Below are 72,089 nucleotides of genomic sequence, written 5' to 3'. Positions count from 1 at the left end.
AGTCTTGGTACCCAAACTTAACCATTTTAAGGGTGCATCATGTAGTTGGTGTCCCATTTTGAATCAGCCAATAATACAGATGTTTGCTCTAACTACAAAAGCATCAACTCAGTGTGCTTTACAGTTGTGGCAGTCATACAGAAAGGGAAAAACACAAATTTTTCACTCAAGAAATGTGTTTCACTCATGCAGATACATCATGACTCAGGTCGTGCTGCCTGGAGCAAACCTGCATATTTCCTTTGACTTTATGTGCAAAAGCGCTTTTTCCTAAAATTCACCCTGCATTCACTATGAACATACCTTAAGGCCTCAAAAACATCTTTCTATAACAAATCTCATGAGCCCCCATATGCATCTCCCTGTCACAAGTGAAGCGGATTTAATTGACAAAGTCAAATGGGGATCGTAGCTTTGACCTGGAATAACATTAGTGAGTCTATTTCATTGCGAGGAGGATATATAATGTTTGAAGAAGAAATTCTTGGTTTAAAATCCCTCCGCTGTGGTCTCAGGAGAAGGCAGAAATGTACATACTGTGAACACATTTCTGTCTCTCACTCTCTCTCTTATACTTGCCATCTCTCCTCTCTCTCTCTCTCACACAAGTCCAGCCTAACTATGAATCAATTTGCTGTGTGTATGCAGGGATATTGGTGTGTTTCCGTCTGTGTGTGTTGGCTGTGCCTGGTCCAGTCCCTTGCTATTTGGACTGACATGAAGCTAATAGTAAATTGTGAGCCATTTTCTTCTGTGGGCCTGTGACAGAACATGTGTGTGAGCATACTTGTAATGGTATACAATATGTATGTAGGTGTTCTTTATGCTTAAATGTTTGTGTATACATGTTACATATACAACATGTCCTGTTGTCCTTCACCACCTTATCATGTTTGAGCTGAATGAATCAGCTGGGAAGCAGAAAAAAAAGCAAATCTTCCAAGAACTCAAAGATCCCCTCACTTCTCAGTAAGAAGTTGTTATTACAGCAGAATATTCATGCTGTGGTTTTGTGTTAGTACTACTTCAATCCATTCTTCATGCCCATGTTATTCATGTCCTTTGGAACCATAAAACCAATTCAGATCTTTTTGTATACCTTTAGAAACGTGTACCTTTATCTACCTTATCTTACCTTTTTGCATCCTTTAAGAGACAAAACAACATTTAATTCATTCCGCATCAACTATGAAATGCAATTTGAGACAGAAATACAGAGAAAACTAATGGATTCTATTCATCAAATGACATTTTACCACAAACAAATCTCTATCTGTCAGGTTCATGTAGCTCATTTAGTCACAAAGGACTTTACAAATACTCAGCAGGAAGCTCTGGAGGGTGAACTTAGTTCGGTTGAAGTTGAAACAGTTAAATCTGATTTACAGTGTAATGTGATTTTGTTTTTGCTTCTAACATAATGCCTGAAAACCACGCTCTCATTGTTACCCCAAAGGATTCATCCAATCACCTTACGCCAATCCTGCCAATCCCAGCCAGTCAACCAAGCGTTGCCAGTCCCTCTGCGCCAGTGCTGGCTCAGCATACAAGATCCCTGCATGTACAGTGTGTGAGTGTGTGTGTGTGTTTGTGTGAGTCTGTGTGTAGGAGAGTGTCCTGTGCTTACTTACATCCATAGGCACACACTTGCATGTTGTATCAGTATGTGTGACTCATCCTGTTATCCTGATGTTTCCATTTGTGTTTGTATGTGCGCGTGTGACCGTAAATTCTGGAATGAGCACCACTGGACTCATAATGTGGCATACCAGCCATTTCCATGATGGACCAAGGCACTTTGGGGCTGATATAAGTTTAATTTTAAATTTTAATATAAAGAAACTGTTTTTGCTGAAGACCAAGCAATAAAGCAGGGGAGCAGCCCTTGGTTTATTTTCTTTTGTAGGACTAAACTGGACAAATCACAACTCGCTTGGCTGGCCCAACTCTTCCCCATCTGTCCTCTAACTCAGTCAGATGCACAGACTTTGGGGTCAAACACCTACAGGAAAAAAAGTGCCTTTTGTCTATTACCAAGGTGGATAAGCGTTAACAAAAGAGGGGGAATGTGTTGCAGTTGCAGGTCCAAACAGTTTAAGATTCCAGATGCAGCACAGGCTATTTGGCATTGCTTTTGTAGACTAGAATAGCTTTTTAGTACAGTATGCAAGGACTGCAAGGATGGTGTAGCTTACTGGTGGGTGGTGTTTGGTGTTGTGGGGAGTTCGTCCTGGCTGGATTGTTATAAAATGTGGCACAGAAGATGTTTGAATTCTAATGACCTGGGTGACATCAAGTCAAAATTTCCACTTAATCCACATTTCAGTTCATCTTTCAAACACCCAAAACGCTAATCACCAAATTCCCATTAAACGCTGGCTTTTCATTGATTCTGGTTGTCCCTTAACCTTTCCTTGACCTTTGGTGTGACATTGAGGCTAAAATTCCCAGCTGTATAAAAGTAAGTTATAAGTGAATTACTGATGCATTCTCTGAATACATTCAGCCCTCCTTGCATCCTTTGAATTTTAATGACCCAATGACCTCCCCTTTGGCACCAACTGTAGTATAAACGGTTGGCTTTTTATGCATTAAAGCTAAACTATTATTCAATATGGGCAGATAGTCATATCATTTGCTGAGTAAATTCAGCCCTCCTGCAGAAAGGACCATTCTAATATTGATGACTCTGTGACCTTCCCACTAGCCATCATTATGTCATAATTTATTCTTGGATGCAAGACTGTAGGTGAGAGGCCAGATTGATACAGGAGTATACTGTGATAATTTTTCTTAATGAAATAAATAAATACACTATATGGACAAAAGTATTGGGCCACCTGATCATTACACTAACAGGGACTTCAGTGACTTTTAAGACATTTTATTCTAAATACTGCTTTGCAGCTATAACAGCTTCCACTCTTCTGGGAAGACTTTTCCAAGGAGTGTTACCTTTGCCCATTCATGCAGTAGAGCATTTGTGAGGCAGGCACTGATGTTGGATGAAAAGGCCTGTCTGGCAATGTCCGTTTCACTTCATCCCAAAGGTGTTGGATGGGGTTGAGGTCAGGGTTCTGTGTGGGCCAGTCTAGTTCTTCCACACCAAACTCATCCAAACTCATGTCTTTATGGACTTTGCTTTGTGCGCTGGGGCACAGTCATGCTGGAATCGAAAAGGGCCTTCACCAGACTGTTGCCACAAAGTTGGAAGCATAGCATTGTCCAAAATGTCTTGGCATGCTGAAGTACTGAGGTTTTCCTTCATTGGACATAATGGACCAAGCCCAAACCCTGAAAAACAGCCCCGTACCACACCTGAATTTAATAATAAAGAAGTGTGTCTCAACACTTTTGTCTATATATTGCATGATAAACACTTCAGCATATAGCACTTGACGTAAGAAACCGAAACCTTAAGTTAAACATTTAATAACAAAAACAATAGCTTCCCTGAAAAAAAAAATGAAATGTGTAGCACACATATCTGTAATTGATACTAAGCAACAGGTGACAGTTAGTTATCTCAACACCCCGTTCAGCTATTGAATGAAATCATGGCTAAGTAAATAGTACAATAGAGATTGCTTATGACAGAAAGAATCCAAGAGAGTAGTTGTGACTGACTAAAGAGCTAGTGTGTTCATGGCTTGCCATTAGCTCATCAGCTACTGTAGCCTACAGAAATTCTCCAGAATTTCTACACCCCCAGCCTCAAGCATCCACTTCTACTCAAGAGACTGTTTTACTGCACCAAAATCTACTGCTGAGAGCAACTAGCGCTTTGTGAAACAAAGCAAATTGACCTTAATGTGGTGTCCATCCAAGATTTAATGTAGCAAAGCAAACTAGACACTGGTTTCTGTTTTTGTTATTGTCCAGTTGACTTAACTCTGACCTCTCTGTCTTTTCCTCTCTTTGTCTTTGTCAACAGAGGCTATGACTTGAAAGGTCTCTCTTTCTCTTTGTACATGTAGAGAAGCTGCTCTGCACTATGTGTCTGTGCTTTCTCAGCTTTTTCATCCTGTCTCTCTTCTTTTTCTTCTTTTGCATTCTTCTGCTATTATCCAATAAGGGAAAAAGAGCTCGTGCCTCCTGCTCCATCGTCCTACGTCCGCCTGTCTGTCTTTGTGTGTTGCTCCACGTCTTTTACCAATGTCAAAAATAGACCTGTTCACTTCAGTTCACTCCTCCTCTTTTTCTCCCTTTTTCTTTGCCCCCTCTCGCCTCTCTTTTCCTCTCTGTCTCTCACCGTCTTTCACAGATGTCAGAAAGACATTTGTGTTCTCTGAATGAGGAGCAGAGGTAATGTTTGGATGTTTTGAAGCAGAACTGTCTCTAACCGTCTGAATACAGACTGAGACCTATTGATTTCTGGTTTACGAAGGGATCAGAAACTAATCTGTATGGCACGCACACAGAAATGCACACAAACACGCTTTTGTGCAAAGACCACATGGAACCCCCCACCCCACCCCACCCTTTTACAGTATGTTGGTGGTCACACACGAACGCGAACACGAACAATAAAAACAGGCTGTCATTCAGAATCATGAGGAGATGGCGAACACACATACACTCACACACAGGCACAAACACCCACACAGAGTTCACTTTGGGTCATAACAGCTGTGAAAAGTGCGGATTGAAGAAATTGGGTTGAGAGTTAGACTTTATTTTAGAGCCGCCTGTCCATCCGTCAAAGACATCTCTGTTATGTTATGCCAAAACACAATTTATGAAAATACATTTGGGCATAAAGTACATGCATACACATACAAAATTATATGTGTTAAAACAAGCATGCAATACTGTATGTACACACAAACATCCATGCATGATACACACATACCCACAAACAAAACCAGGGCGATTGGATGAATTGTCTTGTCATTTTCTAAGCAAAGTGATTTGGGAGTCTCCTTAGGCTGAGTTGCTCGCAGCCTGACACCCCCAATAACACAGCTCCTCTTTTATTAATTCCCCCCACGCTCTCCTCTATCCAGTCTTCCTTTTATTTAGTCATTCTGCCTTCTGTCATGTTGATTTGCAGTGAAACTCAGATAGAGGAAAGGTGCAATCTAAACTCAATCAAACCCAAACCCATCGTCATCTTAAACAGAGTTGACCCAAAAGTTTTCCAGAAAGCTATGAAGTTTTATGAAGCTAAGTTTTATTACCAGAGGATGATGTGATAGCATTCATAAGATGACCATAAACTTTTGAAAGAAGATGAGTGAAAGCGGTTATTTGTTGAATACTCTTGATTTCTGAAACTAAAGCGGAGCACATCGTAATAGCAAAGAATAAGAGGTATGTCTCAGTGTTGCATGCTCTGTCATTATGATTTGTGATGAAACTTAAATGAAATCAAGTCAAACCTTTTCCTGAACCTAAACAGAGTTACAATCTGACCCCAAAGCTGCGGTTGCTGCAGCTGCTGCTGTCAGAGTGAAAACTGTTTTCCTTCAAGCCTTAACTTTTCTGCTTTGGCATTCCTTAAAAACTGGTGCAGCATCCTCAGTTAGGTCACTAGCTGATTTAAATGGGTTAGTAAATTATTCTGGAGATATTGGTGTCAGGCATATTTATTTATAAAGCCCTTTTCATAAACATGCTTGTCACAAGGTGCTTTGCAGAGAACAAAGGATTATAAATGCGGGTAAGACGAGGAGACAAATCAAGACAGGTAGGACAAGAAATAGAACAAAACACTTGGAAAAAGAGATTGCAGGATATTGTTGGCAGGTTTTAGTTTGCATAGAGATTTTGTATGAAGTGTCTGTTTTGGTCTTCTTTCCAACTCTATCCCACATATGCTACATCACACACAATCACTGTGGGAAAGTAATATGAGCCAACAGCCAATAAATGCTAGTAAATTTTGACTGCAGTTGTTAAGCTTCACCTACTTCTAGCGGGCACTTTGGCAGGTATCCAAACCAGCATATGGAAGTTCACTTAAAGCACAAAATTAGTTTGGCTGCTAGAATAATGGAAGTGGCTAATGAGTTTTGGAATGCACAAACCACCGTGGACAAAATCCAAAAGGAGATTTGTTTTCTGCTCATAATGATCGAGTGGGATAGGGAGTTTATATAGTTGCATTTACTGTATGGACACATCACATACACGCTGGTAGATTAGTTTCCATATTTACAGATAGAAAAATTTGTTCACAGCGAAAATATGTAGACAATTTAGACGGAGTTTGGTACCCTGGAAACAGAAAAAACTAAGTAGTGACTTAGAGAGAGGCAGCCTTAGCCTGCATGATCTTAGTGTTTGAGCAGATATTTGTCTTCACAATTGAAATGAATTCACAAACACACAGACAGATAGACACACACACACACACACACAGAAGACACCGTGCAGTAGGAAGAAATGAGGTTGTGGTTAAAATCCCAGATGTTGGAAACTAACTCATTTTAATGAAATCCCTCTCGCAGACTGTTGGTGCTGGAGAGGCTGTAGTGCACTAACAAGAATGAAGTCCTAATGTAGGTCCACACAACTTTGAAACTTGTGTTTATCTCACTCTGTAACTTAGTTTCCAAAGTTCTGTCAACTTTTCTAAGAGCAGTTAAGGTTGATACAGGAGTTTACTGTTTAATTTAAACGTTGTCGGACCTTATTGAGTTGAAGATTTTTCAGATTTTAAGCACATAGTGAGACAGCAGAAGTGTGTCCCTGTCCCCTCTTTCTGCCTTATTCTTTTAAAGGAAAATATTAGACAAGCAATGAGACAGAGAGTGACAGAGAGAGAGAGAGAGAGAGAGAGAGAGAGAGAGAGAGAAGAAAGAACAGAAAGGAAAAGTGAGATGGAGGTTATCCATGTTTGAAGAATTAATTGTTATTATTGTAAAATCAAGTTACTCTCTGTGTCCTTGAACAAAACACAAAATCCTGCTCACTGACTGTTACTGTCACTTTTATCTGAAATACCACCTTCATGATTTAAATGTAAGATGGACAAAGGCAGACAGAAATAACAAATTATCTGTAGCACAACCATCTAGCTGGAATATTGAAAGCTGTACCTCCTCTATGACAAAATGTGGCAAGGAGAGAAAACTAGCAGCATTTTGCTTGGAGCTCAAGGTGAATGCAAATACTGTTGTCCTCTCCATTCATCAAGGCAGGAAACTTGACCAAATAACACCAACAAACAAGCCCCTGCGATTGCATGATTTAAGAGGGAGGGTCCTCTAATCAGAACAAAACTGAGCTTTTCATTTTTTGAGTTGCTGGCAACATCAAAGTAGCATCCTGAACTCTGATGAAAAGATGTTGATTAGGACCTAGAAAGCCTGGTCGGCACTAATTCCACAGACAAGAAAGAGACTGGTGCATGTCTTCTCCAATTTATCCACAGAGTTTGACAAAGTGCTCTGGTTTTACGCCTGATTTAGAGAAAAAAAAAATCACCTTTTCAGGGGTTGATCCCACAGGTTAGCTTACTTGTGATTTTCCAACATGAATACTTTGATCTCAAAATAACAAAAATAACAGCGCTGTGTTATTTAAGTCACTAAGTGTGTTCATGTGAAAGTCCCCTGTTTGTTTGGTTTATCGTCACCCCTGAGGGGAGCCAGTTAGCTTAGCCTCAGGCTAGGCAGCTTTTTCAAGGTAGACAGCCCATCAGGGTGAATGACAAGCGTGTGGGAGGAGATGCGGGATGGATAGTCTACTTCCTGCTCTAAGAGTGGTCTTTCTATTTTTACTGTTTCTTGTCAAAAAAGAACACTCATATTAGAAGATCCAAAATTACATTAAGTGATGACATTTTTGAACATTCAGTGCTGAGAGTGCTTTTTAATGGGTGGGGGAATTAAAACAATTGATTAAAAACACACCAAGTTGAATTTGAGAATTTTCTGTCCCCAAAATCAGTCCTCCATCCACTTTTTGCCAAGGGACACTGAACTCAGTTACTGAGTTAAAAATAAACAGTATTGTTTCTTAAAAAAAGTAAATTATAACAATGTCGTCAGATTTAGTCATCATTTTGGTTAAAAAGAAAGAAAAAGTCTGATGCAAGATATAAAATTAGTTTGCAGCATTAAGGTCAAATGGCCTGCATGCATCCACCTCCCAGATCTCCACACCCAAACTTTTTATCATGGTACATAAAACACAAACTCTTTGCTGCATAGCGGCGCTGAGCAATGGCACTGGTTGTAAATCTTGTGCTGCAGAATCATCCAGTATGAGTCTAATTTCTTGGAAGGCTGGCCTTTGTTTTTGGGTTAGGCTGCAAAATGCACTCTTTTCAAAAAAGTAAAATTGTCCTGTTATACCTGAATAAATATCCAGTTCTGACATCATCTGAAAGGGTTTGTGAGAGTTTTTTTCAGTTGAAGGAGTGTATTCCTTCAGCCTGTCAGAAAACAGCAGAATTGGAGACATGGTTTTCAGTATAAGCAGTACTGTAGGTAAATGTAAAAAATAAATGATCAAACATAAAATCAACTGGTGGTACACATTTTTATTGGGTGCTATGTGTCATTTTAAAGCCAAATGCTAAGTGACATATTAGAACAGCTCTCATGTTAGAAGTCACTTCTGAAAGATGAAACAACACATTTTACCACTTCAAAACAAATTTTAATGTTCATAAGCAATAAAATGCTCCCTTGCATGATTCAAATCCCTTCTTAGTTGGTCTGGTAGGTTATGGTTAGCTAATGTTAGCCAGTCTTTGGATGGCTTTGTTGTATACACAGACTTGTACTACCATTACTTCAAGTTTTGTGGTTTATCCAGTTAAACTGATAATGAAGAAAACAAATATGGTAGGAAAGAGAGAAACAAAGAAAAATATACCTAAAAAATAGAAAACAACTTCTCGTCACTTATCAATTCACTAACGGGATGAACAGGTATTTAATGGCCTAATCATTCCTATGCACTGAAGAGAAGTATTTCCTATATATGCAGGGATGACTTGACAGTCATGGCTGTCGAGCAGAATTCATTTGAGTCAAATGCAAGTGAGAGAGATTGAGACAAGGACGGAACCACAAGCTGCAAAAGAAATCTGAGAGAGAGTGAGTCAGAGAAACTGAAAGACAAGAGTCAGCAGTGGGAAAGAGAGATGCAGAGATTGTTGCTCATTCATCCAATCGCGTAAACAACAGAGTTACAGACGGTGAGACAGACAAGAGAGACGGGGAAGAAGAAGAGAAAGCGAGCCAAACCGAGGAAGATCTTGTTCAGCAGATAGATCACAGCAATGCAGATCTATTTACAGATTAGTAATGGTTCTGACTGTGTGTGTGTGTGTGTGTGTGTGTGTGTGTGTGTGTACTGCACTGAACCAGCAGAACAGTCACGCTTACAAAGGCGCTCACATACACCCACGCCTCCACATGCACACACATACACTCACACAGCAAACATGCCTGGGTTTCCTTACATCCCCTGAGCAGAAAGCAACACATTGCGATTGTCTGTAATAGTGGCATATGTTATTACTGTAGGTGTTTATTGCACCATCTGCAGGCCTGGGTCTGAATGTATGATATTTTTATAGTGAGTATTGTAGGGATTAAGTTACACACATTAATTGCGATTCCAGAAAAATCCAAAGCAAATTTTGCTGTGAAATTGCATGCATGAATATGTCTTAGAAATAAAATAAGATAAACGTAATCCTTCCCATTATTATATGTCTGATCGGTCCTGCCTGATCTCAGTGTGTTCAGGGGTGAGGGAATATCTAAGAATGAGCCAACTTTATGCACAAAAATATGATATTTAAAAAAAAAGTAAAAAAATTAAATTAAAGGCAATTAATAGCAGATCTGGAGTGATTAGGTCTGCATCATAGTTATACTTAACGAGGGGCAGCAACTGAATTAGCAACATAATGCCTTCAACTGAAAAACAGGACGCCGTGACATAAAATATATAAAACACCACAGAAACTGTAAAAAGTACCAGTGTTGAAAATTAAAAAAGCCAAAACAGACATCTAATCAATATCAGTATCAGTGTTTAATGGATAGTGATCATGTTAAGCTCATGAGTATATATATTTATTCATGTTTGTGCCATGAATCACAGTAGTAATCAGTTTCTCTGACATGATATTAAATTTGTTGTCATCATAAGGAGCATGACATTAATCACCCTGACTGGACTGAAATAATTTAGAGATTTAAATCTGAACTACTTGCCTTCTTGACAAAATGGGTAAATTATTATTCTCCATCATGATAACCCTGAGTGACTACTTCAGGAACCACGCAGGGCTCCAGAACAGTTATGAGATGAAATTTTATTGGCCTTTGGAGGATATCCGTTCTGTAAGGCTGAAAACCCTGAAAATGCACACAACTACAATAAAACATAACACAAATGAGCGCTAGATATAGCAATAGACATAGAAGTGCAGTTTTAGTTTTATGTTTTAGAAGCAGCCTCAGCTCAAGAGAAAAATATGCTGTTTAGCTGAAAATTTCATTTAGCATACAGCTCAGTGTGTCATCCTGTCCTCACCAACACACCAACACTTGCTGCTTCCTCTGCAGTACAGTACTGGAAAGAAACCTGCGCTGACCATGTGAAATGAATTGAACATGTGGTATGTTGCATCACATTTCCTGAGCTACAAGAACAATGTTTTCCTCTGCTCTGTCTTGTCTTCTTTCTTATCAAATCAGATGTTGCTTTCCCAAGTACTTGAAGGACAGCAAAATTTCCACTACCCTGAGTGGTAGCAGGTGTTAGTAGCATCCTTCTCCTGTGGGCATTTTGCTTTCAGTGGCAGGAAAATACCACAGTTGAACCCTGAAATAGAGACAAAGCCTGCAGATGCTGAATGAATCTGTTTTACATGTATATTTCAATTAAAAACATTCATATCAAAGGACATTGGACCACAGCATAAATGGTTATACAGATGTGTTAGGAACAAAGGGCTCATGATTGTATTGTAGAGGTCCTTGAGGTAAATTTGTGATGTGTTACTATGTGAGCTAAGTAAATAAACCAAACGAGCTTGTCACAGTCATTATTAACAAGGGTGACATGAATGACCAGTAAGGACAGGCTATGAGTGCATGGATTCATTGGTCCAACTGAATAACATCCAATCAAAGTAGTGATTGTTTGAATGGCAGACAATGAACAGCTTATCTCCTGCCAGAACACATTGGAGACGTTCAGTTGCCACATCACCCTTGTGTATGCTAAATATTGGGCCAATACCGGCTTCCAAAGTATTTGTGTTGTCACAGAACACTCTCACTTCTTAAATTTAAACTTTTACTGAGCACACAGAGACATACTTACCGCAATGAATGTAAAAAAACAAAACAAAACAAACAAAAAAAAACCACATAAAACAAAACAGACTGATATTGTCAGACTCTGCGTATCCATCATTCTACACACTGCAGCTCAAACATTTAGCTGTAGGAATAAGTAGAAAATACAATTGGATTGGAGAGGGACTGAATAAAAGAGAAATAACACATAGCTGTTTGCCTCTTCAGACTCCCCCCTCTTCCCCTGATAATTTTGACACAGTCCCTAACTGATTTACAGCAGACAAGCAGAGGAATTCAGTGGCTCAGTTAGATATGAGCTTCATCTTTGGTCTTATATCCAGAGATCTGCCTGGTTGGTGGGATGATGAATGGAAGTTTGATGTGTATTTATTAAGCAATTGTATTTCATTTTGATAAACACCTTTAATAATTTAGAGATACTTTTATTAACACATTCCCTCTCAAATTCCACACTGTGCATAATACTGACCACAATCATTGTCTGGTCCACAAGAGATACAAAGTCACAAAAAAAATGCTGAATTTTAAATAGAAGACTATATGGGAAGTCTGCAATTAGACAACCTCAGCCAATTAAATCTGCTCCTGGGATCAAGATGCTATAAGCTTTAATCTTCTGCAGTGCTCTATGCAGCAGCTGCTTGACATATGAAGACCGTGAGAAGTAATATTTAATTGTTAGTATTGCTCTAAGTTATCTGTTGGCTGGGTGGGAGCTGGGTTGGGTAACTGAGGCGGTCACTCTCCTCCCCTTGCTGCTCGCTATAAGATAAGAGTTGAAAAACCACAAATGTGTTAGAAAAACACCTCAGGGTCAAGGACTTGCACTTGTCGACAATGGCTGATTCAAACTCGTAAGTATTTTCTGTTCTCCTTTTTTTTCTTTTTCATTTTTTGCTACACCTGTAGTTAAAAAAAATGTACAAAATTGACCCTTACAATGGACAAGAATGTCAGTGCAAGAAAATGTCTTTTAGTGATAAGAAGCTGACAGAGGACAAGAGTGACAGTATGAAACGCAGCAAAAAGAAACACAAGAACGAAGATGCCTGGAGACCAGAGGGACCCAAGGACCCGATTGCCATGGTTTGTGTCTTTGTGTGAGTGCATACATGCAGTGATGAAGGTGTTCTTACTTGTGACAATGTCAGCATTCATGAATATGTCCGTGGGTGTATCACTGTGTGCGAATTCCCTCCCCAGCCTCTATTTTTGATATCCGCAGAGGGGAATATGTGTTATTCCTGCTTCTGGTCACACTGAGCATATTAAACAATTACTAAACATTGAATAATGAGTGGAATGACGCCATTACACCTCATGACACAGTAAATCGAGTTCCATGGCTTGTCCTACTATTCTTGTGTTACTCTAAACAATGATAATGAGCTTAGTATTGGCCTCCACTAGCTACTAAGCAGCAACAAAGCATTTCATAAATGTTAATGCTGAAAAATGTACAGAAAAAGTCAAGAACAGGTGGTGAGATGTACTGCCAGAATGATGACATGGTTAATTACAACATAAAGTTGTCCCAAATAATTAACCTATTTTGTCAATGCTACCCACAGGTTGCTGTGCAGCCACAACTGAGAGTATATAAAGGATGTTACAATAAAGGCCTAATTATTGTGTTGTTTAAAAAAAGTACTGGTGTTGTTCAAGCTTACCGGTATATTATATGCATATCACACATGAAACAGGTATACGTGTCTATCAGCTTTGACTGTAGGGATCCAGCTGACGCATGCTGCTGTGTGATATTTGAACTTCAGTGTTCTTGGGGAAGATTATATACTAAGTTACCCTTGCCGGTCTTGTCCTGTTGTAGCTGAACTCTCTTCCTGAGAAGAAGCAGCAGGAGATCCAGAGAGCCCTTCACCTCTTCTCCTTGGGCACAAGTCTGCCCAAAACTCTTCAGCAGGCCAGAAAACACACATACCGTTTCTGGGAAACACAGCCTGTCCCCAGACTGGGTAAGAAGTAATTCCTCTTCCAGGTGAATGGGCCTATATAAAATGTTGAACTGTTCCTTTAAATATAAAATTATGTGTTAATTACAATGCAGATGGGGAAGGTGACAGTGTTGTGAGTCACGGTCCAATAGTGAAGGGTGAAGCCGATGTCCGGAAGGAGTCCTTCTCTCTGCCTCAAGGTTTTTCCTGGGACACTCTGGACCTGAGCAACCCTACAGTGGTAAGTTACTTACTGTGAGTTACTGTCATTAGAAACTGCAATCTCAAATTCTAGTCTTTCAGAAGTAAAGGAGTGTACTGTGGGGTAGAAACGTGAAATTCTTAAGTCCAAGCAAACTTTTCCATCCATCCTTTCAGTTGAGAGAGCTTTGCGCTCTATTAAATGAGAACTACATGGAGGAGGATGACAACACTATCAGATTCGACTTCTCTCTGGAGTATCTGAAATGGTAAGCTCAAGTGGGTGCATTTAGTCACTTTTCATTACTTGATTTTGAGTGTTTATGAGCAAAACTTTCTTTTTTTCACCTTTTGCTCATCAAGTGGGGATTAAGTGCACATGCTCTGTTTAAAGCAGTAGCTTGGAAAATATTTTCTGTCAGGCAGACAGTCAGATGAGAACGTCTGAAGTAAATATAACAGATGAAGCTGTGGTTAACCTAGGCGAGCTTAACTTAGCTTGGCACAAAGACTGGAACCAGTGGAAATCAATCTTCAGAGCTAACTCTGCAAGAAAGAGAATAAGCATATTTCCCATGTCAAACTATTCCTTTCATCCTTTTCAGCTGTCACATATGTCTTTTAGCCTCTAAGTTACACCAAAGGAGTTAAACCAGTGAGAGTCTCCAAAGGACAGCATCATTTTACCCAACAGTCCATCCAGACCATCCTACCAGTTACAAGACTGCTACTCTAAACCCATTACTACTGCTTTTTTTCCCCTCTGTGATCTTCGTAAATGGTATCTCCACCTTCAGGAAACACTTGCACCAAAACATAATGACATTTACTTTGAAAGGAATAACTGACATTAACATCTTAGGAACTGGCAAAGGCCTCTGCCTTGAGGTTAACGAAGGCTGTCGCATTCATTTAGCCTACTTATCTCATCTTCAACTTTTTTATTGGAGCTTGTCCTTAATCAGAGCTTACTGAAGTACCTCTACATTGATTCATATTGTTGACAATGTCATTCTTTTCCTCTTAAGGATTTTACAACCCCCTAACTACCAGGCCCAGTGGCACTGTGGTGTGCGAGTAGACACTAATAACAAATTAGTTGGCTTCATTGCTGCTGTTCCTGCAGATGTCCTCATATATGAGACGTGAGTAACTCGTAAATGTATGAAAAGATAAGCGTTTATGTGAAATCTGGCAAGTAACATTAGTATTCATGGCACTTGACAAGAAAGAAGAGCGATTTCCTCTGCAAATGTTTCAAAGCAAATGCTCGAAATGTGTTCTGTAGGGAGAAGCGGATGGTACAGGTCAAACTCCTGTGTGTTCATAAGAAGCTGCGCCTCAAGCGGATGACTCCAGTTCTGATCCGTGAGCTCACCAGACGGGTCAACCAGCAGGGCCTCCACCAGGCTGTCTACACAACTGCTACCGTGCTGCCCACGCCGCTAAGCTCCTGCAGGTAGAAGCTGCTACACAGTGCTGATTCACACTTGACTTAAAGGCAAAGTTAAATCACTTCCACTTTCAAAGTCCCTGAAACAAGTATTTTCTCACTACTCTTTTTAACATGAAGGATGAGTTTTGACTTCTTTATGGCAGATTTTTGTTTTCATCTTTGTTTTATTTACCCAAATGAAGCAGCAGAGTATATTCGCCAAAGGTGATTTTGATGTATTTCTGATCATCCGTAAAAAAATAATATTTTTTTTAAAACAACAACAGCAAACAATAAAAATGTGAAACAGTTGTGGGGTTGCTTGCTTGTGCTGCTCAGCCACAGTCAATCAAATCTGATCAAAACACACCTGATGAATTACATTAGATGAGTATTTAAGTGTTAAAATCTTAATAAATAATTCAGATGTTTTTAACTACAAATTTTGGTAATTGTTTCTATATTAATTTATTTATTTAATATTTCTGAGGTTTTCAAGGTCTTTAACACAATGTAGAATAACATGAAACATGAAATGCCTTTGATGGGTTACTAATACTTAGTGTAAGTATTGTCGTCTCTTTCTTCCAAACAAGTATATTACAGTGATGGCTACACATTAGTCTCAGTTAGGTGCCTTAGAATCACATCTCACGGCTATCCAATAAGCAAAAGTAATTCTTTTAGATCCTGGAATCGCCCTCTAAATCCCCGAAAGCTGATGGAGGTGAGCTACCCTGGTGTGAGGCAGAACATGAGCCTGCAGAGAGCTGTCAAATTCAACCGAGTGCCTGAGGTGAGTTTGTGCTGCCACCTAGAGGCAAAAACCCATTACTGCCATTGAAATCTCAGATTGGTCTGATACCTTCAAAGAATTCTCAACTGACTGACCAAAATATAATTTAAAAGTGATACTGATTTTAATCCCCAGAAATTTGTAGCAACAGGTCTCCTTATGCTTAAAGTGCTTTTTTCTGTCTGTCCCCCTTTCTCTCCAAGGTGACGAAGACACCAGGTTTAAGGCCTATGACTAAAGAAGACGTCGTGGGTGTACGCTCTCTACTCCAGGCAAACCTAAGCAAGTTTCACCTAAACACCATCTTGTCCTTGCAGGAAGTAGAGCATTGGCTGCTGCCAAGGGAGAATGTGATTGACACCTATGTTGTGGAGGTCAGGTTCAGTCTCTCTATTTCTAACTTCTTAGGAGAGGGAAGAGCTTCCTTTCACTTTATCTCATATAATGCTCACCTCGTCACACACAGGGAGATGATGGCACGCTGACAGATGTGGTGAGTTTCTATAGCATCTCCTCGAGGGTACTGAATCACCCAGTCCACACTGGTCTGAGAGCTGCTCATCTGCTTTACTTTGCCTCGACTGTGACAGACCCTGTCAATCTCATGGAGGAAGCGCTGGTCCTGGCTAAATCTGTGAGTTTAAGTTGAAAAATTGTGAAATCTGTTCATCTGTAAGTCAATCATCAGTATTTTTTAATGTATGTAGATTTGATTTATTGTTGCACTAAAGCGTTATGGTAAAATAAGTGCTCTTTTTCCTCACTGACAGAATGGTGTTGACATCTTCTGTGCTCTTGACGTGATGAATAACAAGACTCTCCTGGAGAAGCTCAAGTTCAGCATCAGCAACACAAGCCTTTATTACTACCTGTACAACTGGATGTGTCCTAATATGAGCCCAGACGAGGTACTGAATACTGTAATATCTCCATCTGTCAAGAGATGTCACCGTCACTTTTTACCCGCGTTTTCAGTCACCCACTCCAAAAAAATCAAAAAATATTTTAAAATATACATGCAGACATCCTCTTCAAAATGACTGATTGACTCATGATATTGCATATTTGATTTTGTTGCAACACAGTAAGCCATGTGGAATTTAACTAATTACGCCTGAAAAATCTGACATTAGGGCCACATCATATCATTTTCTTGACATGCCCTGCAAGTCATCAGTAAACGGTGTATGTTTTACAGGTGGGCTTGGTGTTACCCAGCTAATCCTCCCCTGGAAGAATAACAGGACCACAGTCACTGGCAGGACATCGAACTGCATCGCCAACATGAATTTGAGTTTAAAATCTAAACTGACAAACTGTAAAATACACGCAAGCCTTCACAAATTAGTGAAAGAAATAAAAATTTTGAATTTTGAACTTTTTGAATGCATTCATCATATGGATGTCAGTTATTCACTGGGTTCTGCGTTTCTGCAAAAAGAATATATTTGTGTCTGGTCTGAAAAGATGAAGAACTGAGTAAACAATAGAGTGTGCATGTGTGAGTGTGTGTGTGTGTGCATTAGTCTCATGGCATCACCAAAGGCAACTCACATAACCTCTAGTGACATTGCACTAATGGTGCAATGTGATTTGATTAAGACAAGATCAGTGAGAACAAGATCATTAATCACTTTCACTTGCACACATAAGAACAAAGACACACTCGCACAAAGTGAAACATATCCTTACAATCTATTTCAGTGTGATGCAGCAGACAGCCTACATAACATCAGGCGTACATTCAGACAGGATAGGAAAGATCTGAAAGCACGTTTCTACAGTTTTCAAGCCTTATGGATTCATAAATGAAGTTAAAACAGAGGAAAAGTGCTATACCGTAATGTATGTTCTCACAAATTTAAAAACCATATCCTACAGTAATTCTGTCTCATTTAACTCCTCCTCAAGAAAATAACAGACACAAATATAACACCATCTCAGAGACATTTGCTTAGCATTGGCTGAACCCAACTTCTACACCTTTTCAAAGTTTTTTCTCTGTTTTAGATCATGCGAAAGATTTTGATTATTAATACATGGCATATTACTACTCAGCAGAAGACAGCAAGTATGCCACAAAACAAGGAGGCTACGATGTGTAAATATGAACAACAGGGGGCGGTGCAACTTCAACAATATTTTGTTTTTCCCTATAAACAGCAGCACTATAGGAGCGCTACAGATGCTGACATAACCTGATTTGCGTTTTGTTGTTACCCACTACAACTTTCCAGCATATCAAGATATTATCTGCAATATCCTCGTTCAGTATGTAAATGTATTGTTAATAGAGAAGTAGCATTTGTGTGGTTGGTGCGAAATCTAACCACAAATGCTGTTGGGGAAAATTTCCTTTCACCTTTGTTTTTGGCGTTTGAAAGATGGGACAGTTTTTACCAGTTTTACCTCTTTGGGCTTTTTACAGTCAATCAAATTAAAGAATCTAGTAACTTTAGATGCGGATAACTCTCGAATCACTCTTAGCTTTTTATCATTTGCCTTAAACTTTTATCTTTAAATATGAATCGCAGTCGTCCGATTTAAAAAAAAAATAGTAAAAAGGCTGCTTTACTGCGCTTAAGAACAATTCCCACTAAGATGTGGGAAGAGATATAAAGTACAACACACGAAAGAAACAGGAAGTGCTCGAGTAAATTCGGCTACATATAAAGTGAATCTTTGTGACTTTCTACTTCTTTTATCCTCTAACTGTACCTCTAACTTATAAATTATGACTTACCAAGTCATAATTTGGACCGCTGACATATTTAAAGACTCCACAATCCAAGAAGTGGGTGTTTACCGGATGCACATGAATGCAGCAAAGCGTAGAATGTGGGCCAATCAGAAGCGGGAAGGCATTTTAAGTTTGAAGTTATTGGACCTGCGTGCAGTTCTCGCTGCATGCACTGTGTACCGACAGCACAGAGCCTTGTCTGCTCTCCGTCTCTGTGGAGGATGAGTAAAGAAAGGCAAGCTGTGTTCTAAAGTACACAGCTGTCGATTTAATTTTATTTTCATTTCCCTCTCGTCGAAGACTCGCTCTCGACGGCTTGTTAGGTAGCCGACTACCTACCAGTGACGTGCTGCGGTTGACGTTAGCTTTGTCAGGAACTTTCCAAAACATACGTTAGCTAACGTGCTGTTAGAGCCCGAGTGTACCTTCGGCGTGTTTTGTTTGAACAGCTGTCATACGAGAGTTTCGTAGTACTATCTCCCTGGATGTTGCGTTTGCCTACGCTTGAACAAAGCTCCAAGAAGAATTACAGGTATGTACAGTATAAATTAGCAGTTTATGTTGTAACTTCGTAATGAGTAATGTTGTTGCGGTGTAACTGCTGTCACTCCAGTTGATATGAGTCATTCGCACAAATTGTGAGCTTCCTCTGAACGAGCTTGTAAGCATTTATGACAGTCACATATTTCGGTAAAAATGTCAAATTCAAGGGTTGTGACTTTGTGTCGAAACGCTGTCATCAACAGCTGCCATTGCGGTTGTCTGTTCAGTTTCCTTCCTTAATCATTAGCCTAGTTCTCATGGTGTTCGTACATAATGTGGAGTAGTTTTTATTTAGTGCTTCATAGCCTTCCTGCTTTTTAATCTTATATGCTGCGTGTACATTCTTCAGCCTTCTTGTTAAGACTTGTGCCATTGCATAACTGTGTCCTTTCAAGAGAACAACCCTTAATAGTTCCATTGAAATTAGGCTGTTTTGTTAAGGCAGTCCCTGTGTGGCATATCAAGTGACAGCACGTCCGTGCCAGCTGGTTTTATCCTGTCATCCACTGTCTCACTTTGGCAAATTAGTCAACAGAGACTCGTTGAGTCGGCCTAGACGTCCCCTTTGCAAACAGTGTGAGACAGAGAGAGAAGTGAGCATTTGGGGTTGTGCTCTGCAAACCACCTGTGAAAACAAAGTGATACGAAAGTGTGAGCAAGCTTAAACGGACACACGGACATTATGAACCTGTTGTTAAACTCTGCTGAAGGTTGCAGTCGTGTCACTGCAGAGTGGGTTGTGCAAGTTGTTAAAAAATAGTTTGGAGTCAAAGTCGTGTTTATCTGTGTCAGACAGGGTATACAAATACTTGGAAACTGCTTGGGCAGTGTGTATACTGAGTTGGATGAGACATCAGTTTCCTGTACCCTTTAGGTGTGGTCTTCCAGTATGCATTTCTTTCAGCAGTAATTTTCCTTTGATTTTTTTTTTCTTAAAAGAGATTGAATTTCCAAAAATTATGTGCTGTCAGTCATTTCAAGAGTAGCTGTTATTTTCTTCCCAGCTGGTGAATAGAATGAAATTCATTGAAGCTTCATATCCGAGGGCTATGGTGTTTGAGGCTGTGATTTTCCCAATGTACTGAATCTTAGCAGCCTGTGTCACAACAGGTTTCCCAAGACCTTGTTCAGCCCGCCAGTGTTGGGCAAAGGAGAGATTGAAAACTGATGCATGCCTTGATAAGACAAATTCAGTGTCTTTGTGTCAGGCATGGAGCAGGACAGCACATGTTTGTGTTACACAGCAGTGTTGGGGAATAACAGAAAGTCGATGGACGAAGCGCAGTCGTCACTGAGGAATATCCAGGTTGTGCAGAGCAGCTGGTACAGAACGTGTCACAGCAGGGAGTGGCTCTTCATGCATTCTTGTCCTCTCCCCCTTATATAATCTTGATGCTCTTTACCTGCCTATTCTATGTACCACGTAAAGAGCCCAAAGTAAGCAGAGCAGAGGTAGGTGTTATGTGGTGGTGGTAAGCTTTATCACTCACCTGAACGGCTTGCTTTGAGTGGCGTTGCGTTGCCACTGCAGGAATTTTGTTGCTCAACACTGGCAATAAGGCTTTTAGAGGATAGTTGAGTGTCAAGACTTGTCTTATTCTACACTGGAACTTCAGCTTATTACTCTTTTCTTAGTTGTTATGAGGGGAGCTGTGAATCAAGGCTTGTCACGATAACTACTTTATTTGGACGATATATTGTTGCAGATATAATTGAGATAAACAATTTTAAGACGCTGTCATATTGATATGAAATATTGAACAGCTTAATAATGCAGGCGCACGCTTTCAAAGAAGAATGAACTTGATTTCTTAAGAACATTGAGACATAGGAATTGGAATGTAAAGAAGATGGAATAAAATATCCAAAATAAATATAACTTTAGAAAAAAGCTTACAGGGCTGCATCAGGTTTTCTTATATTGGTAGGAAAAACCCTGCTAGAAGAATGTTGGCATGTTTTGGCATCATGTGCCAACATTCTTTACAAATACACATGTTAGCAGAAAAAGCAATATCAAGGGCATACACATATAACAATGATAAGATAAGTATGAATCAATAATGCAATTATCACAACAAGCCTAATCACTAATATTACAAGACAGCTCTAGCAAGGAGTGCCAGGGTCTGAGTCAGTGTCTCCCTGGTCTTATCCCAAGAATGATTATGCTTTCCAGAGCAAGTTGAGTTAAAGAAGAAATAATGGAAGAGCAATCAATACAGTAATGTTGTAATGTTGACCTTCTCTGTGGGATAAGCTGACTTTGCCTTCAAAAACTGTGTGACTAAAGTATTGTCTGTCTCCGGGTATTTCCACACTCAAGATCCGGAGACAGGCAGTACCTGCCCTTTTTGTTTGGCTTCTGTGAGGACTTTTCCTCCTTTTAAAGCTTCAGATCAGTTAATGGTCTCTCATTGGGCTTGTATTTTGTGTGTTCTGTTGCTGTGCCAGCTTTGCCAGCCTTTTGTCATGAAGGTGTAAGTTTGAGATTTTGTTTGGTGAATGTACCTCCCACAGTGTGTAGTGTAGCTGAAAAGTAATTGATGTTTAAAAAAACCTCTCTTGTTAAATTAGGATTGTAAGTTGGATTTAAATGGGTAATTAAGGGTTTTAACAAGGCTCTAAGAAGAAAAGGCCAAAAAAATACACTTGTGCACCCAGATTGACACCATTTAGTTCAAAACTAGCAAAGATTTACTTTTATATCCATTTTGGTTTGGTGGTTTGATTGCTTGCCTACATAAGTTTGTAGAATGCCCATTTGTCAGTTGCTTTTAATTAAACTCCTATTACGCATTTCTGTTCATAGAAAGATGGAACAAAATGCAAAATTTAAATTTGGGCCCCTATGTTTGTAATCGTATCAAAAATACTTCAGCAGCCCGTTGGCCTCATGTAAAGGCTCTACTTAAGCTATGAAATTGTTTTACATAAAATCATTTATTGTAGTAGACATTCTTTCTGGTCTGGCACCACACCCACCCCACTCAAGTATGTCCCATCCCTCTCAGCAAGGTTTGATGCGAGCTGCACAGCCAAGAAGCTCCTCAGTACAAATATTTATATAAAGCAGAAGGGATGTGACAATGTGAGCAATAGGAACTCCACAGGGAAGAGTGCCAGGGTATCCCCTCAGGCTAATCTCCTCTAAGACATATTTATAAACCTAGCTAGCAGTTAGAGTGGACTACTTCCAGCATCAACACCGAGACGCTAACTGTATTTGGTCAGTAACTGCACCGCCAAGACCCACTTCGATGACGTCTTTAAGAAGTGTAATATTTGCATAGCACATAAACATATGGTTATACTTCAGACTTTCATTCGATTTGTGCACACATAATAGTTTCCATGCTCAGGGGAAACACAATGCCTTTCTCCCTGATACATTTCACTTTGTCTCAGCTGAATTTCATCTGACACCATCATCGATTGAAAAGAAGGCCTTGAACCAAGAAACAAACCAGAATGTTTTGATTCTGTGTTCAAAACAAGTAGAGTTCAATCTTATTCTTAGATTTATTAGTTATAGTTATACTGTAACGCGTTTCTGCTATAGGGACCATAAATTTCTTTAAAGGAATTGAGAAATTAGTTATTTTTTAAGGTAGCTTGATCTGTCAAGAAGAGTTCTTAGATGATTGTCCACACTGAAGGAGAAATTTAATGAGCCACCTGCAATATACACATTAAACAAACCTTTAAACAAATGACATTTCACAAAATATTTTTGTAAACAGCAAGCTTGGCTCAGTCTAAAGGTCCAGTTCTCAGAATTAACTTGTCGTTATTTGACGACTGGGGAATGAGACTCAACAATCAACTTCTTCTTAGATATTGCAGCCATGAAGAGTTTGGCTGATCGTAACACATAGCTTGCCAAAAACCTCAATTATTGAGGTATAGAGGTGCTATAGAGGACTTCGCTTTGGTATAAATCCTCTCAGCTGACCCTCGACAAGAAAGCAATTGTACTTATTCCCTATAGCACATGTGTCAAACCGGTCCACAGGAGGGCCGGTGTGGCTGCAGGTTTTTGTGCCAACCAACCAAGAGCACACCGTTTGACCAATCAACTGTCTGAAGACGGAGATCAGTTGATTAAATGAGTCAAGTCTGGTGTGCTGCTACTTGGTTGGAAAGAAAACCTGCAGCCACACCGGCCCTCCTGTGGACCGGTTTGACATGCCTGCCCTATAGCATCACACTGTTCCTTTAAACCTGACACAAACCTTGTGCCACTGCAGTACGATCTTTGAATCAGTGTCTGCATACCTCATTAAGCAACAGGTTAATTTATCCTTTATAGAGCATTTTAGGCATTATTTGTTAATAATTACAGGACAGAGAAAGACTAATGGCCTCAGTGGCCTCAGTACTTCTTACCGGTGTTATTCTTTTTTTTCCACTTAAGAGTTAAGTTGGCATTAAATGGTTAATACCTCTACTGTTAATACTCCATCTCTCAGCCCCAACCCATCCCCCCGCAGACCTTCCTAACCCTCCACCCCCTACTCAGTAGCATTCCAGTTGACCAGATGGTGTCTGCTCTGCACAGTGGACACCAGAGAGCCAAGAGAGAGAGAGAAACCCTACGAACAGGATTCTCTGGATGAGACATTCCACCCCAATGATCTCTGCACCCCCACCCCCACTACTCATACGGCCCTCTGTATATTCAGTCTTGTCTGTATCTTACATGCGGCCATTCTGGGGATGAAGTCCATGATGATAAGATGTTGACAAGCGTAAAAATCATGTTAAATGTTTTCAAGAGAGACTGCTCTGTAGTTATTCTATAGTCAGCTTTGAGTTTTTGTGTGTTTAGTCCATAGAAGTTGCTTGAATTGCATACTACTGAGATATAGAAGTAATGTAGTACCACAAAATGGAAAGCATGCAAGTGTACTTAAATTATCATGACTGAAATTAATGTATTCCTATAATACAGGTACTTTGAGTTAAAAATAAGGTTAGGTCATGCGGTTTTACTACATTTGTATGTAGTAGGAAGTTGCTCCTGAATCTAGTAGAATAAATAATGGATGTAAATATAGAAGAGGGAAAAAATACCAAAACTTCAGTTCTACTCAGTGGTCTAGTTGAAGTTTTAAAATAGTTGTAACAGCTTTGACTGAGTATACTGATGAATTGCACATTGTTCACTCTCCCTTAAAATTTTAATGCATTTGAAGTGTTGCTGGAGTGAGGTAATGCTTTGCTTTGTCAGGGTGCAACAAAGGGTAGCAATCAGTGAGCGGGTAGGTGCTCCAACTGTATCTACTACAGTATATCAGTCCCATAAAAAAACTCTGGATGTTTGTTTCTGGCTCACATTTACATGCTGACAGAAATCCCACGTAGCATATTGTGTGTGACTGTGCATGTGCGTGATCCCCTAGCTAGATAAAGCCCCATAAACCCCACCCTTCCCACCCCACACTCGAGCTTTCATATTTGTAGCCTTGTTGGAGATCCAGTGTGTATTTCCATTGGCCTGTTTCTTTTTTTTTTCTTTTTTCACCAGTTGTGTGCACTGTGTGTGTGTGTGCGTGTGTTTCTATGTGAATTTGCTTGTTTGCTTTCCCATACGTCACATTTAATGGCTCCTTTGAATGCAGCAAACAGAAAGCCGGAAGGCTGTGACAAAGAGTTAGCCTGTAAATAGAAGAAAAAGAGGAAAACACACATATGCTCCATTGTCAAACCTCATGGCCTTATTCAGTTTGAATGGCATATGCTGATGTTGTCTCATTTGACAAAGATTTCAAGGAGGAGAAGCAGCACTTTCTTTGCCTGGTGACAGCGGTGGCTCTGCCTCACGCAGGTCAGTACAGTTTTTACAGTGTCAGTTACTTAGCCAGAGCATAGGGCGGGAATGAGTACCCAGGGGGTTGTTATGTCAACTGCCTTTCGGGTGACTGGCTACAGTCAGCAGGACTTCTGGTAAGAGGGATTTGAGAGAGTTTGTGTCTGTGTGAGAAAAAGAGGGGGGAGAGGGAGGGATGGATTAGACTCAGACCCTGTTTTCGCCCCATCCTCCTCTCCTTTGCAGCAGCACCAGCAGCTCTTGTCCTCCCTCCACCCCCGTACCACCAGACTGGGGCCCCTTGGCACCCTGGAGACACATGCCCTACAAAGCCATCACATCCACCCCCACAAAATCCCATTCTCTCTTCAGTCCTTCCCATCTTCTTCCCTCTTTCTTCCTGCTCTCTTGACCTCTGCAGTTGTCTGAATTTTCCTGTTGTGCTCACTCTATACTTCTCCTCATTTGATCCTTTTTGTATCCTCCTCCGTCCTGCATACTCTTCTTCCCCTTTCCTCTGCTTTTTTGTTTCCTCTGTTGCTTCATCCCCTTCTTTCCTTTTTTCCTATTTTCCCTGCAGATCAAATCCAGGGAAGAGTTGAGTCATGTGAATGAAAGGCTTTTGCCATGTTATACAAACACACCCTTCCTGTCAGAATTACGCTTTGAGGCTCTTTATTATTGGAGGCCCATTTCAACAGGATGAAGTGTTGCAAGTCTCTACTATTGCAATTAAAACCTAATTCTGCAAGTGGTTGCAGGCAGGATACTTAAACCGCCTTAAGTGCTGAAAGATTGCTTTTTAATGAGAAACACACTGACTACTCAGTATGGGGTTGATTGTTGTAGGAGGGGACTGGACCCACCCTCTCACTCCAGCTGTTTTCTGATGCATTTGTTTGGTTGTTTTCTTAGAAGCCAATGCTCCATGTACAGTATGTGGAAGATGGAGTAATTGGAGTGGGGACTGGTGACCTGTATTTATGCTGATCTGCTTTCAGTGACCTGGTTGCAGTCATACATTCCCATGCACACACACACCTGCAACATAATGTATGCTGTATTGGACGCATGTCTCTTTACTCTACCTGCAATATTTTGGTTATTAGTCAACAGTAATTTTGTATGTCACTTTTTCTTATGCATATTGAGCAGATTAAAGGTATTTTATTGTCCCTTTACACTAAATAAGATTTTTATTTTTATAAGACACTGCAACAATACTTAGGGATATGCATTACATGTCCAGACCTCAAAACAGGGAAGCAATACTTTTTTTAAGCCAAACAGATTTGCTGTGCAGTGTAATTGTCGATGACACATCCTTCTTTTGTTTTGCTCCTCATAGATACCTGCACTTGGCTGAACATTTCACAGATCTTTCCCAGCTGAAGAACTTTTCTTTAAAATGGACCACCAGTCTGTTTCTGCTTGCTGTCTTTGCAATCCATGCACGGGCACCTGGTTTTCTCAGTGGAGCAAAGTTTCCACTCTCCACCCTCTTCCTTCAGGAAGAATGTGTGTCAGGAGCTGGTCCTGTCTTTTACTGCCACCTCTCTTTTTGTATGGTGGAGAAATGTTGACGTCTTTAAGTCTCTCTGATGTTTGCGGTAATTTTATGTGGATTCCTGAAGGTTTGCAGAGTGTAACTGTTGTCGCCAATGGTGTGCACCTAAATTTACAGAGATTTTTAACTATATTAAGTGTCAAAAAATTATTAAATCATAATCAGTTCCACTAAACCTGCAGTGAAAATGTTGAAAGTTGAAGACATTTGAACAATATTTTATGTCTGCCTTTTGCTGAGAGCTCTATGTGTTCCATCAGTGCTGTGGTGCACTAATGGAGGATGTTGTTAAATTGATGGCTTATAGAGAGCTGTGGGTTCTGTGTTAAAACTTAAAGGCAAAAATGTGTCATATGAATTTAAATGTTTACTAAACAGAGTTTGCATGGACATAGCATGGACCAATGAAGTGAGCAAGATATCGCTTTCCCTGTTCAAGCTTTACTTTGGGTATTACTCGCTTAAGAAGAAAATCCCTGAATTTTTATACAGTCAAGATCCCTCACTTTTCTCATGCAAATCCACTGTTCATGAGTAGGGTGTAGCCTGCATTCCTGTGCTGTCCTCCTGTGTGGACTTGTGAATTCTGAAAACAATATACAGGTGGGCTACAGGTCAGCTTTTGCCTCTGAGGCAGCTTTCTGTCTGTCCCTTGTCTTGGAATGAATCAGTGAGTTAATGTGTATGTGCTCCCTGTGGATCTCTGTGACAGGTACTGTTCCTGCAAAAAAAAGAAAAACCCTTTCCCATTACTTCATCTGTGATTATAATCAGTGGGCGATGAGTAACAATGACATGATGAAGTGTGACAGTATTTTCTTCAGATGCTTTATTTGACTGACTTTTAGCAAAATGTTACATGACAGCCAAACACCAGCCAGTAACACATTAGTATCCATACATCCATATCATATACTTTTTCAGTAAAGTTTTATGAAACCCTAATAAGACCACATCTCAGAATTGGTCCTCTTTGAAGGCTGAAAGCATGTCACTCGCTTCTATCGTGTTTTCATTGACTGAAAACAAACCCACATTGTGTGCTGTGCCTCCATGCCTGTGTCTGGGACACTGCTGTTAACTTAAGTTGATGCTGGACATTATTGAATGTCTCAAAGTAAAATTTTCAAATGGTAGTACTAAGCTTCAGGAATTTTACTATGATATAGCCTTTAACCAGTAATCATTTGGTCCCCAGTTCCCTTTTAGAGAAAAACTGCCAAAATTCTCCTCACTTATTTCAGACTGTCTTGTTGCAGCTTCTGTATTTGTGGTATATTGCATCTGTCAGTAGGTCTAGAACGTTTTTTTTCTAAAGCATCTTCTTATTATCACTGGAGGTCTTAAAGAGAAACAAATATTTAAAGATGGGACCATCATGAAGTGCTTACCAGAGGAAATGAAGACACTATATCCGGCACTGCATAGGGGATGTCCGGCTGTTGAACCCAAAGTTTTCTCACTGCCCTTACCGGTCATGTCTCTCAAGAGAGTTTTGGACATTTGCCATTAATCAAGCATTTATGAAGGAGGATGTGGGGCACGGTCAGGAAATGACACACTTGGACTTTGTTGCAACAGATCTTCCTCTCGTAGTCAAATCCCCAATGGGCAACAAAAGGTCAGAGAACACTAGTGATTGGAAACAGAGGTTTGTTTACATGCCATGGAGGAGCAGAAATAATATTGCCTGGATGAATTAGCAGGTAGGACGGGTATAACTGTGTACTGGACAAGACAGATGTACTGTTGTCAGTAAAACTGAAGCTATTCATATGCTTCGATATTTTTCTTACAATCTGCCCATTAGCACACCCCTCGGTTTTGATAAATCTGACAGTGAGTGCCTTCAAGATACACAGACTGAAGAAGCTCACCTGTCCTCATCAATCTAATGCAAATGGAATTGGATACAGCACAAAAATCCACCTTTCTCATCATGTATTCTGTCAGTACTAGTGAATTTGATCTTGAGCCTCCTTAATGTGTTTTGTTTTTGCCCTTTTCTGTATTTCTGAAGAAATAACCATAAATAGTTAAAGACACCTTTTGGCTGTTTTGGTAGTGTAAAATACCTACCAAAACAAATATTCTTGCTGATAGGGTTAAAGTCTGACTCACAACAGTGTGTTCAGTCCCCCTTTGTTGCTTAAAATAACATGAGCAGTTTCCAAACAAAGCAGCCTCGATGTTCTGGGTCTCCATGGACAAGCTTTAGCGTACTGTTTAGCACTCCTTTTATAGGTAATGACCTAGGTGAATTATGTAAGTGTGTGCATAGTCCTGAAATCAACATTCAAAGTCAGATCTTTTTGCCTTCATAAGGTAATTCATGGGCTTTGGAGTGACATTCAGTTTTAATCCCCAAAACACCTCCACTTAAGTTAGTTTTTGATGCCTAGAATTTGTCTAAGATGGACCACATCACTGTTTACTGCTGCCTCACTTTAATGTATGTTTTGTTTTGTTTTTTAACACTATGTTTTGTGCATTTCACAACCAAAACAAACCCTACCTTGAAATCCTAAACTTTAACCCTGGAGCAAAAATGAAATGTGAGTCCCAGAACTTCCTTTTCTGATTGAGCTGTGGAACTGCTGATGATTTGAGGCTGGGTAGTAGTGGATTTACCACTACCAATTGATTATGCCTGCATGTGTAATAGGCCATTTGGTTTTCATATTATGTGGTAAATTCCATTTTAAATGCCTTAGCCTCATCTGGGGTACATTCCCAGAATGTGTTCCAGTTTCTGTTCTGGCTAAGTGTAATTGGCTATGGATAATTGTTACTGGATGACAGTGATTGTTTTTTTTGTTTTGTTTTTTTTTTTTTATGGTGAAGTGTGGACCATGCATTTCCCAGAATCTAGGTGTCTTGGACATCTTTAGGCTTATAAAATGGAGCAGACAATATATAAGTCCAGGAGAGTTACAGTTTATAGTTAGACTAAACTTAAGTTTACACAAGGGAGACACGGTTTGGCCAAGTACTGTTATGTTAGATGGAGGAGGGATAGGTGAAGTCAAGGTTAAGACTGACACACACACACATGCAAGCACTTACAAACACATATTCTGTGACATATACACCGATTTCATGTGTAATATTTCAAAGCCATATTTTTTAAGGGGATGAGTCCTGATTCTGAGTTGGTTTTATAGCCCAGCAGGTGGCCCGGGGTCACGGGGTGGACTTGAGATTTGTTCAAGCGTGTCATCATTACAGAAAAAGGCTCTTGGAGTCAACTCACTTATTCCACCTTATAACCAGACTCACCTCTCTTTTCCCTTTTGCCTTGACCCATTATTCACTTTCCACTCTTTCTTCTTGACATTCTCATTACTAATATTGTCCAGACATGGCATTCACATTTGTATTATTTCCATACCCCTGCTCCATGTGAGAACCTGTGTACTGAATTAACTTGTGCCCTATAATTTGAGGAATACCAGGGGGCTGCTTTAACCCTGTGCGCTCTGTAATATAAACGTACCTCTTTATGTTCACCTCTTTCTTTCTTTTCTCCTTGGCTGTCCTTGCACTGAAGCCCCAAAGCATCGTAAGCATACTTTAGCTTTGAGAGATGTCTGTGGAAAAGCCTGTGTGCTTGGAGTGGGGAAATCAGAAACTGCTCACACATAATTTTTATTGCTGTTGTCAGCTGGGGATGCATTTAAGTGAGAGCAGTGTTCAAACCTCTGCTTCTGAGATGTGCGGTTTGCTGCTCTATGAATACTTAATGGAACAAAATGAGCTCAGCCCAGCCTCCTAATTTTTTACCTCCTAAATTTAACACAATTATTATTGAAAAGTAAAAAGTTATTAAATATTGCACTTTTTTTTATTGAGCTAGGTATGGAAAAGAGATACTAAACAGTGAATCAGACACCCAGGAGGCTGAAGCCTGTCTCAGACAGCGCAAACACACATAGACAGATAATCACATTCACAGTCAGGAACAATTTAGCTTTTCTCATGCATTGCTTATGTAGTAAATACAAAATCATTATAAGATGAGAAAATGTTCAAGAGCCCAGAGTCAAAGCCCCAGCTGAGTAAGGAATTAAATGGGATGATATTATTTGATGTTATTCCAAGTGAGTCTGTGGAAAAGAGGTTATATGAGAGTCTCACTGTGGTGGTCGGCAGTCTTTGTGCAGAGCTGGCTGACATCATTCTCACAGGGTGGGTGTGTGGTGGTAGGGTGGGTGTGTGGTGGTGGTGGGGTAGCTGGGGCAGGGCTTGGCTTGGCTTGGCTTGGAGCTCAGCAGCTGAGCCAGTTTCCTATGAATGCTGGAGAAGTATATATCGTGGTTTTACACTGTGTTAAGAGTGCCTGTCATCTGAAATTGCACTCCACAACCACGATGCACTAATGATGGCTTCCTCTCTTGTTTGCAGCACTGTCAAGCCAGATCTACTACTAAACTGATATCTGGGTTAGGACAGCTGAAGTGGCAACTTGGAGTCTTCTCACCTGCATTCAAACACTAAACTGAATTGAACTGCAAAATGGATGGAATAGGCACCCTGCAGAGCTCAGCCCCAGAGACTAAAGCTGAGCGAATTGCTCGCTACAAGGCAGAAAGGAGGAGGGAGCTTGCAGAGCGCTATGGCACCACAGATGAATTCACCTCAAAATATGTCCGCAGGGACAGGAAAATTGTTGACACATCCGACACAGTATCTTCAGAAACCAAGGAGAAAGGAAAATATGAAGATAATGGATCAGAGCAAACCTATACCAGGAGGGGCCTCAGAAGCAAAGTAACAGAACCTGTGCAGTGCAGTGATGAGCCTGACCTGGAAAGAGAGGGTACCACTCACCTGAAAACAGGCACAAATTTATCCTCCAAGAACACGTCCTCTCATCTCAGGTGAGTTTACTCACATTGTCACAAGTTAAAGGCAAAGCACATATTTGTTGCCCTTTGTTTATGTAAGACCAATCACATTGTTGTTCTCGCTGTGACGTAAACTTGACACAAACTTGTCCAGGCATAGACACTCACACAGGCTTGTGAAAGTAGACACCATCAACAATCATGTATTATTGAGATACTCTTGTACGTACTTCCGTTTTAATTCCAGTACCAGTACAAACAGACTGCTGAAGAGCCAGACAATCTATGACACACCTAACCTACAAGTAAATCTGCTTAAACCTGGAGCATAAGGTTGAGATCCCCAGTAATTGCAACAGAATCAAGTACAATGGTTCCTTTCCTGAGGCATCCCTTGATTCAGAGAACATTAGCAATTTAGCTAGTAAAGACTTCTATTAGATTACTGTGAAAGAACTTGCTTGCTCTTAATGAGTAGAGGGGGGGCAACAAGTCGACACATTTGTAGAACACTTAGTCCTATCTTCTGTTTGAAGTAAACACGGCTGGCTAACATTTCCAAAATTGGCCATGTGTGCAACACAGAAGACTGCCTCATTTATTTTGCCCTGGTATGTTTTCCACTGATGACCTGCAAGCTGCTTGTTTTGGTCATATGGGGTTACTCACATGTGTACCAGAACAGGAGTTGTCAGATATACGTGCAGGAGCTTTCTTATTAGTTGACAGGAACGTTCTTCTGAGAAGTGAACGTAGACTGGAGTTGTGAGTTTGGGGATGTTTGAGCTGTAATCAAGCCGGAGATTCTGCTGTGTGCACATAGCCAGACGTGTTTGTTCTTGAAAAACAGCCTGAGGGAATGAAGAGCCCAGACGGACAGAGTCTGGAGGTAATGTCAGAGTTTGGGGCTTATTAGGGTAGTATAAGAGCTATAGTATTTTGAGCTCTGCCAAGTTTTCATGCCCTGCACTTAATGAAGCAAAACATCTTGATAGTTGTGATTGATGGCTTGTAATTATGGATTATGGACCAGTTCATTTATAAGATTGTGAAAGCTGTGTCTTGTGTTGTAATATATTCGCAGAAGAAGCAGATTATGAGTGGTGTGGCATGTTTCTGCAAATCTTGCCTTACTTGAAGCTTTTTTTTTTCCTATTTTCTTGGTTTTGACCTTGCTAAGTATTGAAATGGATAGATTTATTTATTGATTTATATATGCAGATTGTGCAGTGTGAAAATAACTGTTTTCTTCATTTGTCACCTTAACACAGCAGAAAGAATATTTGGTAAAATACAGAGTAAAGTTACACACAAAGTTATGGACTACATCTTAAATTACAGAGAGCACAAAAGCGGGTGGACATGTTTTTCTCACATGCCTGTCACGTTAGTTACTAATCTCGTCAGTTTTGTTGTGACGTTTGCTGTCTGTCACGCTCCAGCTGTGCAGCCTTGTGTGCAAGCCCACTTATGCAACATACATAGTTAGACAGAGTTATCTATAGAGAAGCTGTTGTTTTTAGTCAGTAACTTGTCTGTAGCTTCATTTTTACGTGATGCTTTCCCCTTCACATCTGGGAAATTTTCTGCATTTAGTTATTCAAAATCAGATCGAAATGTTGAGCGTTGTCTTGGTTACCGTACAGATCATTATGAATTGTTCATTAGCAGAATATATCCCAGATTCCTGGTTGATCAGCTTGTGCTTTATGATCAGCACTTCACACATAATTAATGAACCTTTGTAAGCAACATGCTTGTGTGTGTCGGTCTGTTACAGGAATAGCATAAAGGAAACTGGAACTCAGCTGTTCCAGTGATAATGAAAACTGTCAGTCAACATGCTTATCTGCCAAAGGCGAGAATCCTTATCGTTTCCTAAAGTTCAGTTGATGGGCGACATTCCAAAATGCTGTTTTGTCATTTAAAGGCATAATATACAAAAACTTCTTAAAAAAAAATGTATAGGATCATACAGAAATAATCCATCTCAGTCATTACTTATGACCCAGTAGAAGTGTGTATCAGTTCTTAAGAAAGATAGTTGATTGTTGAGCCTCATTTCCAGGTTGTTAAATACTGATGTTTTGGGATGGTGGTGATTTGATGACCTGGGACTTGACAATCAACTATCTTTCTCCAAAATCGCTTTCTGTTGTGTTTATAAACAGCAACCTGCAATTGCTGCATATTATGTCTTTAACAATTAACTGTTCAGATGCACCCATCATAATTTAAATTACACAATAATAATAATAATACACATTACACTGTCCCGCTACCTAACTTATTACTTGTTCATCATGTAAAAGGGATCTCAGCTTTCTGGTTGCCCTCATCTCATCTCAAAAAGAACATAGCATCATCGGCTTGTTTGGTTTGGTAGATAAAGACAGCAGCTGTACAAAAATGTGATTCTTTATCTGAAACGTTCTGTACATTCTGGATTTGTATCAAGTGACATCATAATAATAGTGTGCTATACTAAAATGACATTAAAGGATTTGGGAAGATTTATTTAACTGTTCCCAAAGCATACATGAAATAGTTTTTATATCAGCACAAGTTACATATGTGATACAAAAATGCAGTTTATTTTAAACAAAATTTAAAAAGTGGCCATCACCTCAGTCTGAATAGTATAATGGAGTATTTTGATTTTGAGGTTCTGTGTTATTATGTATGTATACAGCAACCAGTAATTATACTACTGTTGTGGTTAACCAATTAGACTTTAAACAGGACTGAATGGGATTTGGGTTAATTATTGTTTACATGGCTGAACTATTACAGACTTCCAGTACCTGTTATATGAGGAACCATGCTTCCAAACTGTTAGGTGCACAAATTAGAGACATTAAAATTAAATCTTCAGCTATGCCACAGTCATGATTATAGCTCCTCTGTACTCTGATTCCATCCTCTCTCTTCCTGTTCTAGTGCCTCACTTAGTGCTTTGTATGTTTGACATAATTTAACAGAGCGAGAGTGAGGAAGTTTACTGTGGGTGTTTGATAAATGAATTTGCAGCCTTTATTTGAATGTGTGTTTAACTTTTCTCTCTTCAGCGTACCCCATTGCCGTGTCTATATTGCTGTTATTCTCCACGACCTCTCCCTGAACTGCACTCCACTCTTCTTCTCTAGTTTCTTTTTACAGCTGCATACAACCGATGTGTGCGGCCCAGTCTACAAGATCAGTTGCTCACAGAAGTTTGTGGTTGTAGGTTTAATGGAGCACAGTGCAATGTACACAGAAATGGGCTGGACTTTATGTAGACAACACCGATCCTTTTAAAAACTGCCTAATTATGTCCCGAATTTGCAGATTGGCTCAGGGCCACCTCCCCTTCTCCAGTAACCTCTGACCCCCTCCCAGATGTCCACTACGATTCTCTATTGTGTTTAAAGCGCTCGTCCCCCCTCCTCTGGTTACATCATCGCTGCTACCCCACAGGCAGCTGCTGTCCCCATCCATATTTAACGCCCATTACTTAGAGTTGAATGGCCATCTTCAGATGCTACACAGGCATTGCTGTTATATCACTGCCAACATGGGACTGGAAGAGCAACATGAGTAAATGTTGTAGCATATCATATGAGGCACAGTAAGTGGCTATCTGCAGCTACAGTTGTTGGTTTGGTTTAAAATTGCATCTTTTTGTTTTGTTTCTTTAGTGTACATTTTTGGATTACAGTTGTACAAGTAATATTCTCCTTTTTCTGTCTAGTTTGACAATATCAGCCATAACAGACACAAAATTTCTGTCATCGCTTCAGCATGTTGGAGAGTGACCTCATTTTTCTGTCTCTCCTAGGCTGCTGGAAACTGATGACACAGAGGAGGAAAAGGGTAAGACGAACTCTCCACTTTCACTGCACTCAGATCCTTCTTTTGTTTCACAGACTGCTTTATGCCTGGACCCATGGAAGTTCTCTCTATTACTCAGTGCATAAGGAATACTGAGCTCATTGCTGATGTCAGATCACCTAAATGGTTTATAGATGTTTGTTGTTTAATACTTTGCCACTGAGGAGGAGTGAAAGAAAACAGATCCACTGATGTCTTTGGCTCTGTTTTGTTCGCTGTATAATTTGAAATGTACGTTTTGCCTTGGGCGACGGTTTCCTTTTTCCAAAGAAATAAGGGAAATAATCTTTGGCACGCGTCTGCAGAGTTTTTGCTCCGAGATCATGACTTTGTGGGCGTGCTGCTTACGCTTGTGTGTTGTTGTGCAAAGGTTTGATCATATGCAATTACACTGGAAGCTTGTTTCAGCCAGCTTGCATTATGAACTAATTTTGGAGCCTGCTGCTATAGAGGGAGGAAAATGGCTAAGTTTACACATGAGCTGCTGGCTGCTTTTCTGACTCACATTCAGCCACCTGTGCCCTCAATATCTGTCTGTCTGCCTGTTTGCCTGCCACCTGTCTGTCTCTTTGTGTCATTGGCCTCTTTCTTTTTTAGCCATTGGTTGGCCTGTCTGTGTGTGTGTGTGTTTGTGTTTATTTGTGGGTGTGTGTGTGTGTGTGTGTGTTTGTTTGTGGGTGTGTGTGGTGGACTGCACTAGAGAAAAACGGTGACAGACAGTGACAGAGGGGGGTGATTGGTAGGATTGTGGAGAAAAACAGCTTGGTTATTTCAGTATTTCAGAACATTTGAAGCAGTGTTGTGTGATTTGTCTTACTTGCTCAAGTTTAAATGATTCTCAAATTTAATCATAATCTAAATGTATTATTTAATTATGCTGAGAAAGTTATGTTGAGGTCATATTATATGCTACTTTTCTGTATAGTCTGCTGTCAGATCTCTTGTTCACTGCTCGTTTTCAATGCAGGCATTGATTAAAATGTTGCATTTGACCGAGTTTGTCTGTGTGAATGTGCACAGCAAGCATAAATAGTAAATGACAAAGCTGGTGCTGTCATTTACTATGTGGATAAATCACAGGTTTTATCTAAACAGTGATTAGTGTATTTGACTGAGGTGTTGACTCATCTACTGCCTCTGGAAAAGCTTGTTTTCATTGCAGCAGCTCAGATTCTATTCTGATAAAATGAGCCTGATCAATGCTGAAAAATGGTCAATTTGAAACACGACATGAAGACAGACATGAACAGTCTGGGGCTACTAGTCAACTGCTCACTGTTGCATACTACATTGCATTTACATTTTTGCAACCAATGTCCATTCTGGTCTGTTAACACAAACAGGATATTGAATTACTGTATTTGTTCCCTAACTGAATCTTTCCCAGATGTTATATTTTATTTGTTAATACATTGTGCAAAGTACTTAATAATGTATTAACCTGATTGAGTGTAATGGTTTTCATCTGCTTTACTTGGATTAAAAAAAATCACATGGTCTGTTACTAATTTACACAAACATGCAAATCACAGTATCTCGATATAAGAAAGTGGCGATGACTTGTTTTGTTTGGGAACAGAATACAAAATAATGTTGAATTCTGCTTCTTTGGGGTTGCTGTGGCTCATAAGAGAAAAGATAGAGCTGGTCATCCACTGATCACAGGATTTGTGGTTTGATCCCCACCTCCTCCTGTCCACATGTAAAAGTGTCTTTGGCCAAGACACTGCGCCCCAAATTACTCTCTGTGGTCAGGCCAACACGCTACGAATGAACAGCAAAAAGCATATAAAGCCGCCATTTACTATGTGTTGATTGTTCATCTGTCACACGCAGCTTGAAAATTAAGTTGTTAGAGAAGAAATAAACGACGTGTGTATTTCTTTGGTAGGAAGACAATAGTTAAAATTGTACTAAAAGGAACCAAAGATACAGAAGGAAGATTAAAAGACGGTCATTGTTCATCTTTAGCTGAGATATGTGCGTGTGAGTGCGTTGGCAGTGCGTTGACTTGGCTGATGGTGTTTCCTGTCCAAGCTGGCAGGGCACTCGGTCGTCTGAGCCAGAACGCCTCTCAGAGTCACATCAAGGGTTTCCCCAGCCCTTCAGCCATTGCACAAGGCAAGCGTAAACAAAAGCAAGACATACACACAAACATTAATGAACTCTGCTGGCCAGTAATCACATGGTCAGACTCTACTGGTCATTACAAGGCCAAAGTCCCATCCAATATGCTCTCAGCAGCTATAATTGCTGGATAAGATGGATGAAAACACTTGTGGAAAAGTCAGTAAACTTAAGTGGATGTTTTTCTGTCTCTTGAGTTTTTTTTTTCCACTCTTTCTCTTTCTCTGTGTGTCTCTGGCTTGCATCTTGGTTGGACGATGATGATGTAAAAAGATTGGACTGGTGTCAAAGCTAGACGAGTGCAGTCTAAGTGGAGTCACCAGTCTGCAATGCATAATGTTTCATCAACTGAACTAAATCATGCTAAGTTTTGGACAGCAGGGGAGATTGGAAACATAAATCAAAACTACAGTATTATGACCTCAACAGAGCATTTTTGTTTCCACTGGAAAAGGGGAGTTTGACAGAGGTTTGTTTGTTCCTTTGTTTTCTTGGGAGGGGGAACAGTTTTGGCTTGAAATGTCACATTGTCAAGACAAATAAAAACAGATTTAGAGTGGAAGAACGCATTTGAGTGTGCTGACTTCAGAAATTTGCATTGTTTTGGAATACCATTAAATTTAATGGCCTTCTTTTGTTCAGATTAGAAGATTGTATTCTCATGACTGTTTCTGATTAGACAACTCCAATGAGAAGTGAAAGTAATTACTCCCCTGAGAAATAATTTTCCTTCTCTCTGGCACATATGCACACACACAGTGATGATATTCTTTTAAGAAGTTCATTATCTCACCATAAACTCTGAATTCACTGGAGCTCGGTGGAAAAAAACAAACAAAAATAAAACAAGCAAACAAAAAAAATGTGTCTGTGCAGCTCTTAGCCCCTTTGAGTACAGCTTGACTGATAGAGAGTGTGTGTGTGTGTCTGGGAGTTGGTGTAAATGTTTGTTTAACCATGCATCAGTGTGATCTACCTTGTGGAAATGCCTGCCCTCAATTCAGTCTTCACATGCAGGTATATTTTGTATTTCTGAAAAGCTAGTGTGTGGTTGACCATGTGCGACCTTACCATCTCCCTGACCATCAACAATGAGTTATGTTGTGGATACCAATCATACACCGTGTTATGTGTTAAACCCTTACTGTAAGATGACACACTGACAGATCATATGATACTTCGCTGACAAGAAGCACTGTTATGGAAAATGTCTTTTCACTGTTGTATTCATTGTCAATGTGTGCGTGTGTGTATGTGTGTTATTTTCAGTTGAGGAGAAGCCGGTCGACTCAGCCACGAGAACTTCCAAGATGTCTCTTTATAAGGTATGACATTTTATTTTTGTCTTTTAGCTCATTTTATCCAAATGTTTCATCATGTTTGATTGTGTTGGCTTGTGTGAGTCTGTGTGTGTGTTCTTTCTGAACCTTGATTTGCTGTTGAAACAGCAAACCCTTACATTTAATGATGCTGGAGCCAGGAGCTGTTTGACATTACTGCATGAAAATCTACTAAATCTATAAATCGATTATTAGAATAGTTGGCAAATAATTTTCTATCAGTCGACAAGTCAATTAATCAACTAATTGGTACATTTCTACAAGCAGTGTTTAGCTTAACTTTTTTGAGAAATTGAGTCATTACATTACAGTTGTTAATCCCAATAACACTCCATTACTTTCACATTTAGAAGTCCTCTTGTTCGCTGTCTGTCCTGGAGTTAGAGATGGGTTGATATCAGTTTGGTCTTTCTGCCTTCAGTGGGCAAACTGGTCCAGGGTCTTCCAGGTTGGGGCAGAGGCCGCAGGTGGTTATCCTGTTTTATTCACATCGTCGGCTCTTAGCTTAGCCACAGGAATGCTTACATTCACCTAGTTTTTGTTGGAGGATGTGTAACTGCGCTCCTGAGTTTGGGTCTTCCGGGGACCTGTCTGCCTCGACTGATCCAATTTGTTGTACCATAATGTCTCATTTTCACCTTTGTGATAACTGGGCTGAGTGACGAAAGGAAAGTAATGAGTAATGTGACTCATAATGTGACCAAATTTAAATGCCCTAGATCCAAATGAGATCACATTCTAAACCAAATCCAAGCTTCAAAATATCAATTTATATAGCATGAGTGATATCACATATGCTGTTTCCGTATTTTTCTGCAGTTTTCATTTCCCTCGCTGATTTAGTCCCAGTCCTTTCCAGTGCAGCTGATGTAAGCCTCAACCCCCCCTGGAAGTTTGCTCCATTAATAACAAATTGAGCTTTTCCATACAGCACTGAGCTGTCCTGCACCTGGATGCACACTTGGCCAAAGCCATGACTTCACACTTCACTGGAGGTCCTAAAGCAGTGGTGGGAAGAGAAAGATCCACTCAGGAACAAGAACTTGATAATGTCCCCAATCTTATGGGAGATATATACATATGCACTTAAAAATTCTGAGATTATCTTGCTTTCCCAGGCTGCTTAGGTTTCAGAAGTGGTTAGGTTTCATAATGTTGGATGTAAATAGCTGTTCTAACTTGGCCTTTACAGACCAGGACCATTGCCAAGGTTGGCCAAGTGAACCCAGATGGCAGCAAGTTGCTCCGATCTAAAACGTGCTGGGAAAAGAGGCAAAGCCTGCTTACAATCATACTATTTTTGTTTTCTCCTTTTTTCTGCGCTTTCTATCCTTTGTTCTGACCTAGATCTCTGTTATTTTAAGATGTCTCACTAGAAAGTCATCAGCAGTGACAGATACCCCTTTGCTGTCTTCACTTTTCTCTTATCACTCATTTCTCCTCCACAGTTCCCATTGAAAGCCGGTGAGTCAGTGTCTCCAGCAGGAGAGACACGATAGGAGTGAGGTTACAGTATGTGTGCTTTTCAGCACTGATGGAGGCAATGAAATGTGTTCATGGAGACTTCTGGACAAAGCACCCCATTTATGCTTTGAATATCCTCACTGATTTTCCTGAGTATATAAAAACTTCTATGGAACTCGATGGATTGAAAATGAGTTTCTTCTTTATAATCAGTGAGCACTAGTCAGTAAGCAAGAGGCGTCTAATTCTGTAAGCTTTGGTGTGTAATTTTGTGATAAAAGAGCATTTGATTTCCGTTGCTAGGCTCACAGCTGGAGATCCATTTATCTTCAGCAGGTTACCCCTGGGCCTCTGTAAAGTGTTTACTGGCAAAAGGTCCCCCACAGCTGCACAGTTCACACTGTACACATGTTTTGAAAAACATCTGATAAAGAGACTACAAAAGATTTTCTTGGGTCAGATTGAACTGGAATTTGCGAAAAGATTGTAAGGTATTGTTTTAGTTCTAACACAGCAGTAAGTCAGATAGACGGTTTTATATGAATAAAAAATGCTGAGTGGAAACAGAATATACTGAAAAAACGGCTGGTGTATCAGTAAAAGTGAAACAGATCTTCTTTAGGTTCAAATTTGTGATAGATTTTGATGGAATCCTAGCTGCTTACACATTTAAGTAATATTGAATTTCACCCTTTACTCCTAAATGTGATTTGCCTCTTGTTACTTCCTGATGCGTGTGCAGAATTTGACACTAAAAGGCAGTTTTCACATTCATCTGCTGAAGAGGAAAAGTTTGTTGTGCTCAATCTGAGCTGACACCGACAAGGTCCAAAATTAACACTAATGTGTGTAGATGCTCTGTTTGGCAAGTAAAATGTTGTTAGTGATAGTCCAATGAAAACTTCTCCAGTAATTTGTCAAAACATTTAGCACCTCAAAACTGAGGACAGCAGTTGAACTTTACCTGACTATTAATACATTTTGGATTTATCAGTAATGGAGTAGTAGATATAATTTCATTTCTTTAATTTCAGGATTTGTAGTAAGGAAATTTGAGTTTTTTAGTAGAAAAAACAAAATCAAAACACAAATTATTATGGCATATTTATGAGTATTGTGTCTTATAATGTATCTGGAGGGGCTCTTTAACCTTTTTAAAAACGGTAAAAACATGAAAATCAATCATAGTAAGTCCCTTGAGGGCACTTCACTTTAATGTGGAAAATACAGTACTGGCAATTCTCATCTCTCTCTCTCTCTCTCTCTCTCTCTCTCTCTCTTATTTTTTACTATATGTACTCAGGGTGGGTAGACACATACTTCACAATCACTCACACACTACAGCAGTGAACTCTGAGCGAGTCAGTTGGAGCATTTGTGAGGGTTAAGTGCTTTGGTCAAGTGCAGGGGTGGAGTCTTATTCATTCATTCGCTTCCTCTATCAAGATTTGTTTTTGTTTTACAGCTGGGGTAAGACTTAAAAAGAATGTCTTTGAAATGTAATCCTAACATTTTGTGTACAACCACCCTTATGCTTGCCTTTAGGACCCAGAGGGAGCGGATAATGGAGGCAGCAGTGAACGTGCCAATCACAATGCAAAGTGTCAGCTATTGAGCACCGATGAAGAAGAATCCTCTACCAGGTAGGCAGGTTCACAAGCACAGCAGAGTTCACTGCTAAATGAACTTGTCAGGATAGAATTATGACTTTACTATGGAAACCATGTGGTCGGACCATCTTATTAGGCTAACTGCATTTAAATGCTGAACGCAGTCTTCTTTTCCACCAGTCAGCTTGTGTGCTATCCAGTATGTTGCATAGTCTATAACACAAGCAGATAGAACAAACATACACCCTGAAACCCTCTGACACACAGCCTGAATGGAGCGCAAAACTAATTACAAATAAATTCAAGGGACACCTAATGATGGAAACTGCTGCAGAGATAAATCAGATAAACCTGCAGAGCGCTCTCTCTCTCTCTCTCTCTCTCTCTCTCTCTCTCTCTCTCTCTCTCTCTCTCTCTCTCTCTCTCTCTCTCTCTTTCACACACACAGACACACACACACGCACATGCACATGTATATGCATAAACAGATAAACACTCAGTGCTGTGTGGTAGCTGTGGTGCGGCAAACCAGACTTATGTCCATTTTGATGACCTCTAAAACAAAACGGGTACATAAAAAGACACTGTTGAGGAGTATGCTAAAAGCAAAAGCAAAACTGAATGGGTCACCGCCTTCCAAAGGACGACGGCATTCACATCAGATGAGATGATTGTGAGATTGTAGACCATCTGAACCTACCAGTTCCTGGTGTGGTACATTAGCCAAGTTCACTTTCTTTATTTTTGTGCTGACCCAGTGCCTAGATTGATTACCACCGAATCAGTTAACTTTTGTTGGTTGTTGGCACCATTTGTGTCAGTATAAATCAACAAAAACCAAATTCAGGCTTGTTATGTAATGCTGTATTCCGTACATTTAGCATAACATAATTAATACAAATAGCAGCTGATTATATATCTGACCACTGGTAATATATCCACAACGAAAGAAAGATATTGCAGTGGCACAGCATATTAAATTGCTATCTGTCTTAGTTTATGGTTTGCAATTATTGAAAATGCCTCCTTCCCCCCTTTCTACCTACTCACCATCTTCATCCTTTTTTTCTTCGATATTTCAGACTTGCCAAAACTGATATAAGCAAGTTAATGGATGAGAAAGAGGAAACTGATGAGCCTTCACTGAAAGAGCAGCATGAGCATACTGCCGCTGTGGAAGAAAAGGTCAGTGTTTTATTTTTTTTTTCCTTATTTTGTACAAGAGTTAATGGTTTCTTAAGATTTCATCCCAAACAGTACGACTGCAAATGTACTTAAAATCTCATTAGGCTTAATCATAAAAATCACTGGATTATATTTAGAAAGATGTATTTTTGACCACTGCTGTTGGAATTCTGAAAAATATTACCATCGCATGCAAACCAATTCCAAAACTCTTACTCATCTTAACTTTGGCTCTGTTAAACTCTGGGTCTGGTTTACTTTAGTGTTTTGTTTTTTAACTGGATGTGTAGATTGTAATTCATGTTACTGATGTACAGTTGCAACACACACACACACACATACTCACATACTTAAATTCATCTGGACAACATGTGGTTACATCAGCTAGATCTTGAACTGATCTTCACAAGTGATAAAAGTACACGCACTTACTGTATACCACACATGTTATATACTTGTGTTTTTCATTTAAGACGACCACCTGGTTAGCGTTACGCTTTCACACTCAGTTGGCCTCACAATATGCTCTTTGTTAATCTCCTTCTAAATCAGCACTCCCTCGTGACCTTTGACCGGTCGATAGGTTGTTTGCTGTTGTTCCAGCTGCTGTTGTATCATTTAAGCAATAACATACTGTCCATGCCAAAAAGGGTGCGTTGAATATGAGTTATGTCCGTGTTTGCTGTGTGTATATTTAATGTACTTTGAAACAAGTATTACTCTTAAAATTGCTTTGTAATCAATGCTGTTACTCGATCACATCCTTTATGTGCGCATGCGTCGATACGTGTGCAGCCTGTTACAGACGCTCCCGATCTTTCTCACTGTTTTCTACTATTTTATTATTATTTCGTGACTCCTTTTACTTTCTTTTACTCTGGACTACACTGTCAAGAATTTCCCTCCAGGGATAAATAAAGGAATTCTGATTCTGATTCTCATATTTTATGGTAGCTCAGCGTTACACCATTAGTCAAAACAACATATGTTTTCTGTTAAAATGTGTTAATTTGTTTCTGGACAACACAACAAATGCACCCCAACAAATCCCAAACAAGTCTAGCAGGTTTATTGACAAATGATAAATCCCACTCAGTCTGTGTTGATGCACTGTTTGCTCCTTTTTCTTTCACTCACTTCACATTAACCCTCGATTTTTGGTTTATTTGTACTTTTGAGACAAACAGTGAGAAAAATGTGGAAACTGGTGGAAAATGTTGGTCTGGTCAGAGTGTTAAATGCTATAATCAAAGATGAGAGAATACACTTTATGTTTAATCATCTTTTCCAGATATTCTAAATATTATGGCTGAAAGTAAAAATAAATCTTTTTATTCCTCTCTCTCTCTCTGCATCAGCCTTCCAGTCTTCTTTCTGACAGAACTCTCCCTCTCAGCGAGAACAGAGACTCCTCTCCCCCTCCCTCTCCTCTGGGCCATCTTTCCTCGCTGCAGCGACAAGACTCGGGGCCTCGAGGCATCAAGGGAATCCTAAAGAAAAGCCGCTCCACCAGTGTGGAGTCGGACCACAGCGAGGGATCGACGCCAGAGTGTGCATTGGCCCGACAAAGCAGTATCACCCTCAGCCACCCTGAGAGCGAGGAGGAGGAGGAGGAGGAGGAGGAGGAGGAGTTGGATCAAGAGGCCAGTGGGGAAAATGACCGAGAGGACGAGTCATTAACTGATGATATCACAGACGGAGGGAGCTTCAGTATCGACAGAAAGCAGACGGAGGGGAGCAGCAGCAGCAGTAGCAGCAGAGGGAGCTTTGAGGAGATACGGAGTCCCTCGCCTGACGAGAGACTGGAGCAGACGTCCACGGTGTCGGAGGACACCGAGGAGCTGGATAGCAGCTTGGATGGAAGCCATGGCTTGTTACTCAAACAGAGGTCATTAGAAGCACACAGAAACAGCATGCAGTACTGTGCCTCAAATCCAATGTAAACATTTACCCCTGAACACACTTAAACTATTTGACTGAAGTAATCACAGTCAGATGATCAGATATTTCTATAAAATTATTTTAGTTCTTATAGCTCCAGCCTGACAGCAGTGAAACAATTTTGTAATCTGTACCAATTGAATGGAAAACAATTAAAGACCGACACTGTGATGATAATCAGTATTCAGATGTGGAGATGGCTCCACAAACTTTGTGGAAAATTCTTCTTCGCTCCCTTTTTGAATGTATTGAATAGACTCTGAATACATATAACTAAAGCCCCTAGTATTTAAAGTTCAAGTTTAAAGGCAAAAATACATTTGCATGTCATAAATTCTTAATCTTATAATTACAGTAATGCTGCCTTGAAACATCAGAACAAAGAGCTAATGTGACTTCTGCCTTTTCCAGACTGGCAGAGTTCACTGGTGAATGTGAGAGTAAAGACGGGCTGAAGAAGACCAAACCAGTCGAGCAGATCCAGACGTCGCTGGCTGATCGCTTCAGTCAGCTCCAAGATGCTGAAAATGCCTGGAAAAAAAAGGTGAAATTTTACTTGTGGAGCAAATTAAGCTTTGTGTTGTAGGGTTTAGTAGTTGGTTTGTTAGCATGAATAATGGGTCTACAACACCTCTTAAAAATAAAAGCTCTTATTGTTGGTGTGCGCTGTTATTTGGGAGGTGAATAAACGGGCAGTAATGAGCAAATCCTGCCATATGTCGAGGCTTCCCCTCAGCTTTGTGTGCAGAGAGAGAAAGATTTGGCTGCAGACACATTTCTTCCTCTGCTGAATCAGCTTATTTTCTGGAATTGCTGCCAAAAGGGTGAGGTTAGGAGGGCTTGGGGGTGCAGCAGATTTGGGAGTGGTGATGCCAAAGCCAGAGATCGAGGGCTTAGCTGGCCTCCCAAAGAGAATGAGAGACATTCCCCTTCCCCTTGTAAAAATAAAACTCCATGACCAAACACCTGCAAACCTTCCAAGCTAATTCCTGCTTCCCTTGTTGGTTTTTGCACTCGTCTCCTCTCCTCAAAGTTAAAAAATAATTCCCTCCATAAGGAAGACTTGTTCAAAAAAGTAAATAATCGCCCATGTCATTCAGTGTTACTCAGTTCAGTGTCAATAGACACTGGTAATAGAAGTGCAGGTGGGTTTAGACATGCTCTTCTTCTAAACAGGACCACCCTTTTTATTGCAAGTGGGAAACCAACACTGCACTCTTTTATAACCAGTTCAGGTAAAGAATGGTGCTACAGCAGTGGAAAACCATTATGTGTGCCACGAAGAACATCCCCAAAACAATCAAGTGGACAATAATATTGAAGTGATGTCATGTTTATTTATATAGACTGTCTGTTGGCTTGATGTCTGTCAAGATCAATGGTCCCCTTGGGGATTTCTGGTTTAGGCTCTTCCTTCATCCAAGGATGACCTAACCTTAGAATAAATCCACTCCTAGTCTGGAAAAAGCCACAAGTACAGACGGCCAAAAAAAGTTGAACAAATCCCCAGTCAACTAAATACTGAAAACTGATGTCATTTTAGATTTGTGTGGTCTGTCCTTACTATGATGAATCAATACAAAGTCCATAAAGGTTTAGTACAAGAACTGTATCTTCAACACTCACATGCATGAAAGGAAGCCAAACTGGTGACCAAATGCTACTGTACATCTCCGAGAAACTAACTTGCATCAGAGATAATGCGCGGTTTGGCTAAATTATTAGCATTGATGCCATGTCGGCATTTGCTATGAGGTGTTTACTTGCATGTGTCGCTGTTCTCATTACATTTCTGTTTCTTCCTTGAAGAGAAGCCATTGGTTTTACATGTTTAGGCATGTCATTTATTCTTCTGCTCTGCCAAGCCGGAGCAGATGTTGTTGCTCTTTGGTTGATATGTGGGAGACCAGGGAATGTAACATGCATGGTACACGCCATGGTCTGCTTCGACCAGCTCCAGATGTTTCCTGTCAAACCTGCTAAGCTGTTCTGTTCACCACAGCGGTGTTGTAAAGTGAGGCCTTGCAGTAAATTCAGTTTAAAGGTTTGTCTTGTCCTAAATAATGATTGTTAGTCACACGTTATGTTACCTGTTTGCAGCAGGTCATTAGTGAATGATTAACTGTATTGAAATAAAAAGCAAACAGACATTAAAAAGGTATTTTGAAGTTGACAGTTTGTTTACAAATCCCTTTAAATGCCTAGGTTTTGTATTCCAGTTATGACTCATTGAAGAATATTCTTATCCAGTCCATTAAGACTAATGGTCAGCTGTAAATATTGTCCCTGGTGTGCTGATTCCCAGAAAATGTATTAGAGATAATTCAACTAAAGATGAGTTGATTATCTCCAATAGACTGTGAGTGTGTGGAAAGGGGCTTCTTGAATAGGCAGTTTAAAAAGACAGCCTGTACCGTCGTTTGTAGAAAGCTGATACAGAAGAACAGATTTTTCTGTTAAATCTGCTAAAGGGGTGTGACATTTACACTTGATTCCAGCTAAATCATGACACTAGTTTCATACCCTCATAAAGTGGGATGATTCATACATGCTTCACTTTCAGTTTATGGTGTTTTGCCTCTCCACATGCCCTGTTATATATGAGCTGTTTACCTTTTCCTTTCGCTCCCATCCTCCCAGACTTTATGCCAGGCTTTAAATGACTTCAAATGTCTCTTCTTTAGTCTTCCATGCTAAAAGCTGCTCACTCCAGCTGTTGCAGTCTAATGTTGCCCTGCTTCGCTCTTTCTCCTCCATACTCCTCTGCTAATTTCCCTTTTCCTCTTCTGCTCTTCTTCAATTCCTCCTCCATTTATCCTCCAGTTTTCTCTGTCCTTCCCTGCGGATTCTACCCCTTTTTTTGACACCTGCCTGTCAACCTTTCCCAGTCCTTGCAGGTGAGTGTGTGTACATACATATGTACTGTATGTGCCTCTTTGCATGGTCTTTAATTAGTTTTATTGTTATTGTTGTTATTATTTCTCCATCTGTGCTCTGGACAACCTCACACTTTTCAAGTATTACTGCAGAGAAATCAGAGTTGCCAACACTTGCTTTGGTGCATGAATGTGGTTTGCTGACCCTCAGTTGCTTGATATCTGTGTCAGTGGTTTGGCCTAGGAACTGCCTCCACTGTACAGTGAGGCAGGGCTGAGAAAAATGGTTTCCTGTGGGGGTTTGAGGCCCAGACCCTTTCCTCAGCTCCGCTCTCTCTGGGGTCCTGTCAGGCCAAGGTATTTCCCCTCTCTGATGGACTCCAGAGATATGCTGCTAGCTGGAGGGGCCGTGTCAGTCTCTGAGTGTGTGAGATGACAGCTATTGTTGTATTATTAGATTAAGACACTGTAATGTGAGGTAGCATAAAAGCATTTATGAGAGGTATTTTTTTTGAGTATGAACAGTTTAAAGGTGCTATAGCATTGCGTCTCATAGTACAAAGGTTTCTCACTCCTGCTACCTTCAGGACATGTGCAGAGACAGCTGTGTATGTCAGAAAATGTATCCTAATCTTTCAAGTTATGACATCAGCAAGAGTTGACTATGATGTGCAGCCTTAGTGTGTTGACTCTGTGGATGCCATTGTGGTGAAATCTATTTCTTTGAACTATTTTCTCATGTCAGGCCAATATTTGACCACAACATGCAACATGTTAAAGTTCAAACTGTGGTGAGAGAAAGGGAGAGAGAGTGCATTCTGGTTTGTTTGGTTGGAAGATTTTTTTAGAGGGGAAACTGGTGTTTTTCCATTTTGTTTGCCTATTGCAGCATGTGTCACATTAATTCAGGACAAATAACACACACGATTCCTTGTGGTTGTTACTTAAATGTTACTGCACTGCTGTTATTTGTCTGGTCAACGTCCAGCTCCTTATGTGCAAGGGAATCAAACGTGATGGGTTAAACAGGAATGAAGAGTCTTGCTCAGACATGGTTCAACGGTAAATATACTGTCAGACACAAACACTTTTGTTGGATTAAGCCTTACTAAGACAACGGATCAACCTTTGAAAACTGCACACTGTAGTTATAATTGTATTCATTCCCTTATTCTCTTCATGTTGGAGTACATTTGCTTACTCTTTGTACAGACTTATCTTGTTAAATTTTATGTAGACAACCAATACAGACCTAAAAGTATATTTATAAAAATGACAAATCATTTAGGATATTTGTGTTGACATCAATTTAATGTAAAAAATGACAGGGTAGACTGCTGATTTTGGAAACTTCTTTTATTCTAAAACCCCACTGACATCAGTCTGGCTGTAGTTCATCACTTCAGTCACCACATCTTTCTCACTTTAAGGCTGCTGACATCTGTGAATGTTTAAGTTGTCTTTTCAGGGCTTACAGTAAAGATGATGCAATGAGTCACAGTGTGACAGTCAGCAGATTATCCACAAAGAAAATTCCTCTATGACTTAAACAAGCTGTTTGGTTTGGGAATCATTTGTTTGTCATTCATACTTCAGTCTCTTCACACATTGCCTTGCTGTTGCTCTCATGATCATATTTATTTATTTAATTGGATGTTTCTCTGTGCAGCCATAGTGTGGAGATAAGTCTACTTTTGTGTGTAACCTACTGTGGAAAGGAAGTCACCACTCATGGTACATTACACTCAGTGAGTTGTCCATTATTAGCAAAGGAATAAGGGGAGGCAGCCAGTAAAAACCCAGGCACGGCAATAAAACGCTTCACATTTTTAGGAGTGGAATATCATTAATTATTCTAACAGCTCTTAGGGTCCAGTGGGACCAGGAGAGCAGTAAAAGTCTGCTAATTCATTTTTAATGGTAGAGTTCAGGTGCAAAACTGGCAGCAGGAGTAATTTACGCAAGAAAAGCTCCACTGAATAATGGGTGATGGATGGCCTCATATTTAAACTGGGATTTTGGTGTTTTATTGTCAGGCCTCAATATTATTCTTGTTGTGTCTTGTGAAAATAATGTTTGAATAACAAATACAAAAACTTTTGGAAAAATATTTGGGCACCAGAAATAAATAGAATGTAATTGGAAAGTAAACACAAAGTAATCTTTAGTAGATTTATTTCTGCTTGTAAGGTTACTTTACTCTTATCCTTCACCATCAACAGTAGTTTCTTCTGTCCTCATGCTGCTCATTGTTGCTCACTTGTGGTCACTTTGCTGTGTCCTCATAACCGTGTGTTTGAATATATGTTACAACAGAAAGCCACTGTAGACATGGGGGCCAAAATGTCGCTGGCGGATAGGATGAAGATCCTTAAAGACAAGGAGGAGCAATGGAAGAACAAAGGCAAAGGAGCAGCCAACGACTCCATCCAGTTCACTGTGGCTGGACGCATGGCCAAGAGAGGTAAAAGCTACTGTGTTTTTTCAGTGTGGCCTGCATTCCCCTCCAAATGTCAGGTTTTATACCACACTTTATTTAGTCTTTTCCAAGTGAAAAGTGGAACTGAAGTTTTGTCTTTAGGATTTTTTGTGTGTGGTGTGTGTCGGGTGTCGAAATGACCCCTTTTTGACCTTTTAATTATCAGTTAATTAGTCGATAATCCAAACTGGCAGAAAATTAATCTGCAGCAAATTTGATGCACTAATAATTTGTCACTTTTCCAGCAAAACGCTTTAATGTGACAATTTGCTGCTTGTGTCATACTTGAAAAGTAAATTTTCAAACTTTGCACTTTGGACTAACAAGACAGTAGGAATGTGCTTCCTCTGAATTTTTGAGAAAATAACTGGCAGATAAATTGTTAATTATCTTAGCTGCAGCCCTAATTTTCCCCATATGTTCCTCCAGGTCTTGTATCAGATACAGGAAAGGAAGAGTCGCCTCTTATCGCACTCAAAAAGGCTAATGCCACACCTGTGAAGCCGCACGAAGGTAGTAGACATTCTCCTTCAACTTATCTATATAGAATAAACATTAATCAAATTATTTTTGATAGATTGAATAATCTGTTGTAACACTGAGTATGTTAAACAACAATTAATCAGGTCTCGCTTTGGTTTTGCTGGACAGATATCTCCAGTAGAACTGCTGTTAAGGTGGAAGGAGATAAAAGGCTCGACAAGCTCGAGTCTTTCCTCGACAGGCTCCATAATAAAGGTACAATCCCGTTATTTGTTTTTGTTTTCTGCCTTAAACGTTATTAAGGGTCTGCTGTACTTGTATGTACACATATTCGTTATTTTCCGTTTATTTAATTACAATCTTTACTCTTTTTACTGCCACATAACCGTAGTGTATATCGAACATTAAAGATAAGCATTTTATGCATTAAGATTTGATTTGTACATATCTGAATGACATTGACTTTGTCCTGCACACCAAATGTGTAATCCAAAAAAAAGATATCATTAGCAGCCAAATCAAACAAAAAGGCTATGTGTAACACTTTCTGTTCCATCCTTCCTGTTTCTTTCCGTGGGTGGCGGGTCAGGCGTGAGCACCAGCAAGCCATCCACCATTGAGGTGACAGAAGAAAGGGAGAAAGAAGTGATGACCCTGGATGATGAGGAGACATTCGGCAACTTTTACAGATCTGTCTCACCCTCGATGCTCCAGGACTCCAGCGTGGTTCTGACAGAGGAGGACCTCAGCCAGATCCAGGCTGATACACCAAAGTTAGTTTATAATGATCATATTAATAACAAATGTCACATCAACCACTTTCCCAGCATTTTTTATACCATATTGACAGAAATGTACTTTTTATCATCAGTCATGTTCAAACCATTGTGAGCATCATTTTCAAGTTTAAAATCCACATAACTTTTTCCTTAAAGTATCTAAAAAATTTTTCACTCAGACATTTAACAACATTTTTATGTAAAGCGGCTGTTTTGTGCATTTATGTCTTTAGACTCACCTCATCTGTAGCAGAACACAAGCGAGCAGTGCGACCAGCCAGAAAGAATCAGGGCTCCAGGAACCCTCTGCGGGCTCTGGCTGCCCGTAACGACATCCGGCAGGTCTACACCGAGCAGAGGCTTAACGTAGCCACGGTGGAGACCAAAAGGATCCAAGTGGAGAGAAGTAAGACTGCTTAAATTTACTGTGGCACTATTATGTGTCTCATCCTTGCTACACTCTTATTCTTGCATGGTTCAGCAGCTGTCAAGAACCACCAAACATTTTTTTTTTTTGTAGAAACAGTTCTTGCAAACTAAGAACTTTGTCTCCTGTCCTAAAATCTCAACTAAAATCTGCCACAAAACAGGTTCTCTTTTTTTTTAATTAATATTATCATTAATCCAAAAGAAAAATAATTGGAAATGAAACACATTTTACAAAAAAATTGTATCTCTTAAATCATAGTGTCATGTGCAGTAATTCTCTTATAGCAAGTTGGTTTCAGATTTTAGGTTTCATGCTGCTGTGACAGTGATACTGTGAATACTGTGTGTATTCACAGTAAATGTATTACATGAAAGCAGATTTTGAAGCTGCATGCAAAGACTGAAGCTGTTCTGATATTCATGTACTGTATTTTCACTCTTAATCCACTGCTTGCGTAATTCCTGCATTCAGTTCCTCTGTAGACAACACATCACAGACAAGCCCGACCTCGGTGAGCTTTCACAGATTACACAAGAGGAAGCTAGTACTACAACTGTGGGTCAGCTATAGCTTACGTGAAAGAAGGCATTTAAAAACGTCCTGTCTCTTGCGATTCATAAATCTATTCCTGGTCTTTACTTGTTGTGATTAGTAAAATGGCAGATTAGATCAACAATTGTAAGGGTAAACACACAATAAGTCAGTTGTGTTAACTTTTGTTTCTTGTTGTTTCTTTTCCCTCAAAGTGGCAAAACACTCCAGAACAAACCTGGCCGATGTGGCCTTGGCGGGTCTTGCCAGCAAGGAGAACTTCCGCAAGGTCAACCTGCGTAGCGTGAAGTCCACCGATGTTGTGACCAACAACAGTGCACTGCCTTTCAACAAGCTCATGCTCATTCGCATCAAAGGTCAGCAACACAAGAGAATGTTGTGTGTGTGTTTGTTTTCTGCACACAGTTGTTGAATACAGGTGTGAAGTGTGGCGATCCATCACCCATAACCATTTATAATGAAGAGCAAATGGCATAACACTTAAAGCCGCAGTTACTGGAAAACTCTCAAGTGTGTTTCTTTTGTCATTTCTAAAAAATGTGAAGTTAACTAACAGCAGTAAAAAAAAAAAAAAAGATAATTTAATTACAGATTTATTCCTATGATATCTGTTTCAAATTAAGGCTATAATTGGCTCTGTCTGTAGGTCGGAGGCACGTCCAGGTGCGCTTGATGGAGCCCGCAGTCCACTCTCTAAACAGCGGCGACTGCTTCCTTCTCATAACGCCAAAGCACTGCTTCATGTGGAGCGGAGAGTTTGCCAACGTCATAGAAAAAGCTAAGGTAGTGACCCTCTCACACAGAATGAACTGGTTTTGTATCAGAACTTTTACACAGCTTGCAAAACTTTCCACTCAGATACAGTTGTTACATGTACACTATGTTTTTTTTGTGTTGACCAGGCATCGGAAATGGCGTCGTTTGTTCAGGCCAAGAGGGACCTCGGGTGTAAGGCCCCCCAGGTCACTGTGTTGGAGGAGGGCATCAACACTGACAGCAGATGGGCCAAGGAGTTCTGGAGTCTGTTGGGAGGAAAAACCCAATACAGAGGTTCGTTCACATGCTCACACACACATTGTGCATACTGTCAGATTGTATATGCTTTTTAATTGATCCTCAGCATTTGAAGGATAATCTGTCTAACCCTGGAGCCTCCCTGGCATCCGACACATGTGCTCACCCTGCTCTTTGTTCTGTGTATGCATGGGTGTGTGTGTGTGTGTGTGTGTGTGCACATTATAGGAGCTGGGGAGCCAGAGGAGGACGAGCTGTATGAGAGTGGCGTGTTGGACTCTAATGGTGTGTACAGACTTCAGGGAGACAAACTGGTGCCTCATGAAGACGCCTGGGCCTCCATCCCGAGCGTCTCCTTGCTCAACTCTAAAGAGGTAAATACCACTACTTGAGTAATGACCTCATGTGTCTGGGAAGTGTGGAAAATAAATGAGATGCATTTTACACTTGGAAAAGTCTGGGATCCGCATACAGAAGTCTGAGAAAGGATGATATAAATATCAGGAATGTTCATAAAGCATCCATAATAGTCCGACAGACAGGCAGTGTTTCTGTTGTTTTTGCATATAATATAATAACCTCATAAACCTTCTCCTTCCTGTTTCCTTCTTCCTTCCTGTTATCAATACTCTACACCAGGTCTTAGTGTTTGATTTTGGCAGTGAAGTGTATGTCTGGCACGGGAAAGACGTGCCCTTGGGTGATAGAAAAGTTGCTGTGAAACTGGGCAAACAGCTCTACAGTGGCAGCTACGACTACAGCAACTGCAGAGTGAACCCTTTAGACGCCTCCTGCACAAATAAAGATGTGCCTCTGTGAGTCTCTCTTGATTAATCTACCAGCTATTGTGGCAGTTAACATAATTGTAAAAGAACATTTTTTATTTCTGGCATTTTGGGCGCTTGCTTTGCACTTGTTAAATTCAGTTTTATGAGACATAAAGTGGGTTTGAATGGACATCAAACATTGTTAGATTATTGGTAGTGTTATTGTAGCCCCTAGTGGTTTCATTTTGACAGTACAGCTGCACCGAGGAGATGTTTTAAAATGATTTCCTACTCTGTATGATTTCCAGGAAGGGGGAGGCGCGTCCGAGCTGGACTCTGTTTGGCCGGCTGTCGGAGCACAATGAGACGGCCCTGTTCAAAGAGAAGTTCCTGGACTGGGCTGAGAGGAAGAAGGAGGAAGCAGCTCAAGCTGAGGAAGTCAAGGTAGACAAGATTAGACTGACATATAATTTAGTGACCATGTGTCCAGTGACAGCTTTCCAATCTGTTTTTCTTGTTAATTTTTAGTTACTTCTTGATTGGACATTCAGTATGTCTTGTTTTCTTAATCTGTAGGTAGCTGACAGTCTGTTTCAGAGGAACTGAGAAGAAACACTGTTCTGGTGTAGCAGCCTAATTCATAAATACACTGGAGTGAAAAATGTAAAACCTTGTCCCACAGAGTCCAGTCCATTCCATTGAACGCTCCCCATTCGACTTGGACCTGCAGCCATGTGACGCCAAGACCCTGCTGGACAATGAGCCAGAGCCAGTAAAGACCATTCTGGAAGGGGTGGACGTCCAACGGGGTTATGGTATAGTGAGAGCAGACGATGGAAGACAGGCAGAGCTGGCGACAGTAGCTGTGGATGCCTGGCACATCAAAGAGCACAGTGAGGAGGAACTGCCCCAAGAAAGCCTGGGCCAACTGCATGAGGGCGACGCCTACATCATCCGTTGGACCTACTCTATCACCACACTTGGTGAGTCATGTGTTTGGCACAGAGGTGGCCTGAAAAGTGAACACTGGACTTGTGAATGGAGAGGTTTAAATGTGAAGATAAATTGCAGAAGGATTTAGCATCTGTCTGTCTGAAAAAACACATCAGGGAAGAGGCAGATTCTTTTGTTAATGAGGTTTGAAAAAAGAAGTCCTGATTCATCCATCATTCAGCAGGATTACTGTGGTTTGCTTCTGTTTCTGTCAGTGGGCAAGCGGCAGAAACCCGGCGAGCTGAGTGCTGGAGCCCCTGGAAGAGAGAGGACTGCTTGTTTTTTCTGGCAAGGCCGTCACTCCAGCGTCAGTGAGAAAGGCACCTCGGCTCTGATGACCGTGGAGCTGGGCAGCCACAGGGGGTCACAAGTGGGTATCAGTTCATCACAGTCACTCCCTGGCAACAAACTGCCATTTTAAATGGTGAAGTTTGTGATTAGAACTCACAAGTAGCTAGTGTCTCTTCAAGCATTCATCTACATATTTATTAACTGACATCCATCGCTGTTTGTTTATTGAAATGTCTTTCTTTGTCTGTTTCTGTCTGCTTGGATGTCCAGGTGTTGGTGAGTGAAGGTAAAGAGCCTCCGTGCTTCTTGCAGCTCTTCCAGGGAGGGTTGATCATCCACAAGGGCAGTAGAGAAGGCAATGCCAACATCACAGGTAAAAAAAAAAAAAATTAATGCTGATTTATATAGAGACTTTGAGTGAATGTATAAAATACTGTATAAAAATTACCAGATGGTGATACAGAAGGGTAGACTCTTAATACCAAACACCTCTAATCATGAGTGGTTCTGCTCTCCAGCCGGTTGGAGGTTGTTTGTTGTCCGTGGGGAAGCAGAGGTGGAGGCCTCGCTGGTGGAGGTCGACTGCCAGCATGCCAGTCTGCGCTCTCGTGCCAGCCTGGTGCTTCTTAATGCTCAGAAAGGCCGTCTCTACTTGTGGCACGGCTGTAAAGCACATGTCAGTGCCAGGCAGGTGGCCAAAAGAGCTGCGGACCAAGTAATCCAGAGGTAAACACATAAAGAAAGTAAATAAATAAATAGTCGTCTAATGGATGGACCCTGTTGTGTGGACTAACAATTTTCTGTGTTCTTCAAGGTGTCCTTCAGAGTTAGGCCTGAGCAGCACCAGCACCTTGAACTTGGAGGTGGTGGAGGAAGGATCTGAACATGCAGAGTTCCTAAAGGCTCTGGGCCCGCAGGACAAGAAGGCCTACGACTGTATGCTGCAAGGTGCGGCCATGTATTCACACGCAAAACCTCCCACATTATCAGCCAGAAAGAGAGAGAAAAGCTTATTGATGGGTGCCTCTGTGAGCTGATGTGGTGTGTGTGTGTGTGTGCGTGCGCTCCCATCTCCAGATCCAGGAAAGTACAACTACACTCCCCGGCTGTTCTGGCTGAGTGCCACCTCCGGGGTGTTCGAAGGGGAGGAGCAACTCTATCCAGCCAGGGTGACAGAGGAGATCATGGCGATGCCCTTCCTGCAGGAGAACCTCTACTCTGCGCAGCAGCCAGGTACCAGCTCCACCTGCAGCAGAGAATTATCTTTTTATTTTTCTGATGCTTTCTATGAACCTAAATATCTTCCTTTCTGTCTCGAATATATATTAATGTAAAACTACTTGTGATCCCAGCATAAGGTTAAATAACACCATGGAGTAGCCATTTGGTTGTGTGTGGGTTTTTTTTTTTATTTTATTTACCAGCAGCTCTGAGGGGATTTATTTACTATAAAACACATCTCTGTTAGTTTGGATGTCAGCGAGTGTAAGTCCCCCTCTTAACGGTTTTGAAGCTGCTTCTCTCTCATCGAGAGCCCAAAAATAAGCACAACGTAAAAAGTACAAAACATTCGGTTACACCATGTTGCCAGACTAATGATCAGAAACCGTAAAGTTCTTTAACAGACTCTTCCACAGGTGTCTCTGTTGATGGATGTGTTTTATTTTAGGGGGTTTAATGTGCAGCTACAAATGACATTACCTGGTCACTATTATCTCTTAGTACTACTGGATACAGTGGATAAGTGCTCTCCCATCTTACCTAATGCTCATTACTTCTCCAGCTCTTTTCCTGTTGGATAACCGAATGGAGGTGTACCTGTGGCAGGGCTGGCAGCCTGAAGATGCGCAGTGTACCGGCTCTGCAAAGATTCGCTGGAACAACGAGAGGAAGTGTGCCATGGAGACAGTGCTGCAGTACTGCAAAGGTCAGAGTTCACAGCCACTGTGGCCAAATAGTCGAGGATTTATTTGATATGTCTACAGTAATTGATCAGGAAAGGGATCTATGCTTCACATGAAGACAATTATCATACTAAAAATAATTTATTGACTTAAACCTCACTGATCATGATTTGCAGAGAAGAACCCTCGGCGCCCTCCTCTGGCTTACCTGATCCTAGCAGGCTGTGAACCTCTCACCTTCACCAACATCTTCCCATACTGGGAGAGGGACCCCAGTGTCGCTTCAAAGGTGTGGGATACTTTTTCCATTGTGATGTTTCTGCTGTAAAAATCTGTGTTGGGCTTACCTGTCCAAGTTTCACAGCTTAGACAGGAGTAGCTGACACAAGAGAGAATCCAAATCATCTCACTTAAACAGATCTGTTCAAGGTGTCATCCTGCAGATGTGTCTGTTCAAAACTGGCATTCAAAATCACATTTAGTGTAAGGTTATTGAAGAGTAGAGCGCATATGAATTCTCCAGACAACAAAATTTCAGCTTAAACACATATGGAAACTACTGCATTTCTCTTTTGTGTTCGTTTACTTACCTAAGTTACACGTGTTTGCAGGCCGAGAGCTCCAAGAACAAAGTGATGTTAGTGAAGGAGGCTCTGTCTAAGCTCAGTAAACAACAGTACTCCATCGAGGAGCTGACCAGGAAGCCGCCACCAGAGGGAGTGGACCCCCTGCGCCTGGAGGATTACCTGTCTGACCAGGACTTCAAGGTGGGAGGCTTTGTTAATCTCAGGCAGAAGACTTCAGCTTTGTGTGTTGTTACATCATTAAAATTGCAAAGTGCAAATTAGATGACAGAAGACAAAAGGAAAAGGTGGAAAAACTGGATTTAAAAAGAAACAGTTAAGCACTCATCATGAAAGCGAATAAAAGCTGCCGTGAGCTTCCTGGTAGTGAAATTAATCAGCCGTGTCTTTGTTTTGGTCGATCAAACAGTCATGTGATTATAGAGAGCGTACACCTATCTTACAGTAAATATACAAGTACACAAAATGTGTCAGATGTTTCGTAGATACTGAGAGAAGATAACTGTTTAATTCATAAACATATTTACATAAAGTGCTTCGTGTAACAGCTGTCGTTCTCTTACTCCGATGTTCTGCAGACGCTTCTCGAGATGAGTCGAGTTGAGTTCAACGCTCTGCCAAACTGGAAGCAAAAGAACCTGAAGAAAAGCAAGGGCTTGTTTTAAAACACATCTGTTTGTACACAAAGCTGCCTGTTTTTATGGTCTCCGCAGTTTTATTCCTTTTTTTTTTTTTTTTTCATTCCAGGAATAAAAAAAATCATTTTGTAAAGGATAAAGAAAAGCAAATGTACAATTTTGTTCAAATGTTGATCTACAGTATTTTTAATAACAGTGCCATTGTTAATGTGTCATTGAAATATTTTAGCCTGCCATTATGTGCAATTGATAATCTTTTTGATGGCAAAATATTTTTCGTGTATGGTAAAAAAAAAAAAAATAGTTACCCTCAACTTATAAATATGTAATATACTATAAATGAATGTGTTTTTATGTTACACCAGATGCTCAGCTTCTGCGTGAGAATGTGTTTGTATAAAAAATTGTCTGTGGTTTTAAAACTGGGGGGCTTAATTGATCTTTTTTTTATATATATATATATATATATATTTCATGGGAAAAAAAGCCAGCAAAATGTGATGGGATTATCATGACAAAGAAAAGAAGCAAAACAAATCAAAGTTCAGAGAACAATCCCAGGATCTGTGGAACGTTTGAAAGAAACGTGTGGTCTCAAACTCCAAAGAAAATTGAAATGTGTTAATTCTGACTTTGCAACCATTACAGCCCATCATATATACTGACCTATAATATTTTGGTACTGAATACTTCCTGGCAGGGAAACCATCTGATCAAATGTTTTTATTTTTTGTTTTTTTGTTTGTTTTTTTTTTTTTACCAGTCTTCTTGTCTTGCTATAAATGTTTTTTGTGAATTTCTGTGTCTGTGCATAAGAGTGTAAATGTGCAACTTTAAAAGTATTAAGTGTGTGTGTGTGTGTGTGTGAGAGAGAGAGACAGTGAGAGAGTAACTGTGCTGTATAAACTGCCTTTAAAACTGTAGCTGACGCCACTAATGTATACTGCACAATGTGTGCATGTTTTGTGTTCAACATACTGTCTGCGGTGGTTGAATTAGGAAATTCTCTGCATGATGTTCACAAAAAAACTTCTGCCTAACAATCACATATTAATTTGTCCTGATGTGCATCTTTTTTTTGTGATATCTGGAAGCGAGCCTCCAGGCAAGCCCGTATTTCATGGCATATAAAAGTAAACGTTGGTGGTGGGGAAAGTGAGATATTAATGCTCAAGATTCCCTTTTCAATAAAGTATTTTTAAAAATGTCTGGTTCTGATCTTTTAAACAGCTTTGACACTCTCTTTTTTTAGGAGATGCACAAATGAACATAATTAAGGTAACCATCTTACTAAGGTGCCGTGGAGCCGTCGTCGTTGTTATCCGTGGCACCCGTGTTCTTCCAACTATGACAAGTCAAAATACACCATATAGACAAAAGTATTGGGATGGGACTGTTTTTCAGGGGTTGGGCTCGGCCCCTTACTTCCACTGAAGGGAAATCTTAATGCTTCAGCATACCAAGACATTTTGGACAATGCTATGCTTCCAACTTTGTGGCAACAGTTTGGGGAAGAACCTTTCCTATTCCAGCATGACTGTGCCCCTGTGCACAAAGCAAAGCCCATAAAGACATGGTTGGACTAGACTGGCCCTGTTGGTGTAATATCAGGTGTCCCAATCTACTGTGATATAAGGCCTGGTGGGTTCAGTATCACAGATATTTTAAAAGTAGACTTTTTTTTAGCACATGGTGTCCATAATGTCTACACAAGCATTATAGTACCTGATGTGATGACAGCTAAGCATCTACAGGAGATTCTATGAAGGTTCTTGGTATGGTGTTATTGAAAGGCATTTGAAGATAAAGAAAGTGTACTATAGAGTCTGTTCACAGCAGAACAGGAGCAGGTGGAACTAATATGATGGCTGCGTTTTATTTAGGGGTCTCAGAAGGCTCTGCCAGTGAGCCAGCACCTTGAAATTACCAAAATAAATCTAGCTGGTCTTCATGTTATTAGTAATGTCTGTATTTGACAAGTCAGAATATCAAGAACCTTGTGATCAGTATGGTTACAGTTAGGCCTAATTATTACAAGCTTTGTTCTCTTGAGAAAACAAGATATTTAACCCATTATCACCAGAAAACAAGTTGTTTCTGTTATAATGTTACCAAAGCAACATAGTGTCATGCCAGTGTGCAAAGAAGTGTGTCTATTGGCTTGTTCATTAGTTGCCATAAAGGTAGTCAAGTTTAATAAAGTGCACAAAAATACTCTATACTGAGTGTATAAAATATTCACTAGGCTAAGTGTTACTTACTAAATTATAGAAGAACACCCCACCACATTGCATAAACCCTCAACAAATTCTCAGTAAAATTAATATACAATACTTGACCTGAGGTGCTTTTGAAGCCAATTTATGGTAATGTTATGCTATGCTATACAGACACCTGACCATGACACCAACAGGGACTTCAATGACACTGCATTCTAAGTACACAGGCAGTTTTGCAGCTACAACAGCTTCCACTCTTCTGGGAAGGCTTTCCATAAGATTTTGGAGTGTTTCTGTGGGAGTTTTTGCCCATTCATGCAGTAGAGGAACAGTGAGGTCAGGCACTAATATTGGACCAAAAGGTGTGGCTTGCTGTCTGTTCCAGTTCATCCCAAAGGTGTTGGATTAAGATTTCCCTTCACTTAAAGTAAGAGGCCTGGCCCTGCCCCTGAAACAGTCCCACTACTTTGTCTATATGGTGTATTTCGCAATCAAATGTAAAAAATAATAGTGATCACATTCACGTTTAACCACAAGGGGGTGCTCTCTGTCCAATCTTTACTTTCTGTAAAGCTTTCCTTTAAAGGTGTGCAGCCTTTTGGGTATATAATCAATAAGTGACAACTAAAATAAATCAGGTCCTTGAAACTGCGGTTGAAAATTTCTCAAATGTGGTGTCGAAAAACATTCATGATTAACCATTTCGTTCTGCCTGACTCCTGCTTAGCTGTTTAAAACAACACCTACTTGGCTGGGATGCAGCACATCTGGCAACATACATCCAGGGTCACTGTAAACACACAGACAGGTGTGTGTCAAATAAAGCGCACACTTATTAAAACATAAACCAGCTCTACGTCTTTCCTCCTATTGCACTGATGCCAACAAACATGCAGCAGCAACATTATTTCCACAACAGATGGCAGGAGGCAGCCGCTGCTTCCGCAAATGGGCGGTTGGTTTGCTTGTTTATTATCTACTCTGTCCTGCGAGCATTAATCACCTGCATCGCTCTGCTTTCTGGCTCAGGTACCACAGCAGCCCACAATGCGGCTGACAAGCAGGCAAACAATGAAGCTGCTAATACAAGATTAGCTTGAGTAATAAAAGCTGAATATGAGATGATGGAGCTGAAGGAGCAGCCGAGGACGGGGAAATAGTCTGGAGCTTAGGTCGAGCCAAATATTTGTCTGAGCATGAGCCTGAAGACACAGACTGAGCTTACGCTTGAGCAATATTTTAAGAGTAGACACTAAGTTTCTGAAGTTGAAAGGAGTTATTGTCATGGTTTGGGGTTTCAGCTTTGTCAGTTCCTCTTTTATTTTGAAGTTTTCTCCTATTGTGTCTTGTTTCCTGTCTTTGTCTGTTTTCCCTCCAATTTTGATTTCCTGATCTGCCCTGATTGGTCTCACCTGTGTCTAGTCTGTAAGCTGTGCTGTGTCTTCCCTCTCTGTCAGTTTGTCTCTTCCTTGCATGTCCTTGTGTTGCCACATTTCTATGGTTACCTTTTGGACTCCTTTTGATGATTTTAGGTTTGGATTATCTTCTGTTTGAACTTGCAGCCACCTTGAGTTTTGCACGCTTCTGTTTCCTTTACGTAAGTTTATTAAAGTCTTTGTTCATTTTATTGCTCATGTCCTTGTCTGCATTTCAACAGTTACCTGCTGATTTTTGTTGCCATGTTCTGTCAGTTTCACTTCAGTTAAAACAGCTTTCACCGTTGGCAGATTAATCAGAAGTAATAGTTTGAACATTCAGTGTGTCACAGGTCGACAGATACTGCGACTTTGTCCCTATTAGACGCACAAGGTGCCCTTTAGAGTCAATGTCGGACGTGCAAAGCCTTCCTGCCTCGAAGCCTTTCAAACCATCTCTTTGGTTAAGTTTAAGCTCAAAACGACCTGGTTAGAGGAAAAAGATCCATGAGATTTAGTTTCACGGTTATCTAAGCACAGAGACCAGAAGCGGGGAAACATGTCTACCAGCACCTCTAAAGCTCACTACCTGTGAATAATGCATTATATCTTGATTAGTGCAACACACACAGTGTAAAAACAAGCCACAGTGGGGTTATGTCCTGGATTATTTCTTGGCAGGAAGCAGTAGCTTCATTTCCTGGCGTCTTTGCACCACCGCAACACATTTTTATGCTTCAGTTTTCATACAGATCGAGAGATGGTATCGTCTAATTCAGTGCAAGAAAACAAACAAGTCTATTTTCCAAAATATGCATCGGTTTCTTTTGATTATTTGCAAAAACAGTTTAAAAAGTCGTGACTTCTACCATGACAACACGAAACACTGTGAAGAACCACCACATGTGACTCGTGACTGTGACATTTTTTTTTCTTCAATTTTATCTCAGCAGTTCTTTAGCCTTGCCAAAGCTGTCATTGCCAACCTATTGCCTGGAGATTTAAAAACAAAGCTAAATCATTTTTTTGTTTCTTTACCTTTTATGTTGAAAGATGCGATAAAATCAAAACTGCTTAGTAGAAAACAGGAATGACAAAAGACTAAACACCAGGGAGGGTGAGAGCGCCAATCAGTTCTCATCTGCTGTTTCCTCCTTCTTCTTTCACCCTCAGATTACATGTTTATTAGAGCAGCAGAGATGAACCTTGAATTGAGGAGGACAAGTGAGTTCAGATTCCCACAAAGCAATAGAACCTGGCTCACCTTTAAAGGAAAAAAAAAAACAAACAAACAGCCAAACTCTAGTTTTTATGTGAGAAATCTGAGGCCTTGAAAAATTCATTCTTCGCTTTGAGTGCAGCAGCCAATATTAGACTGAAACAAACCTGCAGTAACCTTGAACGCCTGTGTGTGTGTGTGTGTGTGTGTGTGTGTGTGTGTGTGTGTGTGTACACTGAGGAGAATCGGTGGGAATAAGGTGATAACGTTACTTATCAATGTTGCTCTCTGGATTTCCGCCCAACAGCACGCTGGCTTCCTGCTGCTGAGATGAACTTGTCAGGTTCTCCCAGACTTCTTAAGAACTGGAGCAACATTAACACTCTGATCCGTGCGACGCTTCAGCACAAATCTATAAGGTATGATTCACATCAGGACTGAGTTCGCTTTCTGAAAGTTTATGATGAGCCAAATATAGTTTCTCTATATTTGTGCTTTCAGCTCCTGTATGAGGCTTCATGAAAACACTGTAAGCTACTGCCTGGTAGTCATTTATTCTAGCTGTTCGACAAAACTAATTAGACCTGCTGTTCCTGCTCACAGCCCCATAAATCTGGGGCCATATTCATAAGCTATTTTATCTTACTAATAGCAGTCCTGAATGGCATTAATAGCTCCTAGATGATACTTTCTTTTGTGTGATATGATAATCTCAACTCAAAGATCCACATGCTTCTTCAGAGCTTACAGCAGCATCTTAATCTATGCTATAAACTCCACATACAGCATACAGCTACTTACTTTTAACATAACTACACAAACATCTGAACTTAATTTACTGTTTCTACTAACAAGGAATGTCAGATATCAGTACAACTGCAGCTTTGGATTGTCATTGTCAGATGTAATAGACATCCAAAGACTTAGGAGTTCCAGAATTGTTCCACAAACATTTATAATTTAGTTTCTCTTCCATTTCCTTTGTGCATTGCATCGTGGTAGAAAAGTATGCATCAACGGCCCAAGAATCATGTGTATTTCTTTAGCATTCTGTCAGCTTTGAGTACACTTGATTTTGTCCCTTTTTCGTTGTGAGCGCACTAAACATTTAGAATCTCTGTAGAAATTACATGTGGTATGGATTTGAAACATTGTGCATGAGTGACTAGAGCTAAAATAGAAAAATACCTCAGTTTAAATTGCCTTCTGGGTCTTTTTCATCAGGTGGGAATATTTCACAGCATATTTTAGGCTTGCTGCTATGGCAATAATACATTGATCACATGCTATGATTCTGTGTTAATTTTTACTTGCTTGAAGAGGAGATTCAGTCCAGTAGCACAGTGAATTGTATTTTTGCTTGTTTGTTTTGATGGTTTGCTGGTTTTGGATCGAAATGCGCTGAAGTGGAGAACAGCATTTCTGATTTCTCTTAGAGTTTCTACCTTTTTTTTTTTTTTGAATCTTTAAATCAGGACTGACAGACTGATTATAATAAGTTTATCCACTTTCTTCTCTGACATTTGCTGGGAGGTACTTCACTTCACTATTGTTTCATTTAGACCAACTCTGACTTTCTCGATCCTGAATACAGAAAGATGGGCTTTGTCGGCACGTCTTCCTGATGACATGATCAATAGCTTTGTTTTACTCAAGTGTACCAGTAAGCCATGACAGCATGACTGTAAGCCAGCACACACAGTAATGGGAAAAAATGCCTGTTTGGTACAAAACCTTTTCCTTTTAGTGGTCTCTTCCTGGAAGGGAACTTAAACGAGAAAAGACACGAGATCAAACATGCAAACACTTGCACAGCACACATGTTTTGGATTAAGAGAGCTGCTCCCACCGAGCCAACTGCCGAAGTGAGCATTTGTATTGTCTGATGTGTAGTGTCAGCGGGTATTTCCAGGCAGCAGATGGTGACAGTTTGCCTACTTAACTTCAGCACAACACACTCAAACACACACTTGCATAGTGACACATCTCAACTACAAACTTCTACCACATGGAGAGAAAACAAATTCATACCTCTCCTATTCCCACACCACCCCAAGACAAAAGCAGGTACTGTACACCTCCTGCATGCATAACTAAACACTCACACACACAGTGACAAAAGCCCGTCTGTATCAACCATGACATCCTGCGGATGAGAGAGGAACTACTGATGGCAGATCGATTGAAAGATCGTCCTCTCTGTCTCATCCATCATTTCAGCCTGTTTATCATCTTCTCACTGTCCAATCCATCTGCTGCAAAGGCAGAGAAAACCATTTAGGCTGGCCCTGACCATCATGTCACCCAGAGGGAGTCTGGACAACACAGCTTGGGCCTCTGGCAAAACTACTCTAGCAGAGAGCAAGAGGGCCATGATCCTTTTTTGGCTTCAATTAATGCAAAGTGACATTTACTTGACCTTCTTTTTTCTGACTATCCAGGTGTCAGACCTCCTCCTCCTGATGGCCATGTAGCCTGAATGTCATTGTGGCAGATCAGCTGCTCGATAATTTAATGCCAAAAGTTTTGTACCTAAGCGAGATTGGGAAAAGCCCAAATCTAAGCTCCACTAAGAGACGTCTCAGTCAACGGTGTGGGAAATCTGGATTTTGATCCCTACTCATTTTGCCAATATGGTTCCCAATTACAGGCATGAGATAAATGGAGTGAGACGAGATAAAGTGAGATAAACCACAATTTAAGTTGAACATATGTGTGTGAGGCAAAGGTGCTCACTGACTCACTTATTTCACATTAATATCTGGGCTTATTTTGTTCTATTATTTCTGTTCATCTGTTGTAGAGATACAGTTGAACTGAAGCAAACACCAATTGGACAGATCAACACACAGATGGGTGTTGCAGGATGATATAAATGAAACACCTACACAGTAACCTCGTGGACAAACAAACAAAAAAGTGACTCAACTAATTTGAAAAAAAATAAAAACTGGTGGACTGACACGAAGTGTAAAAGTGTGCTGTGGTTTTAATTGAATTCATTTTAATTTATAATATCAATTATAATATAATGTTGCTCTATAAGATACATTTTTCCTATGTAAGGATGTTATTTTTATTTATATACTTTTCAAATATTGAAATTTTTTCTAAAATGTATTTGTAATATGGTTATTCTTAATTGGTTTTTCATCGCAAAGTTGTAATGTATCTTTCATTTTGTTGTGCCAACAATCATATATTTCGCTAACAGTAACACTAATACGTAATCAGTAAAGCTGAAATAATTGGCTAAAAGACATTTCTAAACTGTTGTAATAGTTGGCTCAAAATAATAGATTCAATCTTGAAACAGTTAGCCAATTGTAATAAATAACTTGCTAAAATAATTGGCTAAAAGTAATGCTAATAAATTAACTGATGAGATGATTAGCCAAAAAATAAGATAAACAGCAAAAAAAATGGCTAAAAATAATACCAATGAATAACCAATTATATGCCCATTAAAATATCCAGCCTCCAAGGCTGAGCTGAACTTAGCACTAAGCACAGCAGTACAATAAACTAATCCTCAACCCATTCAAAAGGAGTACCAGGGTCAAAGTTGTAGAGCACCCTGCTGCCAGATGTAAACATATTTTCATTTATCCTTGAAACAGTAATGGAAGAACTCCAATGAACAAGTCCTCAGTAAGAACTTTGCACAAAAGGAAAAAAAAAAAAATAGGTGGACCCATGTACTCCTGCCTTCGTTGAAAGAAAGGATGAGAATATGAATAATCTCTAAAGGCAAAAAGAACTCAAGTTTTATTTTATAGCAGATGTTATCAAGTTTCCACATCTCACTTGTCTATGCTGAATATTGGACCAGGATTGGCTTCCAAGCTATTGGTGATGTCACAAATCACGCCTGCAGGCTCCGCCTCCCGAAATCACTGAGCGCAGAGAAGCTTATCGCTGTCAGCAGATGAACATGAAAACAGCCTTATAGTGTCAGACTCCACGTCATTCTACTCGGTGAACGTTCAGCTATAGGAACAAGAGGAACACATTTCTGACTGTAGAGGGACTTCAAGTGAATTGCTACGATCAGAATCAAGGGCCTCCGTTCCAGCATTGTGGGTCTCATATGGGCAACGACAGATCTATGAAAGCAAACAAACTTGCTTTTTGCTATGCGTGTCAGGGATTTTAGCAGGAAACGGCTTTGTAATTGAACCCTAATTTCTGTCTGACTCAGCTAACCCTGTTCTGTCTTTTCTTATTAAAGCCAAGGAGCTTTTTTGTACTTGTCATCTAATCCTTGCTAAGCCCATCGGGTTCTTGAGCACAGTTAAATGGAGTTGTCCACTGTTTGATATGAAGTGACCTTCTCGGTGGCGGAGGAAACTGAATTAGTTCTGCGATGGCGCTGTGTCTGTCGTGTCATCCTTTTCTCCTCCTTTCTTTCTCACTTCCAGTCTCCATATAATAGCTATCCTCCTATCCTGCTTCTTACATGAATAGATTTGCTCTGAAATGACTCTTCCACCATTATGAGTGTCAGCCCCTCCTCAAGAATCTGAGTACTCTGTGTACAAAGTACTGAATGTCTGAAGATGGCAAAATGATAGCAATTTTCTACTGAATTTCTTGATTTTTTTTTTTTTCTGTTTTAGTGCCTTTTCAGCAAGGAATTTCGCAATTTCTTATATATTTGTTCCATATACAGCTACGCTACAATTGTTACCTCATGGTTGTCTGCCTCAGCACACCAGTCAAATTATAGTTCACATCCATACCTGTCCAGACTCATATCATATACACTAAGCAATAGTATTCAGACAGGAGTTGGGGTTGGGCTTTGCCCCTTACTTCCAGTGAAGGGAAATCTTAATGCTTCAGCATACCAAGACATTTTGGACAATGCTGTGCTTCCAACTTTGTGGCAACAGTTTGTTGAAGGCCCTTTTCTATTCCAGCATGACTGTGCCCCAGTGCACAAAGCAAAGTCCATAAAGACATGGTTTGATAGGTTTGGTGTGTAGACTGACCCACACAGAACCCTGACCTCAACCCCATCCAACACCTTTGGGATGAACTAGAATAGTGAGCCAGGCCTTTTTGTCCACCATCAGCGCCTGACCTCACTGTTTCTCTGCTGTATGAATGGGCAGAAACTTTCACAGAAACACTCCAAAATCATGTGGAAAGTCTTCCCAGAAGAGAGGAAGCTGTTATAGCTGCAAAGCCGTTTATGTATTTAGAATCCGATGTCATTAAACAATTTGAGCACCCAATTCAGTATCTGACCAAAATGTTAAATATGGTCACAATCTCCCCTTCTGTTCCTGAGTTATGGTGTTAAAAATAGGTCAGAAAACATTACGATGTCACGGTGAACCATTTACCTGTTGATTGTAAACTGCCATCCCTTCATCATTTTATCCTATTAGACGTTTGTGTGAATTTCTGTCACGATTGGTATATCAGTTCTTGAGTTACAGCCAAAAGTGAGTTGTGTGAGGACAGTGACCTTTAACCATCAAATCAGTTCACCCTTGAGTTTGAACTACATTTTGAAGAAATTCTATCCAGGCTTTCCTGAGATGTTGCGTTCACAAGAATGAGACGAGCGGACAGATGGACAAACCAAAAGCATATAATACCTTGTTTTACGGCGATTGCAGGCACAGAGGCGAAAAAAATCCTTTCATTTTTCAAATTGTAAATAGATAAATGTTAATGAATTTAGCCCAATATTAGTGATTAATATGAGACTGAGGGTATTCTTTCCTTCCCATATTTCAAAACAATCTCCAGCTTTGATTCCACACTTTTTTTTTTCTTACACATGTTCACCAAAAAAATCTCATTTGAAATAAAGACCCTCCAATACAGTCCCTCTGAACCTCTCGAAAACCCAATCAGCAGCTGAGGGCTTCATCAGAGCTCGATCCTCTACTTCATGAAGGACACTGTGAGGTCAGTGTACCTGTGACACAGTCTAACGAGAGCGAGTGTGTGTAATAAAGCGTCAAAGTTCGCATGTTTACGCCTGTCAGATTGAGTTGGGCTTCAGTCATCTGTACTCCAAAATTATGATATTTCTGCCTAAATTATTTCCCCAAGACTATACCTGAGGAGACCGTTTTGTTTTTTGTTTTTTTTAGAACTGTTACAGTAGTAGTGTTCAAAATCATTTATTCCTATAGTATGTGTGCTTTGAGTGGTTTTATACAAACTCATTCACGTACGCAGAAGCTGTGAAATTGCTTTTATAGTTGTGTTTACCTTTTCCTGGGAACACTTACTGCACACACAAAGCACACACAAACATCAGCATATATCCTGCACAAGCACTTGCCTATATGATGTTAAAACATTTATCAATCAGAATATTCTCAGGTGGGTTTCAATGTCACTGCAGCTGTTTTGCAATGCAACAGTTCTGTGGATGTTTATTATTTTTTTCTGTTTTCTTCACCCCTCCCTTCCATCTCTTCTTCCCCCCTCCAATTATTTCCTCCACATATGCCTCTCATTCTCTCTCTTTCAGTACGCCAGCTTCCATCCTTCCCTTCCCTCCCCATCCATCTTGCTCCCTTTCTCAATCTCTTTTAAATCTTCAGCAGCAGTGGAAAGGCTATTTTCCACCTGTGTGCCAACGCCAGCATCTGCAGTCTGGTGTCAGAGGTGCTATTGTATACACCTCGCTCAAAGGGCCGATGGGACAAAAGAAATGTGCCTAATGTGGCCTCGATGGATTTCCCCACTGACTGGTTTGGGGGGGTGAGTTTTTGTGTATATGTTCTCACACTCTCTGCGATCCCTTGAGATGCTGGACTTCCGTCAAGCGGTGCATGTGTTGTTCGTTGCCGCCAAGCTCGATTAATCTGATTTAGAGTTAAAAACTGCTCACTAATGGTCTCAAATGGTTTCCTTAAGAGGCTTTTCCGATTTGTAAAAAGCATTTGCAGTGTCACAGGCTATAAACATGAAAAATATCACAATTTAATTGCAGGCTTCTGTTGCAGTCCGAATGACAGGATCGCAGCGCTATTAAAAATGATGGTGACCGCGTAATTGTGATGAATGCTGCGTGTCAGAGTGTAGCGCTGATGGAAACGCTAGCCTCTGTGCTAACTGACCAGCTAACCCTCCTAATCCGGCCCTGAGGAAGTAATGAAGCTCAGCTGACTCAATTCACTAGCGGGTGTCGCTGCACAGACGTGGCATTCATATTGTACATACATGAGGACGCATCACTGTGCAGGCCGACGTGCACTCACACAGTCTAACTTGACATCCACATGTGATGCTCTTTCTAAAGCAAAAAAATTATGCCCATCGTCTGCACACATCTGTAAAGTGGGGAGACAGTCAAGTGTTTTCTCGACCACAGACAACACACAACATCAGAGAGCTGTCTCTTCCTCTCGGCCCCAAACCATCTGTTTATTTCCTCCACTGAACTTCAATTTTCCTCAACAGTGTAATTTTCTGTGAGCAGCACGATATCTTGCCTTTCATGTCTGCGCTCATGTCTTTTGTAATGCCAAAATGTGTGGTTTATGATGAAAATGTAAAGCAGGCAGATGATTTAGATTTTTCATTATTTGCTCTCTGGCTAATGTCTACAAATGTTCAGGGATATTTATTTGGACAGAATCCTCCAGTTGTTTGATATAACGGAATTATGCAATAAATGTGATACATCAGCAATTTTCCATGAAAAAAAAAAAAAACTCGATTTCAGCTGCAGAGGTTCTCTGAGGTGCTCACTATAGCTGATTTTGTTTTATTTTATTAAATTTTTTTTCTCCACGTCTCACCTCACTGCAGTCCATTACAAGTATTCGCTATCAAGGGAGTTCATTACGGCCCAAAAATCATCGTGATCCCACCATTTCCACCCTCTAGAGTGTTTCCCATAATGGCACTCATACGCTTTGAAATGTTTGTAAAATAATCTGTGCTGTGACCCTTTCTGACAGGGGGTTATGAACAAAACCATTTTCATAGAGTTTTACAGCCTCCCTGATGATTTCTGCTCCTGCTGGCTGGATGCATACGTTGTGTGCCCCTGATCCGTATCAGCATGACCCCAAGGTCACGATGTAATGCCGCTGCAGTGAAAAGAAAAGAATACCAATCTGTGTGTTTGGTGTGATCAGTTAGGCTTGCCTTGATGGATGGGATCCAAGGCTTGAAATAAAACCACACTTGTGCAATTAATCGCTATCAATTGCATGCATGCGCGCACACACACACACACACACACTCACACAGATACACACACACACATTACATCCAAGTGCAAGCTCACTTTTTTTTTTAACAAATAAGATAAATAAATTTCAAAAATTGCGAATTACTTCCCAAGTTATTCCTGTGGGGAATAACTTTCTTGATAACCAAAACACACACATATATATATATATACTATATAGACAAAAGTAGACCATTACACCAACAGGAACTACAGTGGCACTGCACTCTAAATACATAAACATTAACATGGAGTTACGTTCCACTCTTTTAGGAAGGCTTTCCACATGATTTTGGAGTGTTTTTGTGGGAATCTTTGGCCATTCATGCAGCAGAGCATTTATGAGGTCAGACACTGATGTTGGACCAAAAGGCCTGGCTCACAATCTCCATTCCAGTTCATCCCAAAGGTGCTGGATGGGGTTGAGGTCAGGGTTCTGAGCAGGCCAGTCAAGTTCTTCCACACCAAACTCATCCAACCATGTCTTTATGGAGCTTTGCT

The 72,089-nt window shown here is 40.3% G+C and overlaps 2 protein-coding genes and 1 long non-coding RNA gene across 4 annotated transcripts; all 3 read left to right on the top strand.

Moving 5' to 3' along the window:
• Positions 1-12,049: 12,049 nt before the first annotated feature.
• LOC124053275 (glycylpeptide N-tetradecanoyltransferase 2-like) lies at positions 12,050-17,058 on the top strand. Of its 2 annotated transcripts, XM_046378341.1 has the most exons (12): positions 12,050-12,154; positions 12,278-12,386; positions 13,132-13,276; positions 13,369-13,496; positions 13,634-13,725; positions 14,485-14,601; positions 14,745-14,915; positions 15,579-15,687; positions 15,891-16,061; positions 16,154-16,321; positions 16,458-16,595; positions 16,886-17,058. In XM_046378341.1, exons 1-12 carry the CDS (start codon positions 12,138-12,140, stop codon positions 16,907-16,909), a joined length of 1,389 nt encoding a protein of 462 aa, XP_046234297.1. In that variant the 5' UTR covers positions 12,050-12,137; the 3' UTR covers positions 16,910-17,058. The 2 variants fall into 2 exon arrangements, with proteins under 2 accessions (XP_046234297.1, XP_046234298.1); XM_046378342.1 differs by lacking the exon at positions 12,050-12,154 and having other exon boundaries at positions 12,267-12,386.
• Positions 17,059-18,572: 1,514 nt separating this feature from the next.
• Positions 18,573-59,730, top strand: svild (supervillin d). The gene is made up of 29 exons (XM_046376849.1): positions 18,573-18,959; positions 30,754-31,229; positions 35,014-35,048; positions 38,463-38,518; positions 41,543-41,640; positions 42,690-42,792; positions 44,151-44,680; positions 45,145-45,277; positions 49,926-50,073; positions 50,518-50,601; positions 50,740-50,826; positions 51,161-51,344; positions 51,584-51,756; positions 52,527-52,688; positions 52,979-53,115; positions 53,235-53,382; positions 53,575-53,720; positions 53,986-54,161; positions 54,422-54,557; positions 54,796-55,096; positions 55,322-55,476; positions 55,668-55,770; positions 55,916-56,123; positions 56,212-56,345; positions 56,475-56,630; positions 57,181-57,324; positions 57,478-57,590; positions 57,913-58,068; positions 58,464-59,730. Exons 2-29 carry the CDS (start codon positions 30,865-30,867, stop codon positions 58,548-58,550), a joined length of 4,458 nt encoding a protein of 1,485 aa, XP_046232805.1. The 5' UTR covers positions 18,573-18,959; positions 30,754-30,864; the 3' UTR covers positions 58,551-59,730.
• Positions 59,731-62,076: 2,346 nt separating this feature from the next.
• Positions 62,077-71,069, top strand: LOC124052834. The gene is made up of 3 exons (XR_006842061.1): positions 62,077-62,339; positions 63,684-63,795; positions 69,876-71,069. It is a non-coding gene; the product is annotated as an uncharacterized LOC124052834 (long non-coding RNA).
• The last annotated feature ends 1,020 nt before the right edge of the window (positions 71,070-72,089 follow it).

This window comes from Scatophagus argus, chromosome 21, assembly GCF_020382885.2.
Source record: "Scatophagus argus isolate fScaArg1 chromosome 21, fScaArg1.pri, whole genome shotgun sequence".
Classification (NCBI taxonomy): domain Eukaryota; kingdom Metazoa; phylum Chordata; class Actinopteri; family Scatophagidae; genus Scatophagus; species Scatophagus argus.
Note: the sequence above shows the minus strand (reverse complement) of the source record. Positions and strands in the feature narration are given on the sequence as shown.

Coding starts and splice junctions, on each gene's coding strand:
- LOC124053275 (XM_046378341.1), top strand. Junction 13,497..13,633: donor ACCTGAGCAACCCTACAGTG/GTAAGTTACTTA, acceptor CCATCCTTTCAG/TTGAGAGAGCTTTGCGCTCT. Junction 14,916..15,578: donor ACGCCGCTAAGCTCCTGCAG/GTAGAAGCTGCT, acceptor TAATTCTTTTAG/ATCCTGGAATCGCCCTCTAA.
- svild (XM_046376849.1), top strand. CDS start 30,865: ATGGATGGAATAGGCACCCTGCAGAGCTCAGCCCCAGAGACTAAAGCT. Junction 53,383..53,574: donor AGGAAAAACCCAATACAGAG/GTTCGTTCACAT, acceptor TGCACATTATAG/GAGCTGGGGAGCCAGAGGAG. Junction 57,325..57,477: donor AGTGCTGCAGTACTGCAAAG/GTCAGAGTTCAC, acceptor CATGATTTGCAG/AGAAGAACCCTCGGCGCCCT.